Genomic DNA, 72,089 nt, shown 5'->3' with positions numbered 1-72,089 from the left:
CGAGATGGGATTGGCGGCGGCGGCGTCTCGGGAAGGTTTTCCGTATCGTGGCTCTCGGGATCGGGGGTTTCACGACGAAGGCTATTTGTAGGCGGAAGGGCAGGTCAAGGGGCGTCACGAGGGGCCCAGATGATAGGGCCGCGTGGCCAAGACCTGGGCCGCGCCGCCCTATCGTCTGGCCACCTCGTGGCCCCACTTCGTTGACTCTTCGGTCTTCTGGAAGCTTCGTGTGAAAATAGGCCCCTGGGCGTTGATTTCGTCCAATTCCGAGAATATTTCCTTACTAGGATTTCTGAAACCAAAAACAGCAGTAAAACAAAGAATCGGCTCTTCGGCATCTCGTTAATAGGTTAGTTCGAGAAAATGCATAAATATGATATAAAGTATGCATAAAACATGTAGATATCATCAATAATGTGGCATGGAACATAAGAAATTATCGATACGTCGGAGACGTATCAGCATCCCCAAGCTTAGTTTCTGCTCGTCCCGAGCAGTGTAAACGATAACAAAGATAATTTCTGGAGTGACATGCCATCATAACCTTGATCATACTATTGTAAGCATATGTAGTGAATGCAGCGATCAAAACAATGTAAATGACATGAGTAAACAAATGACTCATATAGCAAAGACTTTTCATGAATAGTACTTCAAGACAAGCATCAATAAGTCTTGCATAAGAGTTAACTCATAAAGCAATAATTCAAAGTAGAGGCATTGAAGCAACACAAAGGAAGATGAAGTTTCAGCGGTTGCTTTCAACTTGTAATATGTATATCTCATGGATATTGTCAATGCAAAGTAATATAACAAGTGCAATATGCAAGTATGTAGGAATCAATGCACAGTTCACACAAGTGTTTGCTTCTTGAGGTGGAGAGAGATAGGTGAACTGACTCAACAATAAAAGTAAAATAATGGTCCTTCAAAGAGGAAAGCATCGATTGCTATATTTGTGCTAGAGCTTTGGTTTTGAAAACAAGAAACAATTTTGTCAACGGTAGTAATAAAGCATATGTGTTATGTAAATTATATCTTACAAGTTGCAAGCCTCATGCATAGTATACTAATAGTTCCCGCACCTTGTCCTAATTAGCTCGGATTACCTGGATTATCATCGCAATGCACATGTTTTAACCAAATGTCACAAAGGGGTACCTCTATGCCGCCTGTACAAAGGTCTAAGGAGAAAGCTCGCATCGGATTTCTCGCTATTGATTATTCTCAACTTAGACATCCATACCGGGACAACATAGACAACAGATAATGGACTCCTCTTTTATGCATAAGCATTCAACAATTATTAATTTTCTCATATGAGATTGAGGATATTTGTCCAAAACTGAAACTTCCACCATGGATCATGGCTTTAGTTAGCGGCCCAATGTTCTTCTCTAACATTATGCAATGCTCTAACCATTTTGGTGGTAAATCTCCCTTACTTCGGACAAGACGAACATGCATAGCAACTCACATGAAATTCAACAAAGAGTAGTTGATGGCGTCCCCAGAACATGGTTATCGCACAACAAGCAACTTAATAAGAGATAAAGTGCATAAGTACATATTCAATACCACAATAGTTTTTAAGCTATTTGTCCCATGAGCTATATATTGTAAAGGTAGAGGATAGAAATTTTAAAGGTAGCACTCAAGCAATTTACTTTGGAATGGCGGAGAAATACCATGTAGTAGGTAGGTATGGTGGACACAAATGGCATAGTGGTTGGCTCAAGGATTTTGGATGCATGAGAAGTATTCCCTCTCGATACAAGGTTTAGGCTAGCAAGGTTATTTGAAACAAACACAAGGATGAAGCGGTGCAGCAAAACTCACATAAAAGACATATTGTAAACATTATAAGACTCTACACCGTCTTCCTTGTTGTTCAAACTCAATACTAGGAATTATCTAGACCTTAGAGAGACCAAATATGCAAACCAAATTTTAGCATGCTCTATGTATTTCTTCATTAATAGGTGCAAAGTATATGATGCAAGAGATTAAACATGAGCACAACAATTGCCAAGTATCACATTATCCAAGACATTTTAGCAAATTACTACATGTAGCATTTTCCAATTCCAACCATATAACAATTTAACGAAGAAGAAACTTCGCCATGAATATTATGAGTAAAGCCTAAGGACATATTTGTCCATATGCAACAGCGGAGCGTGTCTCTCTCCCACACAAGGAATGCTAGGATCCATTTTATTCAAACAAAACAAAAACACAAACAAAACGACGCTCCAAGCAAAGTACATAAGATGTGACGGAATAAAAATATAGTTTCAGGGGAGGAACCTGATAATGTTGTCGATGAAGAAGGGGATGCCTTGGGCATCCCCAAGCTTAGACGCTTGAGTCTTCTTGAAATATGCAGGGGTGAACCACCGGGGCATCCCCAAGCTTAGAGCTTTCACTCTCCTTGATCATGTTGTATCATCTCCCTCTCTTAATCCTTGAAAACTTCCTCCACACCAAACTCAAAACAACTCATTAGAGGGTTAGTGCATAATCAAAATATACATGTTCAGAGGTGACATAATAATTCTTAACACTTCTGGACATTGCACAAAGCTACTGAAAGTCAACGGAATCGAAATATCCATCGAACATAGCAAAACAGGCAATGCGAAATAAAAGGCAGAATCTGTCAAAATAGAACAGTTCGTAAAGACGAATTTTATTGAGGCACCAGACTTGCTCAAATGAAAATGCTCAAATTGAATTAAAGTTGCGTACATATCTGAGGATCACTCACGTAAATTGGCATAATTTTCTGAGTTACCTACAGAGAATTTTTCCCAGATTCGTGACAGCAAAGAAATCTGTTTCTGCGCAGTAATCCAAATCTAGTATGAACCTTACTATCAACGACTTTACTTGGCACAACAATGCACAAAACTAAGATAAGGAGAGGTTGCTACAGTAGTAAACAACTTCCAAGACACAAATATAAAATAAAGGTACTGTAGTAAAAACATGAGTTGTCTCCCATAAGCGCTTTTCTTTAACGCCTTTCAGCTAGGCGCAGAAAGTGTATATCAAGTATTATCAAGTGATGAAACATCAACATCATTTTCAGAATTTATCCCATTAGGTATCTTAGATGCTCCCTTATCTATAGTGGTTTTAAGAGCTTTGTCAATCTTAGGCCTATAATAGCTTTTTGGTTTAGGCCCCTTAGAGACATACATGAACTTTTGCTCCTTACCCACATAAGCTTTCTCTCTAAACTTTATAGATGAAAAGGTTGAACCCAATGTTCCCATAGCCTCTTCAAGTTCACTAATCCTTTGGGTTTGATTATCATGAATAGCATAAGATTCCAAAATGGCAATTTTCTCATTAATTCCACCTAGAGATTTATCAAGTTTATCAGTGCTATCAAGTAATGCTCCCAAAGTAGTATCAATACTTGGAAGGTTTTGCTCTATGGTTTCCAACTTTTTCATGACGTCTTCAAGAGAGGTTTTAATTTTAACTTCATTAACAGGTGGTATTCCAAATAAGCTCTCAATAATGCAACTAGCTTCTAATGCAGGAGTACTTAGGAAGTTACCTCTCGCGAGACAATCAAGAACATACCTATTCCAGCTAGAGACACCAACATAAAAATTCCTGAGTAGGATAGTGGTGGAGTGTTTCTTAGTGCACCTATTATGGGCATCACTAATTCTATACCAAGCATCTCTTAAACATTCTCCCCCTTGTTGCTTAAACGAACGAACTTCAACTTCAGGATCACTCATTTTAGCAGTAGTAAATTAAGCAAACTAGATAAAGTAAATGCAAGTAACTAATTTTTTGTGTTTTTGATATAGCAAACAAGATAGCAAATAAAGTAAAACTAGCAACTAATTTTTTTTGTGTTTTGATTTAGTGCAGCAAACAAAGTAGTAAATAAAATAAAGCAAGACAAAAACAAAGTAAAGAGATTGCGATGTGGAGACTCCCCTTGCAGCGTGTCTTGATCTCCCGGCAACGGCGCCGTAAAACAGTCTTGATACGCGTACAAAGACGCGACCGTTGGGAACCCCAAGAGGAAGGTGTGATGCGTACAGCGGCAAATTTTCCCTCGGTATGAAACCAAGGTTTATCGAACCAAGTAGGAGCCAAGAAGCACGTTGAAGGTTGATGGCGGCGAGATGTAGTGCGGCGCAACACCAGGGATTCCGGCGCCAACGTGGAACCCGCACAACACAACCAAAGTACTTTGTCCCAACGTAACAGTGAGGTTGTCAATCTCACCGGATTGCTGTAACAAAGGATTAGATGTATAGTGTGGAAAATGATTGTTTGCAGAGAACAGTAGAACAATTGCAGTAGATTGTATTTCAGATGTAAAGAATAGGACCGGGGTCCACAGTTCACTAGAGGTGTCTCTCCCATAAGAATAAGCATGTTGGGTGATCAAATTACAGTTGGGCAATTGACAAATAGAGAGGGCATGACCATGCACATACATGATATGATGAGTATAGTGAGATTTAATTGGGCATTACGACAAAGTACATAGACCGCTATCCAGACATGCATCTATGCCTAAAAAGTCCACCTTCGGGTTATCATCCGAACCCCTTCCGGTATTAAGTTGCTAACAACAGACAATTGCATTAAGTATGGTGCGTAATGTAATCAATAACTACATCCTCGGACATAGCATCAATGTTTTATCCCTAGTGGCAACAGTACATCCATAACCTTAGAGGTTTCTGTCACTCCCCCAGATTCACGGAGACATGAACCCACTATCGAGCATAAATACCCCCTCTTGGAGTTACTAGCAAAAACTTGGCCAGAGCCTCTACTAATAACGGAGAGCATGCAAGATCATAAACAACACATAGATATAAATTGATAATCAACATAACATAGTATTCTCTATCTATCGGATCCCAACAAACATAACATATAGCATCACAGATAGATGATCTTGATCATATTCGGTAGCTCACAAGATCCAACAATGGAGCACATAAGGAGAAGACAACCATCTAGCTACTGCTATGGACCCATAGTCCAGGGGTGAACTACTCACTCATCACTCCGGAGGCGACCATGGCGGTGAAGAGTCCTCCGGGAGATGAATCCCCTCTCCGGCAGGGTGCCGGAGGCGATCTCCTGAATCCCCCGAGATGGGATTGGCGGCGGCGGCGTCTCTGGAAGGTTTTCCGTATCGTGGCTCTCGGTACTGGGGGTTTCGCGACGAAGGCTATTTGTAGGCGGAAGGGCAGGTCAAGGGGCGTCACGAGGGGCCCAGATGATAGGTCGGCGCGGCCAAGACCTGGGCCGCGCCGCCCTATCGTCTGGCCACCTCGTGGCCCCACTTCGTCAGCTCTCCGGTCTTCTGGAAGCTTCGTGTGAAAATAGGCCCCTGGGCGTTGATTTCGTCCAATTCCGAGAATATTTCCCTACTAGGATTTCTGAAACCAAAAACAACGAGAAAACAAAGAATCGGCTCTTCGGCATCTCATTAATAGGTTAGTTCCAGAAAATGCATAAATATGATATAAAGTATGCATAAAACATGTAGATATCATCAATAATGTGGCATGGAACATAAGAAATTATCGATACGTCGGAGACGTATCAGGCCGCGCGGGAAAAGAAGATGGGCCGAAACGAAATTAAACAGCACTGCGCAGCCCAACAAGCATCTGGTGCGAGTGGGCCGCCCTGACGAGGTGGGGGCCACCCGTCAGTGGCTCTTAGACGAGCGAAACGGTACGCGTGATATGATCCGTCGGATTAGAAACAGATCGGGTGGTCGAGGATCACCATCGTCTCCGACGAGATCGCGACGATCAGACGGCGTGCCTAGGGGGTCGGCGAGCGTACCAGGCCTCCGGCGGTCGAGCGCGAGGTGCGGGGTGACGTTGACGTAGATGAGGAAGCTCCTGGTACCGTCGGCGAGGCGTGGGAAGCGTCAATCGGCGGCGAGGATCTCAGGGCTCCGGCGGACTTCGGCTTGAAATTGCTGCTGCTCCGGCAAGGTGGTGTCTAATTGACTTGTGGAGTAGAAGCAAGGATGGGAGGAGAGTGAGTTGCTGTGAAGAAATCGTGCTCGGGCTTGCTCTATTTATAGGTGGGGAGGTGATCGGCGGGTGCTGTGAAGGAGCGTCCATGGCGCGGCGTCTCCGGCGCTCGAAGGGGCAAGGCGAGGACGGCTATGCGTAGGCGTCATCCTGGCGATGCTCAAGGTGTAGCTGGCGCAGAGAAAAGGTGAAGGGATCGATCGGGAGCGTGTATCGAGTGCAGCAGTACCCGCGGTACATTTCTGACGAGGACGACGGTGACAAGGCGGCCGCAAGCGTTCGAGTGTGTCTACGCGGTAGAGGTGAGGGTGGTGATGCTCGACGCAGCCATAGGGATGCAGGGGGAGGACGAGGGCGATCGGGCGCAAGATGCTCTGGCGCGTCCCAGAGCGCGCTCACCGCGTGCCTGGCATGCCCTGGCATGGTTTTGGACGCGGCTCTCCTGGCCAATGTCGTGCGCGCGCGAGCTAGGGCCGTGCACCGTCCAGGTCCTTGTGCTGTGTAGATGCTCCAGGACAAGGATTTGATGAGAGAGGGAGGCCAGAGAGAGGGTTGCCAAAGGTGGCCGGCATGGTACGGTATGAGGAGAAAGGAGCTCTCTCCTCACTTTAATCGACCATGGCAAGTACTAGGCTTGATGCAGGGGATGCAGAAGAACCTCATGATCACAAGATAAAGATGGTTTAGGCTAAAAACCAGTGTGTAATTGGATGTAACACAAATCTGGAAACATGCCTGCCAACTGTTCGACACAATGGCCGCAAGAACATTTTTGTTGAATTTTGGAATTCTTTTTGGTGCAACTCATTTATATAATTAATGTGATAGAATGGTGGTGGTGGTGTTCATTTTGGAGTTGATTTGCAAAGTTTCAAAAATGTGGTCATCTTCACTTTGTTTCAAAGTCCTCTCTTGTCATCTCTGTTCTGGTCAACCTGGTCAAAGTCAGCATGGGTGGTCAACAGAACAGTTGTTCACCTTGACAAGGTCTTGGATGACATGGCAAGTGTTGACCAAGTTTAGTTTAGGAAAAGTCCAAACCAGAGGGGTAAAGTGAGTAACATTTTATAAAACTCAATTTCGACCATTATCATATGTATGTTGGTTTTGAGATTTTCTTTGATTTGATTCTGGTTTCTTTGATGCATTTGTGTTTTTTTATGATATATAAGTACTTTACAAGCAATAGATCAAGCAATGGTGGCCTTTGGGGATGATTTGAATAATTGGCCTTATGTGTATGTGAGGGTATTTGGCCAATTTTGTGTTTCTTTTATTTCTCTCCAATTGAGGAGCTATTATCATGAATTAGGGTTTAAGAGCAAGTGATCAACACATCAACACTTATCATGGCACATGCACAATAGAAAAGCACACTATGCATAAAACTATATGTGACACTATATGCATAGAATTTTTTTTTGTTTGTTGCAAATTTTGAGTCTTTGAAATTCTTTCTCTTGATTTATTATTGTTGAAACTTGGGATGTTACATATCTCTAGCTCGTGTATGATTTCAATCTATCTCTACACACTTTCCGCGAGAAAAAACATGCGTTATGAAACGATAGTGGTGGTAGGGCGCACATTCTAGGAAGGGAGTGGTGTTTTGGAACATGGGAGCATATGCTCCCTCTATTTTGAAATTTATCTTACACATATTTTGAATTTCAAAAAATTGAAACGAAAAATTTGCACGTACATCTTCACGTGCTACGCGCTCACAAAGTTGTTTCATAAAAAATGGACTTGTCATGTGACGTGTGTAAAAAAGATAAAATTCAGTGCTAAAAATAATGTTTTTTATAAGATAAATTTTCTCTTTTTTTACATAGACCACAAAAAATATTGATTTTTCATGAAACTTGACGAATGCACATATATTATGGAGATGTACATGTAGAATTTTTTGTCAAAAAATTTCGACAACTCAAAATATAATTTTTCGGTATAGGGAGCATACGCACCCGGGAGCCGAATTGAATTTCCGGGGAAGTATTTCAAACTATGCTAGTTGTGGAGTGAGGCAAACAGTCATTTTATAGCCTCACCACGCCCCAGCCTGCCAAGGCCCTAACTGCATAACAGTTAGTGTGAACTTCTAGGATTTAATAACGCCAACGAAACTATATACACTTTGCACACCTGTGGGCACAAGATCGGAGTAAGAAAAAAAACAATAGAAATAATGTGCTAATTGAACCGCCTCAACCGCATATATGTATTTACAAACGAAAATGAAATGCTCCCATGAATAGAGAACCAACCTGAGGTTGGATGGTTAGGAGGATGGTTGTATCCCCAGCCCACCAGAGTTCAAATCCCAGGTTTGACATCTGTGTGTCTCATAAAAGGCGGAATATTCATTCAGTGGGAGGCGACGTCCCCGTCGACAGCGAGGCGCCTGTGGTGACTTCGTCAATTTCAAGATCCAATCCGCCGGCTCAGTCTTCCGGAGGTGCTCATAGGGGTAGGGTGTGCGTGTGTGCGTTCATAGGGGTGAGTGTATGCGCGTGTATGTGAGCGTCTGCGTTTGTACTGTGTTTCTCAAAAAAAGAAATGCTCCCATGAATAATACACAGTTTAATCCTGAACTTATGATACGTGCTACTGTTTTCTTTTCAATATGCAGGGTTAGAACTTAGAAGAGCGATAAATCTTCCTTCAAATACAACCACGACACGGCATCTTCTTTTGGGTTGCTTGGTGGCTTATCAGATATGGTCCTGGGGCTTCGTCGCTGGGATAAGGCAAATTGGCTCCTAGATGGAGACTCGGAATTGGTGGATTGGTGGTCGTCTTTAAAGTATTAAGGAGCCAAGAGAGTTATTGTGGCAGTAAGGAGAGTATGCTTCGGCAGGGGGCTACCACCTCTTGTTCGCAGCACGAATTTTTGCCGTTTTTGACACCCTTCTTTATGATTGTTCAAGATGTATTCTCAAAAAAAAAATCTTCCTTTAAAAAATCACAAGAGGAAAAACAGACAACAACGCAGGGTGACCCTATGTCACCTATTTTGTTCAATATCGTGGCTGACATGTTGGCCGTTCTCATAGCTAGAGCTAAAGAGGACGGTCAAATCAGAGGGTTGGTACCTCACCTTGTGGAGGGTGGGATATCGGTTCTTCAATACGCGGATGACACTATTTTATTTATGGAACATGACTTAGAAAAATCCATAAACATGAAGTTAATTCTTTCTTTCTTTGAACAATTATCCGGTTTAAAGATAAACTATCATAAGAGCGAAATTTATTGCTTTGGTAAGGCTAAGGAGGTAGAGCATGATTATCGAACAATATTTGGTTGTGAGGTAGGGTCTTTACCTTTTAAATATCTCGGCATACCCATCCATTATCGGAGGTTGCTGAATAAAGAATGGAAGCCTGTCGAGGATCGCTTCGAGAGGAAGTCTGGCGTCATGGTTAGGAAAGATGCTTTCCTATGGTGACCGCCTTGTCCTGATTAATTCTGTTCTAACTAGCCTTCCGATGTTCCTTTTATCTTTTTTTGAGATACCCAAAGGGGTAAGAAAAAGATTGGATTTCTATAGGTCTCGCTTTTTCTGGCAAAGTGATGACATAAAAAAGAAATATAGATTAACTAAATGGAACATTATTTGTAGACCGAAAGATCAAGGGGGTCTTGGTATTGAGGTACTCGACATAAAGAATAGATGTTTACTTAGCAAATGGTTATTTAAACTTCTTTCTGAAAAAGGCGTGTGGCAGGAGCTGCTGCAAAAAAAGTACCTACGAGGTAAAACGCTCTCACAAGTGCAAGCCAAACCCGCCGACTCTCCTTTTTGGAAGTGGATTATGGGGGTGAAAGATGAATTCTTTCATCGAGGATCATTTATCGTAGGAGATGGTAACAGTACTCGATTTTGGGAAGATGTTTGGCTAGGTGATACTCCTCTTTCTGAACAATATCCATCTCTATATAATATTACTCGATCTAAGAATGTCTTAGTATCAAACGTTATGTCTTATGCACCTCTGAATATAGGATTTACTCGTGCACTCACACATGATAAATGGGAGACTTGGATTGTTTTAGTCCGTAGACTTATGGATGTATCTCTTAGTAATGAACCGGATAAGTTCAAATGGCGCTTAAACACTTCTGGGATTTTTTCGGTAAAGTCCATGTATGCCGATTTCTTGAATGGGCATACAGTTTTCCTGAAAAAATATATTTGGAGGATAAAGGTACCACTGAAGATTAAGATTTTCATGTGGTTCTTGTATAAGAAGGTGCTATTAACCAAGGATAACCTTGCAAAAAGACGGTGGAATGGGTGTACGGATTGTGTTTTTTGTGGATCTAAAGAAACAATTGATCATTTGTTTATTTCCTGTTCGTTCTCTCGTCTTGTTTGGAGGGTGGTTCATTTCACTTTTAATATTCCTCCTCCCGCTAATATTACTAACCTGTTTGGCAATTGGTTAAATGGGATTGGTAAAAAAACTAAGGCGCTCATTCGAGTAGGGGTTTGTGCTTTAGTTTGGGCGATCTGGAATTGCCGTAATGATGTTGTTTTTAACAGGGTTTCAAAACCAAACTTCTTACAGAGTTATCCACAGGGCTGCTTCATCAATTCACATGTGGTCCTACCTTCTTCCCACGGAGCAGCGGGAACCTTTGGATACTTGGATGCAATCGGGCTGATGGCGGTTGTACGGGCTATCTTCAGCCGGAGTGGTTGGCTGCATACTAAACGTATCCATGATGCATAAGCGAGCCATGTTTTTCTTATTTCGTTGGCTGATCTTTATATCAACCCTTGGTGATCCATGAGTTGTAAACCTTGATATTTGATACTCGTGTTGCTATTAATAAGTGAAAAGCCGTGTGCATCGTTTCGATGCAGAGGCTGGGGCTATGCTCCCATTTCTAAAAAAAAAAATATACACCAAACTTGCAATTAATTTAGGAATGCATGAGACAGCTCGAATTTAAGTATTAATTTTTGTTGACTTAATTCACTCAAATGCATCGGGTTAGTTTGAATATCAGCGATCATGTTCGGCTCATCTCAAAAGGAAAAGAAAAATAACGTCTAAATTGCTAAACACTCGAAGGCTTGGATAAGTGAACTCCAAGCCGATTGGGAAGGCCGGTTTTGTGCAATAATAACCGTCTTTTACTAAGCGCATGCCTTCTGGCTGCATCACAAACACAACAGGGTTGCACGGCCAATATGGGGTCATGGTCATGTTTCGATACTAGCCGGTGCTCTTCCTTGATTCATTGCCTTCGTGTTTCAGAAAAAGCATTATGCTGAACGAAAAACTGCTGCTTTCAACGTATTCATGAGACCACCCAGTCCCGGGCCCAAATTCCCAATTAAGTTTCGTTTCAATCATCTAAAGCATACATCTTCGTGTGTAGTTTCAGTCTATCTTTCTACACTTTGTCAAGCTATGTTAGGAACCGCGCTAGTGCTGGTAGAGCGCACGATCCAAGAGGGAAAGTCATATCTTGCAAGCTATGCTAGTTGTGGAGTGAGGCCCTGCCATTTTATGGCCTCAACCTTCCATGGGCCCCAGCTGCATAATGTGATACTCTCCGCATGAATTAACGCCAATGGAACCTGGTGATATAAGCAAGAGAACAGTGGAAGTGTGCATAGAAAAGGAATGTTCCTTGCATATGGGTCAGCACGAGATCGGAGTAAGAAAAAAGTCAAGAGAAAGAATGAGCTTTGTGATTCGCATGGACGCACGAAAATGAAATGCTCCGATGAATGATACACATTTTTTTTAAAGAATAACAGTTTTTTTTTGCGAGTAAACAGTTATGAACTTATGATGCCTAACATACGACCAAGTTACAGCTTGCCGAAGGACTTGCGGAATGAATCGGTAGAGATTGAAACCGATGTCAGAGTGGTGTTGAACCAGTTGGAAGATCCTGGGGGAAGTAGATCAGAAATTACTTCTATTTGCCAGGAGATAAAGGAGCTTAGTGGGTTTATTTCTAGCATTAATTTTAAGTTCATTGGTAGACTAGCAAATGAGGCAGCTCATCTCTGCGCCAAGAGTGCTAGTAGTAATAGAAGAAGGTGTTTGTGGATTAATTATAAGCCACTCTTCTTAGAGAATGTCCTGTTGAAGGATTGTAATCCCATTACATAATCAATGAATCTCCGTTTGATCGCAAAAAAAAAAACTTGCAAGAACACTGCTCTATGGTGGTCGGCAACCTGCGGCTGGGGGGTTGGGAATCCCAGACCTCGAGCGCACTGCCATCAGCCTTAGGGTGAGATGGATCTGACGGATGCGCACTGATCCCCTGCGACCTTGGCGCGGGTTGGATATGCACTTCTCGAAGACGGAGCTAGATGTCTTCGCGGCCTCCACCTACATGGTGGTCGGCAACGGGGAATCCGCCCTCTTCTGGGAAGACAGGTGGCTGGACGGCAGGCCCATCAAGGAGATGGCGCCGTAGGTGTACGCCTTAGTACCGAGGCGTCGGCGGAAGGCTCGCACGGTCCGAGAGGCGTTGGTTGAACGCACCTGGATCCCCGACATAGTTGGTGCACCGAGCGCCCTGGCGCTGTGGCAGTACGTACAGCTATGGGGCAAGCTCAGGGACACCCAACTTTCGGCGGGCCCGGACAGGCTGGTTTGGCGTTGGACGAAGGATGACCAGTACTCGGCCAGCTCCTGCTATGACACCCTCTTCCAGGGGGCGGTCATCTCAGGTTCCTGGAAGCTTAACTGGAAATCCTGGGCGCCGCCTAGGGTGAAGTTCTTCATTTGGCTGGCCTGCCTCGACAGATGCTGGACGGGGGAAAGACTGGCACGGCGCGGCCTCCCGCACGCGCCCAGGTGCCCGCTCTGTGACCAATCTGTCGAGACAATGAGCCATCTGCTCACAGGATGCTCCTTCTCCAGGATGGTTTGGTTTGAGGTTCTGTCGTGGATCCGATCCACCTCAGGCCCTCCCACGGTTGAGGGTGATTTCGCGGAGTGGTGATCGCAGGCGGTGCGGACCGCCCCTCGCCAGCTGCGCAAGGGCACATCGTCGGTTATCATGCTTACGGCATGGTGGATCTGGAAACATCGGAACGCAGTAGTCTTTGACAACGTGCGATCTTCGGTGACATTCTTGTTCAACGACTTAGCGGCCGAGGCGCGGCAATGGGCGGACGCGGGAGCCCGGGGTGTGCGCCAGCTACTCCCCTAGATTAGTTTTTCCTTTTCCTTGGGTCGAGTTGTACGGCGTGTTACGTCCGTGCTCGGACTTGTACATAAACTCTTTTTTATCTATCAATGCATCGAAACGCAAGGCTTTTGTGTTTTCGCGAAAAGAACACTGCTCTATGGTAGAGTGGGTGGAACCCATGCTGTGAAAAGGCGACCGCCTGAAGTGCTGAACCGTCCATCTCTTCTCACCTCCTTTTCGATAAAGGGAATATATTAATATCAATAAGATACCAATTACACCCAGCCTCTGCAACAACGCACCACCCTAATTGCACTACGGATGCACGCAGCCAAAAAAAAGGAAAATAAAACTAAGAAACAAAAGTCCCGCTACAGTATCTCGGGCCTAACAACAGCAATACATCCACCGCCAAGACAACACCTAAATTACAGACTCTCCAAAAAATTATGCCTCCAAGAAGGGAACAGTGCTCAAACACCGTCGTCGCCCGATCAAAGATCTTAGGTTTTCACCCTGAAGATAGTCCCCGCTCTCAAAACAATGCCTCCACCAAGGCCATTGCCAGGCACAACCAGTTAAGGCCAGACCTTGGGTTTTCACCCTGAAAGGTAGGACTCTGCACTTCACCTGTGTTATCGCCCCCACTTTCATACCGCTGCTGTGAAGCCCGGAACACCAAGCAAGTCTCTCAACAACGCGAAGACTTGAACCTCCCTTAGCTAGTCCTCCCCTCTGGTATTCATGAAATTCTCTTCTTCCGACTTTCATCATGGATCCATAGTCACCTGATGTCAACACAGAAAAAGAGCTTCGTGTCGCTCCCTCCAGAACCAATCGGTCGGAATAAAAGCATGGGTGCGCACGACCGAATACCTCCGATCCAGCAAACTCCATGCAAAGCACTGTTACATTCGCCGGCGGAGCCTTCCGGAACTCAACCCCTGGCCATATCACGAGTTCAGGCCTCCGGTAGGTCCTCCTCTTCACGCAAGAGAGGCCCTAGGACCACCGCCTTTATACAGGTCGGACCCCCACGTCGGCGACCATCCCGGGCTGGCCAATCCAACCCTCCACCAGCGACGCCATCGCCGGCTTCCATGCCCCTCCATCTCGCCGCCGGGTCGCGGTGATAGATCAAAAGATCCGCCACCACCACCCGCAGGCCGACCCGCTCCGGCGTAGAAGAGAGCCACCTCCTCCGTCGAACCCAAGGCTGCTGCCCCGGGCACCCTCGTGACGCGGAAGAAGCCTGAGATCGCCTCCACGCACCGACGAGAGGCGGGGGGAGGGTATGGCACAGACCGACGGCCTGGCCGCCGCCCACCACCAGCCCCTGCCGGTGTGCCGCGGGTGGAAGCCTACGGGAGGGGAGGGGGAAGACCGCAGCGCAAGAGCCGCTGCCGCCCATCACCATCCGCGCTGGCCGCCGCCGCGTGCGTCGAGGAGGGGAGAGCCCGTCCGCCGTCCCCCACGTCGGCGAGGAGTGGAGAGGCCTCCACCGCCGCCACGCCCCGAGGGTCTTTGCCTCGGCGGCGCTACCGGCAGCGGCAGCGGCGGCGGCGGTTAGGGTTGGGGAGGGGTCGGGAGAGGACACCTCCCCTATAGTGGGAGAGAATATGGCCTTGCGCAAAAGTATATATTTATCTGTTGCCAGAAGTGATTAATTCACTCACATGAACCTAAACAGTAATATTACTAGTTTACTATCACACTCTGGTCAACTCAAAAATAAAGTCATATGTCGCTCTGCATATAGCCATACTGCCATAGTACAACCTGCTTGACTGGTTGTATTTTCTTGCTGCATCACAAACATTAAAACACATAATCCTGTTGAGATTGATGGCTTCTCAGCCCCGGCCTCCTGCTACTTCTTTTGACGGTGCCACTTGACCGTGCCCAGTTCAGGAGATGGGCCCTCGCAGTGTGGTACCCCATCCACTCCCCAAACCCAGCTCCGCACTCCATTTTTCTCCTCTTTCTCCCGGGCAGGGCACTCTAGGGTTTGTAGCCGCCGCCCCGTCCAGTTAAGGTCGCCGCCCAGTTGTCGGATCGGAGGTCCAAGGGTGAGAAGGGAGAGGAGGAGGAGTGAGGTGCGCCGCAGGGCTTGAGAGTCTGCGCGGCCGCTGTCCTTGACGCTGAATGGCTTGAGCTCCCTGCTCTTTGCTGTCCGGCTGTTGCAGCTCCCCGCATAGCGACAGAGTAGCCCTCGCCGTCCCCGCCGCGTCGATCTACTCATCTTCGACACGCACCTTGGCTCCGGTCCCGTGCCTTGTGGGCGCTGCACAAGATCTGTTGCCATCTCTCTTCCACCTCGAGGCTGCAAATCGAGTCTTGGCATGCATCGGATGTTGTCGTCGTGGTGGAGCCGAGATGAGAAGTTGAATCATATTATAATGTTGACGTGCTCTTCGCCACGTCTCAGCAATAACGAATGCTCTTGGATGGTTCGTTCGCTTCAGCATTGCACAAAACAGGACTGGCTCTACTCAAGGTATTCCAGATGCCTCTCAATCCAAAGTACATGCTCCACCAACCATCACAGCGTAAATCTTGTGTATGATTTCATTCTATCTCCACACTCTGTGTGAGAAAAAACCTGCGTTATGAATCGCTACTGGAGGTAGAACGGACGTTCTAGGATGGAAAGACAAGTCTTCCAAGCTATGCTAGTTGTGGAGTGAGAAACCCAGTCATTTTATATCCCAGGCTATAACAGTGTGAACTACCATGATTTATTATCGCCAATGAATGAAGCTATAACACGTTGCCAGTAGCAGAAGAAGAATACACCATGCACACAGTGGGGGCACGAGATCAGAGTAAAAAAATCAAGAGAAAGAATGTGCTATGTATCCCGCCTCAACCCCATATATATTTACAAATAAAAATGAGATGCTCCCATGAATACTACAGAGTTTTTGAGAAAGAAAACAATTACGGTATCTACCACTATTTTCTTTTCAATATGTAAGAAAAAGATTACCCTATCTACTCGCCCCTAGTACAAACGACCAAATAAACAGAATTGTGTGCTTCCGAAGCACTCCCAGATTACAGGCAATAACTTTTCTTTTCTTTTTTTTTTTTTGAACAAACAGGCAGCGGCTTGTTGTGAACACTGTCCTTTAGGTGGAGTGAGCGAAATGCTGTGAGAAGGCCCCCGTCTGAAGTGCTGAACCATACGTCTCTCCTCACCATCTAATCTGCTACTCCAATCCGTCCATTGACTATTTGGAAACGGTGTTGTGTGATTTTCCAAGCAGCTAGGAATGCATGACACAGCGCCATAGTGGTCTCAAAACCAGAAAGTGTCACCATCGTTAACCCACTGCACAAAATGCTGGGGCAAATTCTGAACCTCAGCAACTTGGTTTTCCTGAAAAGTTTCAGATTAAGTGATTAATTTTGTTTGTTGGAACACATGAAACGATCATGAAGAGAACAAAGTGCGGGGATTGTATGCTCACCATGGTCCCAGGAGTTATGGCACTAATGACATTCTCAGTTGAACGGTGGGCATCTGGCGAGCTAATTGCAATTGACCTGTTCATGGTTTACCATTGCCACGGTGAGAAAAGAATATTGTTTTTCTCGACATTGTCATAGCAGTACTAATAAGCACGAGATGAACAACACCACACACTAACCAAAATGGTTTAAATTACTTTGTGAATATGATTTGATTTCTTGTGATCAGTAATGCAAAGAGAGGTATGTGATCGCCAGAGAAAAAAGGACGTCAAACCGATGCAGAAATACTGTGTTTGATCTTGAAAGGATGGTTATGTGATTGCCAGAGCAAAAGGGCATCAAACTGATAATAGTAAAGTTAACCAATGGTATGCTTCAATTAAATATCTTTGTTCCTTTTATGTTTTGCCTAGGCTGAGACAAACATAAGTACTTACGGAACAATTTACTGTTATTGAGGAAATGAGAGGAAATGAGTGGAGATTTGGTGCACATGGCACATGGGGCACCAGCAATCCCGTTTCTTAAAAAAATCGAAAATCATATTTCTAAGTTTCAAAAAAATCTGATAAATAAATCAGGATGTAGCTAGTATCAATTGGAAAAAATGTGTATTTTTGGCTACACAAAAATGATAAAAATGTGGATCCGATTGTCACATTTTCAAATCTCAAAAAATATCAGATTTTCTCATTTTTGTGTAGCCCATAATAAAAAGAATTTTTCATTACGATTTTGCAGGCTTGTGAGATATATAATTGAAAAAGTTCAGAATTGTTTTAAAAAAATCAGAAGTTGTAAATATGATTTATGCAAATTTTAATATAGAGGGATCACTGGAGCTCATGTGCCAACTTTTCGGAAATTAGACAGTTAAAGAGTAAGGTGTTGAGCATGCATGGGAGAGACAATAACAGAACTAAAGTAAAACAACACCAAAATTGACCTTTCATCGCTTGAATTGCCTGAATTTGAAAGCCATTCAGGATCCAGGAAGTTTGAATCACCCGAACCATTGCAATAATCAAATTGACTGTCTGGGACATGATGTATATGATTATCAGACACTGTTGGGGTATATCTGCAATAGGTTTTAGAGAAGAATATACTGGTCAAATATAATGATGAACCTATACTAAATTGAAATGCCACTGTTTTACACTTTTACTTTCTAGTAAACTATTGACTATCGATAAAGAATCAAACTGAATGTATAAAGCCTGAATAAACAGAAGCTGACCTCAAATTTGACACCTCACTTTCAAATGGTTGTGAAATCTCATTTTCGTCCACCAAATCAGACTCCATTTTTGAAGGTTGTAACTCATTAATGACATCAGGTTGTGCTCCATTCAACAATTCATTACTTCCGCCAGATATAGATGCATTGCTTACACAAAGAAGGCTGCCCTCTGATTTCACTTTTGGTATTGGATTGTCACTGTGACATCAAAATAAATAGTCAATGACACGAAGGTCCTTACTGATCTACAAAAGGCATGTTTCGTTCTAACTAAACCTTGAGCGGCCTTCAAATGTAAGAACTGGGAAATCTACCAAAAGTAAATGAGCTAAAAGGTCCTCATGGTGCTCAATAGTGTGAAAACTGGTACAAATTTAAGCCTGACCAAAACTTTTATAGAAAAACATATATATCTACACTACTGCAAGATATCATAATATGACCAATCACTGACTTTTTGCCACTGCCTTAAACAACTAAATACCGACTGTATCATGATACTAAAACACCTGTGTGTGTTTAACAGTAGCGTAACACTGCCAGAAGATTATAAAGTTTTAGCCCATAAAGGGGTTAATATGTAATGCACCATAGTGGCAATGAAATAATGGGGATAAGAATTATTTGTATGCTCTCAATTTCCAACCGCACAAAAGAACACTGAAATAATGTTTGTCAAATGACTCCGCATTTGAATTGGTGACTCGCAAGGGATTGTTCATCACAGAAATTTTCATTTATACACCAAACTCTTTGGATTGCATGCATGAGAAGCATCGCACAAATTTATTGTTTGGATAATCTCAGGTAGATAAGACCGCAAATAACTAGGTGACTCATGTTTACCCTGTATGATCCAACGGTTCATTGTTATGTTCCTCAGAAGATGATTCTAGCTCCCAGAGTGCAGGATTTCCCTGCTCCGGTTGGAAGTACCCCAAAAATCTGAAAAATATATAAAAAAAACAAACTCAATACTTCATTGAAACAATGGGTTCTGCAAAGTGGGCATGGATACTCAGTAAAACATACAAGTTTATGGCTGCCTGTTTGTTAGCATCGATACAGGCATTGCTGTAGTGTCGTTGTAGTGTTCTGAAGAACTCTTGTGATCGTATAAAAAGCTTCAAGTGGCCCCTCTTTGCAGAGAATATCTTCAAAAAAATACCAAATCAAAAAAAATAATAGAACAGTGTTGGGTGCAGTTAAACATGAAACAAAATATAAAGATAGAAAACGATGGATTAATTGACAAGCAGTAAGAAGAATACATTCACCACTTAAAGATAGACAATTTGCTATTAAAACTGAATGATGATCCACATTAAATGAATATTTATTTTTAAAATTATGGAGATCTTGATAAAGTAATAAACAAAATATTACAATCAGCACAGTTTTCCCCTTCATGTATGCCTGTATGGGGTTCTGTTCAACGTTCAGTACCATGATCAATTACTCTTCGTTAAGGTTCAGAGGAAAGCGATGCATCCAGAAACCATAGAACACATATATGATGACCATTTAACTTTTTGTCGCAGTTCAATATGTGGAACTACTTGTCCCTGGCATCTTAGGAGACTATATGATGCTTAACAAGATAAGGCTATAGCACATCTTATTATTCACATCAAAGGAACCGAGTTTTTTCAATAGAACAATGATTACGAACATGATCCATGCATGGTCAATACTTGTATGGGAAGAAAGTGTCTTCGCACGTCCAGATGGTGTACTTAAGCTATCGAAAGAATTTATTGCTTAAACTTGAAATCTGAAACTAAAATTGACTAAATCCCCTTCCTACAATTATAACCAAAGAATATAGAAAAAATATACCACATCATTCTTTCTTAACCAGCATTTTGGTCATCTAAACTTAAATGGATAACTCAAATGAACATTTGTTCCTAGATCAATCCATATTCACTACACGGAATGTCGGAATCACAAATTCACAATAGCTCATCTTGCTATTTGTGTACTTAGCTGTTTCAAAAGATATAGTGGGTTTTTGTCAAATACCTTATTATGAGCAGCCGACCCGCTATACTGTACAGCAAGTGTGTCGCCCATCCTCTCATAGAAGTGCATTAAATGATGAGCCAAAGGAGCACCTAAACCAAGTTCTGGGGATTCTACACAACCAAGTGCATGCAACTGATGTCCAAGCGCAGCTAAACCATATGCATACTGAGCAACATTTGTACGATCCAAGCAGTCTATACAGTTTGTCCGCAAGACACCTTTTTGGAATATCGGTGGTTTTAGTTGGGGTAATTCACTGGTTTCAGGTTTGTCTTCTGCAGTTCCATTGCCAGAGGAATCAGAACTGCCTGAAATATCTTCTTGGGATATGTCACTATTACTCTCATCACAGCAATATGGATCGTGGCTGTTCCTATAAAGAAATAGAGAAAATGAGATTAAATGCATAAAGAAGAGCAGTGACCATTCTTGAAATAGAAGAGCACAACAGAACTCAAAGTATCAACTATGTAGCAAATAAAACCATAATGGGGAAATAATAATAATGATCAACTCACAATAGGGCAGGCCAGTGAGCAGTCTCAGACTCTGAAGGTGGTGCAACTTGACAATAGAAAAACTCCGTCAACCTCAGAGCCCGAAATGCCACTTTCAAAAGAACATCAAGGACATTTGTAGGTTTTCTGAAACAAAAGTGTCAATAATGCATGCTACAAAATATTAATATGTTGAAATAAAATATGAGAAATGTAACAATCAATACCCTTGAGAGTTTTTATGAAGATCCCAATGTAAGAACCGCAGATGGTTCTCCTCTGAATCAAATTCGTTTATGATCCGTATCGCCTTATCAAATTCCCGACGAAGTATTGACTCCCGTCTTTCGCGTGTCTTATATGTAAACAACGACAGTAAAATAATAAAACAAGTCAAATTAGCAATCATGTTTCAGGATATCTAAAATGTTACTACTTCAGAACAAGATGGTACAACTCACCTTAATCAAGTTTAATATAATGATAGGGTTGCCATATCTTTTTCTAAGATTTTCGAAATGAAGCTTGGTAGCTTCATAATTTTTGTCCTTCTCAGCATGCACTGGCAAACAAGAAATGTTTATTTACAAATATGTTGATGATACTACATACATAATAGGTAAGTTGAGGAGCTTACATGTGATATCAGGTTTAATATGTAACTTTGATGTATCCTGTGACCAGAATAGTGGGATCGAACCCCTGTTCTGCACGACAGAACTTACTTCTGTAGGCCTAGTCACAGCTTCGTAAACAATTTGCTCAGTCTCAACATCATTTGCTACCCGGCCCTTCTTATTCACTCCCCTCTTTAAATATCTATTCAACATTCAGTTAAACCATTTCAATCCAAGTATCATGCCAAACTAATAAGAAATATTAAACAAAATGTTACAGATATGCAAACCTGGTGCCAGCATAATGTCTTGAGCGCCTAGCAATTAGCGTGAACATAACATCCTTCCCAGATATAGCAAATTTGTCCTAATAATATGGCATAAAAAGTAACATTCAGATCGAAATCTATTAATCTAAGGCTAGCACTTCACAGATTTGTTAGATACTTAGATACAATCATACAAAGTGGGGAAAAGAATGGATCGAGATCCATATTATATAGATAAATGAATAACTATGTGATTATGTTAAAAAGGCAACAAATGAGAAAGAAAATGGAAGTTTGAACTAACAGATTGCCTTTGGCAAGGAAAATGATTTCACCTATCTAGTGAACTATTGCCAGATATTAGTGAACTAAAAAGGTCTTAAATCCAGCCAAAGCTATTTGTATTTAATGTCTCTACTTTAGCATAGAAGAAGTTTCTCTTAAAAACACACCCAAAGGAAATAGTAGCAATTAAAGGCTACTTCCTTCAGCACATACCTGCTTAAAAAAACCATAGACTAATGCAACGGTCCACAGAGTACTTCTCAGACAATTGCGTATTCGCCGTGTAAGAAACTCATTCCACACAAAAGTTGACTCATATAATAACCACCCTTCTTGAGGATCAGTTAAATTCTTCTGAAGACTTCTCATGATAGGATATGAGTAACAGAAAAAGAAATCCTTTCTAAGATCAAGTGTGTTTAAAATCTTCTTGTATCTGTGTAGTTACAGAAAGAATTAGCTTGTTATAAGAGAATGAAATAGAAATAATTAGGAAATGGAATACTGGGATAAAACAGATAGTGTACTTTCTGGGCAATTGGCCACTAGAAAGTATAAAAGGACCTTACAATTTAGGAACTAGTTGGTGATATGGATCCATTACATAGTGAGACATTTGAGAGGAATAAGATGCCACACAACAATGAAAGCTCATTACTTTTTCAAGAGAACAGTTTAATACAATAATACTATACAGCTAGAAACTAACTTGAGATTTTCACTGATAAATTAAGTACAATCAACAAATTAAGTTCATAGGAAGCAAAAAAAAAAGATTGTTCATATATGTACTTTCATTAACGTAATTATCCTCAATCAACATGCAATTTAAGCACTTGAATGAACATTTTCGAGCATGCATATTAAACGGGATGCACAAACCTGTTCTCATCCTTGGAACTTAGAAAACTGGATCGAGATTTAGAATTTGCTAGCTCAACCATTGAAGTCTTAGTCACCTGGTACACTGGATGATCAAATATCTCCCCAATTTTTCTCAGTTCAGTGATAATTAACATGTAAAATGGCCCAAGGAACTTAACGAAACCTGAGAAAAAAAATCACTGTAAAATGCACATCTATAGAAGTTAATTAATTATCGATCTGCAAACAACAGGGAGAGAATAACTTACCAATGATGCCATAAAATTTTGTCACAAATTTTACCCCTCCAGTTGACCTGTGGTCTTCATCGAGATCATTTAAAAGTTCCTGGTATTCAGTTTCTGTATAGACAGTAGAACACTCGTCTATGTCAAGTTCTGGTGTTTCTGATCTATCGATCTTGAGTAATCTCCATAGTGTTTTGTCAGAATTAGTTCCAAAAATGTAGAACGTCTGCAAAAAAATAGTAATCATATTAAGCCCAATTCTGGTGTGGAGAATGAGTTAATGAACCAAGAAATTGATCAATTTCTCCATTGAATAAGTTATTCAAAAACTAACACGGTAAACAACAAGCTGATCTTATGTAAACATTACAGAGGAATTGAGAAGTTTCACCATCTATGAAGAAATTATGATGATATTACGTGTGAATTAGACTAAATGCTTTGTCGCCATTTTAGATGCTGCAAATCTAACAGAGCTGCTACCTTCTAGCATCAAATAACAACACAGAGAAGATCCTTTTTGAAAAAAAAAAAATGCTGCATAAACTGTATTCAACAATGTATTAAAACCTCAGGCCTTTTAATGGTCAGCCAATCTATAAAGTTGCATTTATATCTATAGATGGAGAAAAAATTACAGGTGGTGGGAGAAGGAGCAGGAAGCACGCGAAGGAGGAGACACTCGAACTCTCGTATTTTAATATCAGCGGGCCAGAACAGGATGGCGTCTCAGCATAGCTGGCACAGGCGATGGCGGAGCCAGAGCTGTTTGTGGTCAACCATCATGCCTATAGCCTGAGAACTGGCGAGGCAGATATCCCACAAGGCCACAACAAGAGGAGGATGAGTGTGTTCCTACCAACGGGGGAAGAAACACGTAACCACTGAGCATAGAAATCCGCAGCCGTCGGCCATATTAAAACGAGGAGGCCACAAGGTGAATTCCCAGGAGGCAGGGGGAGATAATATGAGAAGGCAGCGAAGTTTCAGACGATGTTTCATCCAAACTATGTCAACAACATGAAGCCCGCAAACACTAGTAGTTAGAAACATATCTCGACTCTCATCAAGCAAAGCTCTGACTCCCTCCGTTAAGTAACCACAAAATCGAATGGCAATCCCTTCAAGGGATCTCCCAATCCACATCTCGCACACATTACAAGTGTTCCTCGAAAGAGCATTTCCGGAATCATGCACCCGGACCACGCAAAGGGAACTCTCGCATGCTGACTTACTCCGCAAGGGGAGAAGCTTCCGCGAATACCATACTTTGACATCAAAGCTAAGCTACCACACACCAACGGGCAAACCAATCATCCGTTGCGAGCAGCAGCTAGAGGTTCCGAAGCAAACGGACCTGAAGGGCGTCTACGGAAAATCACTAGCCTCTCACGAATCACAGGAACGAACCGCTCCGTCGCCACGCGACATCACCGGGAGGGAGCGAGAAGCGGGATGCGGAAACCTTACCGACTCGCTCTCGTAGAGCTCGAAGCTCTGCAGGCAGGCGGCCTCCGCCTCCTGCGGCTTGGGCTGCGCCGCCGCAGACGCCGTCGCCATGGAACGCCGGGCGGATCAACCGTCTGGGCCGCCTCGGGCCCTGCCGCCGCCGCAGTCCGGAACGGGATCACCGCCCCGCGTCGTCCCCTCGGAACCCCAAATCCCCCGCCGGCAGCTTGAGGTAGAGCATTCGCCGCCGGGCCGCCGCGAATCAGAGCAGCTCCGCCCCGCTGGCCCCGAGAAGCTTCTGGAGATTCGGCGCTGGGAGAAATTTGGCAGGGATGAGTTGGCGGAGGAGGAGGAGAAGAAGAAGGAGATGATGGTATGGTGTGGCGAATAACAGGTTGTTGTTACGGCAATTTGTTAACCCCGTTGATGAGGTAACACGGGCCGTAACACGTCTGGGAGATTTTTTGGGAGGGAATATTCGTGTTATATAGCTTTATTTATAAATGGAGGACAACTACTCTGAACAATCGCCGGCTATGGAGAAGTTTATGCATAGACTTGACTGGATCTCGAGGGAATATATATTGCAAACTGCTATATTTTCGGGTGCCACCTATCGCCATTGATTCGAGAGCATTATTGAGGAAAGGGTTAATGTGTTTTTTTTGTATTGTAAGTTACGCGCGTTTGAGTTTTCTATTAAGATATGGCGCAGAGAGTGAAATTTTGAGTTTAAAACATTCCAAGTATTCGACCGTTGTGAAACCATATGTTCGTTGATGGTTTTTGTAGCAGCACACGGGAGCTGGAGAATTCGGTGCCTCGCGATGGGACATAAGAGAAATGCAAATGCTACTATCTTCGAAACGAGAATTACGTAAAGATGCATTCATTCTGAAGAAGGAAAAGATAAAAGTTATAATACGGAGTTCGAATTTCTGTTTTCCCGCGTAAAATAAAACCCTAGGCCCCAGACCACCGTCTTCCCGTTGTCGTTATCCAACTATATGCCAAAAATTCCGTTTTTCACAATGTACGGAAAAACGATGCAAGTGACCACACCAGAAATTGAAATTCATCTTCTAGATAAAAATATTACAACAATCAACTCACAATCCTTATTCAACTATTATGTTAAAAGAGTAAGGAATTCAATGAAAAGGATAAATAGAATAATTCTTGACTAAGGAACTTTATATATGGAAGAAACTGGAATTCAGCTAAAAGATCTTGAAATTTTATCTCAGCGTGACAGCTGACAGCTAACACATCATTAATTTGAGAGCATTATTGAGGAAAGGGTTAACATGTTTATGCATTATAGTCACGCGTGTTTTGATTTTCTATGAACGCGCAACGAGGGGAGTAAAATTCGGAGTTGAGCCTTTTAACGTATTCGTAGTGAAAACAATATGTTGGGTGATAAAATTTTAGTAACATGCTATCTCTAAATGAGAGCTAGAGAATTGGACGACTCGGCGATGAGACATAAGAGAAAAGCAAATGCTACTATCTTGAGTACAAGCTGTAAGTAAAGATGTATTCATTCTGAATGAAGGAAAACAAAACGTTATATTACGAAGCTCAAACTTTGATTTCTCGCGTAAAATAAAACCCTAGGTTTCGTACAACGATTCAGTTGTTGTCTTTATTCGACTATACAACATAATTTTTTTCCTTTTCCCAATGTACCGCAAAATGATGTAAGTGACTATATAAAAAGTAGAAATTCACCTTCTAGCGAAAAACATTACAACACCCAAACCATAACCATTGTTCAATTATTTGTGTTAAAAGAGTAAGGAATTCAATGGAATATAAATCGAATGCTTGATGACTAAGGAACTTTATGTATGGAAGGGAAATGGATTTCAGTGGAAAGATGTTGAAACTTTTTTTCCGTGTGACACCGACCATCATTATCTTAAGAGCATTCTTGAGAAAAAAATGATAATATGTTTTACATGATACATTTGACATTATTATAAAGCAATGGCGGTGGCAAAATATCGAATTCAGAACTTTCTAGTGTTTTGTAATTGGTAGTAAAGTTTTAATATTTTTGGTATATTTTTATATAGCATACTAAGTCCACATGAAGAAAAGAGAATTTGACTACTTGGCAAAATATAATTATGATTGTTGTTATCTTCACATAAATGGAGTAAATACTATTGTGTTGACAATTAGTACGTTGAAGAATTAAAGATATATTCAGAACTAGAAAAAAAAGGTATAGTAATGGTATGGATGTTAGGTTATCCTTTCCCACAAGAAAATCATAACTTTTGTACTCAGACTTTGTCATCACTTTTCTCGTAAACGACATAAACCTTTCGTGTTTAGAGTATATGGTACAACGAAACGAGTGGACGTGTCAAAACAGAAATTTGGGCATTAGAGAAAAGCATGTAAAGAATCAAGCTACATTCTTCATTCAGTTATCCATGCTATGAGACAAAGACTTTCAACCATACAACACGTATAATTAAAAGTGTCTATCAGTATGTTGTCTAAATTTTTGCATATATCTTCCACTTTCTTCATGCCTCCGGACCAACATTAACTCCATCTTCATCCCATCTAACTTGGCTTATGAACTACTATGGTTTAAAACCTGCATGCACTTAGGTTCAACTAGAGAAAATTTCAGATAACCGCGAATTAGCAAAAAGGAAATTCTTTTTAAGATACGCTACATAATAAAACGAAATAGGTGACCAATTCGAAGAACAGGAACACCTGGAGAAAATCAAACAAGAAAACACCCTAAAACCAATTGTATATCCGTTGTTAAACAGCAACTCATTCCCGTTGAAGAAAAAGCAGCAATGCAGTCGATACAAATTCAGAAAGGCAGTACAAACAGGCACTTTGCAGACCATATGCTAGGTCTTTGCAATCGATCCCAGAAATGTGGTTCTTCGATCTGTTGACGAGCCGCAGGAACCGATTCCAGGGTCGACCACGAACACGTCAGCACAGGTGCCTTGTCAACACGAGCCAGCTGGACAGACCGGGCCCGAGCCGTTGACCTGCGGACGTGGCGTGGCCCGGTTGGTGGCCCGGTGTCTTGCGTGTCGGGGCGGGCGCCTCAATGATTGTCGCCTGCGGCCCGAGTCTCTGGAGCCCTACATGGGGTCGTACTCGTACACACGCTACGTTACGTCGTGCCCATGCTGTGGAGAGCGTGCAAGCGAGCTCATTAAACTCAATGTTTTAAAACAGAGACTTTGTGGGTGCATGGCGTCAAGCTATATACTACGTACGATAGAGTGGTGTAGGTTCGTCAGCAAGATTATTGGCATTGACACTATTCCTCCGTGGTGGAAATATGCATAGAGAATATACCTACGTATCCAGACCGCTGTTCGATGTCTCTGATTTAGCATCGATTTCTAAGCAAATTCAAGTTCTTACAATTTGACCGTGACAAATGTTTGCCTCGTATGACAATTGTTCGCACCTTTTACCACGTATCCATCATTTTCTATTCTTCTTCACTCTATTTTTTTCTTCAAATAGACAGGGCGGAGCCGTATGCGTTGATTGGACGGACAACCGGAGGGTTTTTATATTCATTAGCAATGTATCCGATAGGGCGCGGGAGCAATGTTGTGCAACTAGTCAAGTATGCATGTTCCATTGTCACGGCTATAGAATTTGATTCAGTATGGTGAAATTTAAATAATTTGGTAACAACCCCTAATGAAAACACATCCCAATTGTCTGCACAAAAAATACAAAAATATATGTAAAAGTTGTCATGGCACAGATAATTAGGAGGTGAAATCTCGAAATATCATTCAACCGGGTAACTGGTTCTCAATAAGTATCTGATTGGGCGCGGCAGCAGCGCTGTGCAACTAGCCAAAATATGTTGGTTCCACTGTCACGATTACATAGAATTTGATTGAATGTGATGGAACTTACATAATTTGGTAGCCCTAGTGAAAACACATCCGACTTGTCTATCCAATGAGTTGACATGTCCTAATTTTTTAGTTTCCAAAAAATAAAAATAGTTGGTAAAAGTTGTCATGTCATAGCTAATTAGTAGGTGAATTCTTGAAATATTGTTCAACCGGGCAAATGGTTCCCAATGAGATTACAACCCCATTTACTCTTAACTTCCTCTTACATGCGTGAATGTCAACCTAGAGGTATTAAATGGCATGGGACATCACTTTGGATAAGTGGTGGGGCTTCCATAGAACCAGGGGGCATATGCCCCCCATCCCCACCCCAAAAGGTTCATAAAGATCTCCCTAGTTTTAGGCTAAAACTTTAAATACTACTCAAACTTTAAGCATCTATGCCAAGTTAAGACAGTGCGCTCACACTCAACCGCTTTCGAATGGTGTTGAGCAAACAATGGTAGAAATATACATCTACTTCGATCGTTCCGCCTCGGTTGTACTAAGGGACGAGCGACATCATCATGTATGGATAGACACCATGGTGTGCTCATGTGGTGATGAGATTACTCCTATGCGGGGGGAAACTGGGTTAGCTTAAATTCAACGACAATCTTTGGCGTGTCAATGTTAACCCAATGTATCTTCTTCGAGGCTATAGCATTTGCCCAACTCTCTCAAAGATGACATAAATGACATGGTTTGTTGCAATCGGAGATGCTAACGATTCTAGTGGAAACAAAATAATCATTGAATGCACAAGAAAAGACTGATGATTAACTAGACAAATGCAAGCAAGTCGTCGCTGGTAAGATCAATGAAATGCACGAGACATGCTATATCCGACAATGCATAGGACCTCGGTCCCTCGCAACGCGTTACTGATAAACATGTTGTAACTTTCGAACATAAGTTGTATTGAACTGCAGAAAATAAGGCCAACTAGCCATAGTTGTCTTGGTATAGCAAATAAAATGCTTCGCGCTTGTTTGGAATTAATTTTAATACTGACTAGCCATCTATTTATGCCTAATGACACTAAAGGGCCCGATCAAGCTGTTGTTGTGAGCCAAGAGTACATTTCAACTCAGATCAAGCAAAACCTGACAAAAGCTCGTAGACTTGTTTTTCTAGATGGTGAATGTGTGTATATGCTCCAAATCAAGTGTGTCATGCAACTGAGCTATGTAATTATGCCGATATTTTGCAAAAGATATCTAATTTGAACAAACAAACAAAAAGGAATAAGACGTCTTGCAGTATGCCTTTGATGGTCTCCCATATGCAAACCTTATCATGATGGGACAATGGTAGAATTATGACTTTGAGTGACAAATAATTTGCACTTACAAAGTATGCCAAGAAAATGAATTGGAAAGCTAAATATCAATATCAGGTCCAACTTAGGTTATCAAAGGTCACCGCACTTGGAACAAAATTGTTGTTTAGGAGTGAAGAAGGCCTCTACCACGTGTGCCAAGAATCATGATTGATGGCTTCAGTTGCTCTGTTTATCTGCAAAATAACCATCCCCGTGTCCCCTTCAACAATGCGTGTCTTGGTATGGGCTTTGTAAATTTCCCAATGAAAGACCCATCTATCTACTGGTTATGGAAATTAATTATGACATATGTAAGCACTACAAGAAGCATGCGTAAATTTCATCGAAAAGGTGCCCTTAACAATGAGGGTGGACTCTAAGCTTGCAAGAAAACACATGATGCACACAAATGAAGTTGTTGCATAATAGGTGCTCCTATGTGCAACACAATAGTAATGATACACATAATAGGTAACATAGCATACAGGTGACGCCTTGAATGCCTCAATTGCGAAATTTGTCATTAGTTCCTGACTTCTTTCATAACTCAAAACTACAGAAGAAATTCTACTTCAAAATTGTACATCACCAACACAAAATTGTTCTTCATATTTCAGCCCATGTTTTCAGTTGAGCGTACAACATTAAAGAAGAAAATTCTCAAAATGTCATCAAAAGATTGTTGACTGCTAGTTGACCATCGAATCTCTTGTGTAAATACTAGCTAGTATGCCTTTGATGCATTTTTTAATATTTTGACAAAACGAAAACTTCACGCTAAAGAACTTTGACAAAGTTTCGGCTTGATATTTTGACATTTTGCAACAGAATACGTGTGAGCTATAAAAAGAACTTCGTGCCCGAAAACATCATATTTGAATAAAGTTTCTAATGGAATAACTTTTATCGGAAATGGCACATGTATCATTTGTTAAATTTACTGTCAAAGTTAGAGCATGCCAAATTAATTAGTCGCCACATGCATTGGGACAGAGACCCTCGATCAAGTTTTTTTTTTCCAAGGGGATATGGAGGGCTTTTCTTCGTTTGCCGTTTATATATATAGGGATCACGTGTACGTAGCTTCTTCTCTAACCAACTAAGTTATGGCCATTAAGCAAGTCCACTGAACAGGGCAAACAGGCGAACGATAAGCTTGAAAATGGCCATGTGCTCCTTGCTGTCTGAATTTTCTGAATTATGTGCTCACATCAAATAAAATCCTGCAGATATATGAATCATCGATCGTGCGTATAAACAGGAAGGGATCGCTGCGCCGTTTCGTGTTCACATCCACGCATTATCATCACACGTACGTTAGTTAATAGCCGCTGGATCGGCACGGTTAGGCGGTTGAAGGAGAAGGTCTCGATGGTCTTGGAATTGGCCAGCTCGCTAGCTGGACGTGTTAACGTTGTGATCCGGTCTTGCACGCGAAAGCGAGAGGAAATGGTAAAAAAACGTGATCTTCGGCTCAGCTGATCGACGCATGACTCACGTGCGATGCCATGCATGTAATGTAGATGTACTAGTAGTAAAACCAACAGGAAGGAGAGAAGAAAAGATGGATGGAGACGCGGATACGCGGTACACGCACAGTGCCGCGGTGTGACGTGCCCGTACGTAGTACAGTAGGTGAACACGCATCCGAGAATTGTTCACTTCACGTCACACCATTAATATTTTATTTTGCTAGACGTCACGCCATTATTTTGTTTCATCGCAAAAACACTTCCCCTGCATTCCTTTGTTCTTTCACAAACTATCAATAATGTGTTGCGCTTGTGTCTAAATCCCAGATTACCACCATTAATATGTACTACCTCCTCCGATTCATATAAGTTGACTTAACTTTATCCAAATAGAAATATTTCTAGTTAACAAACGCGTTTAGATACATGCATCTGTATCTATATAAAGTTGAGTCAATCAATTTAAATCGGAGAAAGTAATAATTTAGATTAGTATTTGGGCTCGCTGAGTCGGTGATTAAGCCGCCATAATACCCATCGTGCATCCAGCTCATATTCCGGTCATACTTTGCTAGATCCAGCCATAGTTTCTGTCACATTTTTCCATTTCAAAGTTCCGAAAGAAAATTCATTTGATTGAAACAATGCACACTATTTAATCGGTGAAAGTTCGAGTGATTTCTCTTTTGCGAATACGCTGAAGCTTTGTGTGTCGATTGTATATTAGAAGAAAGAAAGGAACAGAGTTCTGACAAAGATTTGATGCACATGGGAACAAGTGTTCTCATTTTAGAAAAATAATCTTTATAAGTTTCATAAAATTCTAAAAAATGTTCGCATATAGTCAATGATATGTACCACAAACATGTAAAATATCAACTATTTATTAAACGAGGCAAAAGCTTTGTCTCATTCGAGTAATATCAACTTCAAATACTCCGAGGTAAACAAAAATGATAAAAGTGTAGATCTGACTAGTCATTTTCAAATCTCCAAAGTATATCAGGTTATGTCATTTTTTTCTCGCGCAAAATAAAAAGAATTTTATGTTAGAATTCTGCAAAATTGTGAGTGTATCACTTAATCTTCAAAATTATTTTCAATTTTTTTAATAACTTATAACTGTATCTTTTATTTTTTTAAATGGCGAGAGCACTAAAACTCGAAACCTAAAAGTACTTTTCAACATAGTTCTAAATACAGAGTTCGACACCACTAGGATGCGGTTACGCCACCATGGAAAAGCCTCCGATCAATGGTCCAAGCACTGCAAGGACAACCAGATGTGTATTCCCCGGCCCCAGGACCAGGTTCACCAGACTGACAGTTTGTTTTACCGCATGGGAAAAGTTCCAAACCGGCTTGGAAGGCTCTGTATGCTGTGATAGCTGAAAATTCACCTAATGCAGTCTTACTTTCATTGCACACTGTCGGGAGTCTCTTGGGTAGGCTTGTCAGCCTATGTCTTGCAACGCGTGCACGAGCTCCACTGTTCCAGGAACTGGGCGGCGGCGGAGGCACCGCGATACCTTCCACCGTCGGCAACAGAAGCCAATGTGTGGCCGCTTCCACGGGTCTTCATCGACCTCGACGAGGAGGACTAGGACCGGCTGGCAAAACCAACTGCGCGGCCACATTATCCATTTTTTTTATGTAAAAGAGGCACATATGTGTCCCTAAATATATATGTAAATTAAGTTTATTTCAATTTTTCATCTACTTTGTTTTTGCGGGTTTGGGCCATTGAGGCTCCTGGCAGCTGCAAACGGATGGATGCCTCTTCCGTGTCCACAAACCAACGCATACAAACTGAAATGGATTTATTTTGTGTTGAAAATATGGTGGCCCGTTGAAAATGGCCTCAAGACAATGGAGGAGCTAGCAGGATTGTCTCTATCGAATTCCCCATGACAAGGGTTTTTGAGGTACATGCATATGTCACTGCCGTCGATCGCCCGCTGTCAAGACGGGTACACGCAATGCATGAATCAGCCACACACACATCAGTCCGTAATTAAATCGGAGTGCCACTGTCACCAATTGCTTCCCGAATGGAGAGATCGAGGCCGGCGACGAGCATGGCCAGTGGCCGCGGCCGTTTGCAAGCCGTTCCTTTCGTGAAAGATTGTCGATCGATGCATGGTTGGTTGTTGCTTGTTCCCTTCTTGCCCGGCCGGCCGGTGTGGGACTTGGGCACGCAGACGAAGCTCCGTTGTTGTCATTGCTTCCCGTGTCCCTCCCCATCTTACCCAGCCTTCGTTCTCTCGCTAAAATTAAACATTCGAATTGACCACGTTTATGAAAACAACTAGATCATGGTGGCCGCGCCCGTCAATTATGTCAGAAGAATGACAGGGAATTATGTAAATATATGGAATTGAAATTTGCATACATGTTGACCCACCAGCTATCATGCATAATAGAAATATATATGACGCTTAGGACAATCAAAATATTTAATAAAGTAGTAAGTGCAAATATTTTTTTCTAAAGTTTGAAGTATATAATTGCAAAAATAAATACGGAGTAAATTAAAACAAAACTGTATAAATCACCACGTGCCATGTCGTTGAACCTAAATATATGACAACAATAAGAAGTACAAAATATTTCTTAGTAAGAGGTTTATCTTTCAGAGATCTACAAGGTTGGAACAAGATGCCATTAGTAAGAGATTCATATCTTTCAGGGATCTACAGAAGTGTGGAACAAGATGTCATTCCGACAAACAAGCTTCCTCAATGAGAATTATAGGATGCGAAGATAAAAGGGAGGTTCCTCTAAAAAAGATAAAAGGGAGGTTGCCCTTGTTATCATGTCTACAAAATCAAAATCGAGTCATTATTCCAACAATTTTGTTTCCATGAAGGCCTGAAAAGCACAAATTTATTTTCAGATTCATTTAGCATCTAAGCAAAATTATAAGCAATCGAACATGACTCAACCCATGGATTAAACTGACGCAATATTACTTGAGGGAAAGCAAGAGGGGTAGGAAAATGATCAATTAATTACTCTTCTCCAAGTATGAGTAGCCCTCGGAAATGTATCTTTGATACCTTTGTCAAGAACAACACATCCCATCACTACATTCTTCATTCTAGTGATTTGATACTGACGACATTGCCCAGAAAAGTATCCAGTCCACCTAAAATTTGAAAGTGCTCTACTGCTACCAAAATAAATTTGATGAAAAGACTTGACCTGACGGACGTGAGTAGCCTTCAGGAATATGAGAATGTCTATATGCAGCACTTGTACGTGTATGACATGCTGGTGTTCCAGGCGACCCTAACATTTCTTGCGCAGGTCTCGGATATGTCCCTCATCACGCTCTTCGTAATGACAGCCGTGATAACCTACATTTGCCTCTGTAGATGCAACAACCACCATGTAAATTAATTTTGCTAACATTCACATGTTCCCTTCGAATACCAAATTGAGAAACATACTGAATATGATTATCATGTTGCATGGATAAGGTTATTACGAAACTTGCATTTTTTTATCAAATTGAGTAAAGGAGATGCAGTACCTTTGGCCAGGGAGAGTGGAACAGCAGGGGATCGGTTGTGAGCATGTGATGAACTCCAGGTTTAGAAGAAGTTTGTGTGGATCCTGTACAGCAGCTCCTAGAGGGCTTTTAATCCTAGCCATCCAGATTCATCTGCAGATCTATCGCTGCCCTTTTTAATTCCCATGCATGAGGACTCAGCCATCATTGTTGAAGAGCTCCATCCGCGATTTATCTAAATTCGGATGTATCTAGACACTAAATACATATAGATACATCCAAATTTTAACAAATCTCATATGACTTTGGTTGGACGGAGGGAGTATTAGTGTTGGTTTGTTTTTGCATTGTTATATTTCAGGATGGAAATCCTTGATCTGACCTTCATTTAATTGTTCCATCCTTGATCTGACCTTCATTGATTTGATCAGCTAATCTTGGCGCATGTTTGTCATCTCCTTAAAGGTGTGTTCCTTGGAAGGTGAAAACTGCCACTTCTTTACAATAGTGTTTCAAGTGTGGCCTCAGTTGTCAAATCGACCATCATCCCATAGGTGTTTGTTCTCACCTTCTTTCTCGTAGTCCTGGTTGGTTTCACCCATGGTGGCTACTTGTGTTCCAAATGTAATAAATTAAAAATCATGATTGTGTGAATCATCTAAATATAGACAAAAATATAGACAAACGATAATAAATTCTCTTTGCAAGGAAAAACAGTCGCATGGTGATCAAACTGAAATAATATGACTGCAGTAAGTAAAAATGAACAGAGACAGTGCTACTTGTCATGTATCAGATTTGCAACTTGTTGAATCTGAGAATATATCAGTGCAACAGAAAGAGCCCACAAAACGGACACAATATGTGTCACAAAAGGGCAGTCGACGCAACTGACACACTGAAGTCATGAGGTATGGCAAGTCATCAACCAATTACATCCTTGATACCGACTGAAACTGACCAATAAAAGTGCAAACTGCTACCAGAGAAACCAAGGTGTAACTGTAACCAATAACCAAGATCATGTAATTTCTTTCTCAATTTCCTTAATCTATTTTTTTCTTTATCTTATCCTCTCTATGTTTTGTTTGTGCAATTTTTATCTTATCGTATCATCACCGTACCGATCGTAAGAGAAACGCCATTAGGCAGGTATGAAGGGGAAGGAGCTCAGCAGTAGAAGGGAGTGGCCAAGGCCAGTTCAGTGCCCACGGTACTGATCCCTCCAACCTCCGTGTTGGGCATGGCCATCCTCCCCCTCTGCAGCAGACTAGCACCGCAGGGCGACGGCAGCGATGACGGCGAATCCTGCGTGCCAAACATGCATAGATCAGCAAGCAGGAATGCAGCTGAGCTGCCTTGATTTGGCAAGGAGTTGAAGAATTAACGCAAGCAAAAGTGTCTGTCTCGTGTACTAACCATATGACGCAAAGTGAGGCCTGCGAAGGAGTGCAAGGCGCTGAAGAGTGGCTGTGGCTGGAGCGGTGACCTAGGGCTGGGCAGGGACAGCAGCTTGGTGGCATTGCTGGACGACGCCGAGGGTGGGGTGGAGAAGTAGTCCCCGACCATCACGTGCTCGTCCAGCGGCGACTCGATCAACACCTCAACTGGGGCTCGGGATGACGGCGGGAGCCCCGGCCCGATACCGGGGCAGCTACCACTGCCGCTGCGGGGGAGCGACCCGCTGGTGGCGATGCTGATGCCGCTGCTGCCTCCCCCGCTGATGTCTGTGCCTGACCCCATGCTTGGCCACAGGAACGTGCCCTGTGGCTTGCAGATGCGGAAGCTGCTCTTCCTCATCGTCCTCTTCTCGCCATCATGGATGACGGTGACATCTGCTTGCTGGCTGGTCTGGCCACTATTACCACCAATAGCTATTGCCTGCTTGCCATCATTGTGAGCCACATGCACCTGGTCTATGGCCATCTTCAGCTTATCTCCATTGCTTGACAACAAAAATTGTTCCTGTCAGAAAGAGGCAGCTATTTCAGCCTTCAGGAACACATACAGACTGAGTGCAGTAGTTCTATGCAAGAGGTTCTCTGTTACCTACCTTCAAAGAGAGGAATGAGCTAGAGAGAGAAGCCATCTGCTCCTCCAGCTTGTCATTCTTTTCGACTACAAACTCATACTTATCCTGAAAAAGAACCCAGTTGATCTCAGTACAAGTTAGTGTCAAAATGTACTGCAAACATCTACAGCAGAAAATGCAGAGAACAGGTTTACTAAATCAATACATTCTTGAGCAAATTCATGGCTTAGTTAGATAGATACGACAAATTCGCAATGCAACAATGGTGCTCCATACAAATAGTAAGAAAGTCAGTTAGCAGCATGAGTGTACCTTCAGTGACCGCACCTCCTTCTTTAACTTACTGTTTTTGTGAATCACATTCTCGTAGGTGTCCTGTAGTTAAAAAATACATGGTCAATATTGATACTAGCAGTTAACAAATCATGACCGATGGTTGACCAGAATAGAGCGCAGGTATCTAACAATATACCGAGTTCGGATAAAAATGTTGATCAACTAATACTAAATTCTCTTGAAGAACCAACACGTGTCTAGATACATTTAATCCGCGCCAAGGATTATGGAACGGAGGGAGTACTATTTGCTTAGTTTGTAATGGACTGTGATAGTTTCTGATGATGGAACACTGGGGTTTCATGCATGTATTTAATTACCTTCAAAGAAAACACCTGCTTCTCTATCTTTTCATTAGCCTTAACCACCTTCTGGTACTTCTCCTGAGAAACAAATGGAAATGAAATTAGTAGTACAACAAAGCAAGCAAAGGAGTGACTTAGCTACTAGAACAATAAAACCAACTTCTAACCAAATACTAAGTTTTAAACTTATTGTTACACATTGTCAGTGGGGAGACAATATAAAAGATGATTGCAAGTGCAGTTAAGAAAGGATATTCAAAAATGATTATTTCCTCTCAAAATAAGCAGTTTTTTCAGATACATACTCTATACACTTTCAGAAACTGAGAAGGAACTAAAGAGGCAACCATCTGCAGGTCCCAGCTTTGCCGTTATCATTAATGTACCCATAAAGAGAACATCCGATCAATTGAAGAAACTGCTAGCTATGCCCATGTGTGTGTGTATCTTGTTAACTTGTTCTTATTTTGGGGGGTGAATGTATGCTGTTAACTTTATGTCTTTGATCCCACAAAGAGCTTTATGAGTTTGAAATCACCTTTCCTCAGAAGTAGAGAAAAAAAGAACAGAGGGGAAATGCTTGGATAGTGAAATCGGCAGGATCTTATAATAGGGCATATGGTTACCTTCCATGAACTGTAAGCTTGTTCTGCCTCAGATTTCGCTTCATTGCCCAATTCCACCATGTTGGAACTCAGCTGTTCCATGTGCCTTGCAATCACAATGAAGGGGGTATCAGTTAATTTGCACTACTGTAGCCTGTAGGCACTGCAAGAAGAGGAAACTGAAGTGGAGAGTTGAAGAAATGGATACCTTTTAACATCATTGAGTTCCTCAGCGAGCTCCTCCACCTGCCTCTTAACCAGGAGATCACCCGCAACCGGGGACACGTCATCCCCAGGCTTCCACCCGGGTGGTGGCACCCAGTAGGGATCAGACACGCCGGCCTCCCGTCGCACCTCGGCCAGATCGGCTGGCTCCAGCCAGTACTCCATGGCGCCATCCGCGTTGTGCCGGCGGCGGAACCGTTCCGTGCTGCCATCCGGTACCCTTCCGGCCATGTGCTTAAGCAAGTGGTCGAGGAGACCGGTGTCGCCGATGCGCTTACGGGCTTGATCCCGCAGCGCTTGGCGCATCACCGGGGTGCCGAGGCGGGCGCCGCTGGAGCGCATGATCTCGAGCAGGCTCCTCTCCGCAGCCGCGTACCGCTCGGCTGACCACCGCTCCTTGCCGCGCCGAGGGTCGCCGTCTTTAGACTCAACGTGGCGCTTCTTCTGCTTCTTGGGACTCTTGTACATCTTTTTCGCCCTCCGCTCTCTGCTGGGCTTGTCGTTGTTTCTCTCTGCCTCGTCCCGCTTCCTCTTGCCGCAGACAGAGCTCCTATTATCCTCCTGCTGTGCCGGACGCTGCTGCTCCCTGACGGTTGCCTCTGTTTCGTAGCCGCCGATGCTGGCCTCCTTGGAAGCATCGCGGTGCCGGCCAATGTACTTGATGCGGCGCCGCACGCCCCACCCGGCGCCATCACACTTCAAGGTCTCGAGGAGGCGGCAGCTGGGTACAGGCACCTTGGGCTGAGCCGGTGGAGCTTCAGGTGACGACAGCACATCAGGTAGATTTGCTGGGTGGGACGACGCGCTGAAGTCAAAGAGGCAGGGGTTGACAAGCCAGAAGCTGTCCTGGTGCATCTCGCCCTGGAGCTCCTGCTCAGCCACACGGCGGCGAAGGATGCGCGCGGCGTGGTTGCTGCTCATGACGAAGCGCTCGTCAAGTTCCGGCCCGGCGCTGGGCGCCGGGAATGTGGAGAAGAAGCTCCGGAGCGCCAGGAGTGACGGGAAGCTCACGGTGACGTCGAGGCTCGTGTACTCACTCACCTGCATACCCAGCAGAAAAGACACATCAGAGACAAACCAAATCAAACACCTGGTTCTTCAGGAAAAACCCTGTGAGCGATACAGAGAAAACAGAATCCTCACCTGTACAACGCGTATGGACTTGAGATGGATTGGTGTTCTGGGAGGCAGCATCCCGTGGTCGATCTCGTAGAACCCTCCTGATCACACCAAATCAGCAAGTGAAAATCATAATATCAACAACTTGACATGCAGAGGAATGGAGGATTGCACAAAAACCATATGTCGGAGACCAGCATTGCTCACCAGCATGGTAGGTGTCGATGACAGGCGTGGACAGGCTCTGTCTGCTCAAGGGCGAGCTGGCGGGTTGGGTCATGGGGTCCTGGCTGCTATCATCCTTGCCACTCTTCCTGTAGCGGAACTTGATCACCTGTGGCCTCTGCAAAAGGTTATGCAGTCTCACAACAGGCGATGCAGATGTATAATTCGTGTAAAGTTTTTTAACCCCACACGGTAGTAATTACGACTTGAGTTGGTGTGTGTTTACCTTTTTTACCCTTTGCCGCCTTTCGTGGCCGAAATTCGTTTTCGCGCATGGCAACCCACACATGCGCGCGCGTGACGTGGTAGCTCACCGACAGGACAGGCCCACCGCAGGATCTCAACGGCAGGCCCGCGCAGCAGTGACCTTGGCGAGGTCAGTGCCAGTGTGCGACGGCACCGCTCTGGCTGCTACAGTGTCCGGGCAAACGGCGTAACGAATTTCTCTCTCCGAATCTCCGTATCTCTATCTCTCTCTCCAATCCTACACAGCACAGCGCCATCGATCTTCCCCTGTCACAAGTCACACACGCACACGGCAAGGTCTCGCACGCACCCTCCATATTTAATCTCGCCCACCCACGCCCACGGGAGATCGACGGGGAGAAAAGGTGGGAGACAAACCCAGAACCCCCGCGATGATGAACTCACTGGTGTAGCAACCCCAAAATCTCCCACCTTTTGGATCCGCCCCAGCGAACCCACTTCCTAATTATTCATTCCACCGCAAAATCTCGCCCCCCATTCCACCCCTATCTCCTGTCAATCTGACGCGCGCCGCTTCTCCTCCTCCGAAGCAGCGGCGGCGGCGGCAGCAGCACGTTCAGTACGTGCTCTGGTGTTTTTCGAAATCCCGATCTCCTGCCCCTGCGTTTCCTGCGGTTTTCTGCGGTAGATCCGTGCTCCGATCCTTGTGCGGTGGTTGATTTCGAAAGCAGAGTGATTTTTCTCCTCCTAGTTGGTCTGTTTTTTCGTCTCTTGGGGCCTGTGAGGCGCATGCACACGGCATAGCGGATCGGTTCGTACCCGAGGGCCACGGCTACGCGAATCCATGGCAGGCGTAAAGCTGCTTTGATCTGGCCGCGAAAGCATGGAGTTTCCTCTCCCCCATCCCCTCCCATTTCTGCTGGTTTTTTCGCTGCTTTTCGAGGCTTTCCCCTTCTTTTTACCGCTCACTCGCTCGGCGTAGCAGCAGCAGGTACGCGTAGCGGCACCATCTACCGTATGCGCCGCTGCTGCTCGACGCAGTGCCGCGCTCGCTGGAGCACTCGGTTCGCCGATCGTTTGGTCCCTCCCGTGTTTCCACGAACACGTCCTGCTCGTTTCGGGGCATCTCCCCGTTTCCCCGTATGCCTTTCCCGAATCTGCTATGGTTTCACTTTTTGCGCAAATCCGCTGCGGTTTTACTCGCGTGTCCTGAATCTATTCGTACTACTTCCTCAATCACACCATGGATCGACGGGTGGTTGGTCGATCAGCCACCAGAAATAGCATCTTAATATAACTATGCAACACAACTAGTGACCCACATACGTTACTAACAAATAGTTATTTGGTGAAGCAGATAAACCCGTACAGCTGTATTTGGTGAAGTATATAAACTGAGGTCATGAGACCTGCACTAGGACAAATAAGATAAAGCCACACAAACTGGAGCAGGATTAAATGGCTGCAACTGGTTGGTTACCAGGACTCACGCTAGAGAAATGTTATCAGGATTCACACTAGAGAAATGTTAGTACCAGGATTCACACTAGAGAAATGTTAGAACCGCTATAATCTGCTGCTAGCTAAGGTGGGTATGATTCTGGGTGAAAAGCTCAAACATCGCAACACATGCTCACCCCTACAGCTTAAGTCATGTGTTGAGCCCTCAACACAAACCTGATAAGATATCATCTGAGATACACACACACACAAAAGATGTGTTTGCTGGAATTGAGCTCTTCCCCATGCACTGAAAGAGTACAAGTTAAACTAAACATAGATATAGCAAGCTCCGACCCCTACCAATACGTAAGATGAACCCTCCCTAAATGAACTGCCTGTTAATAAGCAAACAATCATACATCAGGAATGGACTATCAGTCACAGAACCAAACTATCATACACTGTGGACAAAAGCGAACTACTAGCATACATCCTTGACTGGTTAGTCAACAGGCGGAACCCCCGAATAGCGTGGGCCGGAGAAACCCTAGAAACGCGCACAGGCAAAGTCCCCCTCGACACACACACCGAGTAGAAAGAAACCCTGAAACTCGAGCTGAGGCGAGCCCGGAAATTCCGATCTAGGTAGGTAGGTAGGTAAAGCTGGACGGAAGCAAGCGGGAAAAGAAAATCGCGCGGACCTTGTTGGTCCAGCCGTCGGGCGCCGTGGTCCCCGCGCCCTGTTCCCCCTTCCGCAGCGGCGTATCCTCGCCCGCCGCGGCCGCGGCCGCCGCCGGCGTGACGTGGTCGTGGCCGGTGGTGGCCATGTCGCCGTCGGGCGGGGGGATGGAGTTTGGGCTTCACGCTCTCGCTGTCACAGACAGAATCAATCGTGGTAGATCCGCTCGGGGACGGAGGTTGGTCTGCACTTGGTCCATGGACCTGCAGATAGACTAGACAGACCTGGTCGCTCTGGGATGTGTGGATGGACCATGGACCCGGTGCACGAACCGTGCGCTGCCGACCCCAGCGAGCAATGGGACATCTAGGCCGGACGATGATCTGATCGGACGGCAATAGTGTAGCCAACTGTTGGCTATAAGCCAAGTGCCATGTACTCTATAGCCAACTTAGAGCTAACACATACAATAGTGAGCTATAAAAATATAGTATTTTATTAACGCAAATTCTATCTCTTAGTCGACTTCATTCTCGTCGTACGTCGAGGTCACGCGTCCGCGCCGTTGGATGAGATCGGACGATCGCGCGTCGTCCCGCGCGGGGGCCACCACTTGGTCGTAATGTCCGCCGCTTTTTGGTGCGCGTAGTAATTTCCCAGGCGGTTCAAATTTCGGGACTCGTGTGGTCGGCGTCATCCATTTCGCTCTTCGCCCAAATCTCTCCCGGAGCTTCGCCAAATCGACGGCCAAATCGCCGCCGCTCCCCCGCGATTCTCGCCGTAGAGTAGGAGATCCTGGCCGCGGCGGGTGTACACCATGTCGGCTGGCGGCTGATTCGTCGTCGGAGCTGCATTTCCGTCCGCTCGGCGGGGGGAAGGTCTGCATCGCTCGTCGACGGTGAGGTCTGGTTTGCGCCCTCTCCTCCCTCGAGCGCAGCACCCACATCTGTTTTTGCTCTCTGTGGTTACATCCTTCGTATGTTCTGGCAGGGATTCGGGGATTTTTCGGCTTTTCTCTGTTTGCTGCTACATCTACTTTGGCGCCCGAGCTGTTCCTGGTAAGTGATGGCGATTTTCGTTCAGCATATGTTAGGATCTGTTGAAGCATTCACGGATCTAAGTTATTTTTCGAGGATCTCCCCTCCTAGCTGCTGATTTTAGTTGTAGCAACATATCCATGGTCAAGCTCATAGCTGATGTGTGTGGATCCTTTTTTTTGATGCAAACAGTGTTACATTCTAATGGTATTGCTATTTCCTATCTAGTGGTTACATGCACCCATGGTTTTGCATGCAGTGCTATGTATGTGGGAATGAAAATGTAACAGTGTAGCACATGGTTATCAAAATTAAATGCTAAGTCTAGTTTAGTCCCTGCAAAAGTGGTTATCAGTTGTTTTCAGGTGGCACAAAGCATGTAGCACATGGTCCACAAACCATGTAACTAGGTCACACAAACCATGATATAAGTATCTGCATTACTGCATGTCACATGATAGCTATACCTGGGGGGCATGTAACTGAAAATGATATGTTTGTGTTCGTTGCCAGCAGCTGTAGCTGTGTAAGTGCTTGTAACATATTTTTGCTAAGATGCATGTAACTGAATCTGGTCAGTATATTACTGAATCATGTACAGCAGCTGTACCTGGGGGAAAGGGATTTTTCTTTTTTTTTTGCTAGGTGCATGTAACTGAATCTGGTCAGTATATTACTTCCAGACCTCGACGTAGTATGTTACATGAGATATCTTTACTTAAATTTTTTTTTGGCTGCTTTTAGTGGCATGTAAGGTAACTATAGATTTTTATCATCTTACATGCAGTGTTTATTGCATCACGTCGACCTTGTTTAAAATTTGTAGCTCCGACTCTCTACCATCTTTTTTTCTACGTTTGAGTTTTTTGGTGCATGTAACATCATAATGTGTAGGACACAAAATGGAACATGCAGCTTACATATATGCTATATGCAATAATAGATTTGAGCTAGCTTTTTTTCCTTCTGTATATTCAGATTAGTTGTTTTTTGCTTTCACAGTAAAACTAACTAATTTTCTTAGACAGAAAATATAACTATGGACAACAACGAAGAATCTAGGAACCCATGGTTTCTTGTTTAGTTATGGATTACCTTAGTCTGCAGCCTGGCCCAGTAATTGGTGTCCTCTTGGTTTGTGTCCGTTTCTCTTCATCACCTGAGGCAATTTTCCATGCACTCCACACAGTCAAAGCTTTGACTACTGCTCCTATTAATTATGTCGTAAACGAGCACACGGCATGCTCAACTGATTGTTAGGTGCACAAACCCGGTTGATGCACTAAACCTAGATTACACAAGGGGCACCTTGAAGTTTAATGACACGTTGATCAAATGCATCAACCTCGAAACCATCAGCATGTTACCTTATGATGAAGACGATGTTTACTCATGTACTGTTAAGCATTTCCTTGCATGCCATGAGGGCAATTCTATTATGCACTACCCTAGAGGGTTTGGGACTCCAATCGAAAACATGGACTTGCATTACTACCCCACGTTGTCCGCCACCACAATGGACATCCTTGGTGTACAAGAAGGCCCTTCAGATTCTCTGCTCAGAGTGGAAATCAAGTATTTCGGACGCCCTAGGGATTTCCTGTATGCCATACGAGTTGCCAACCTCCCAAACCACAAGTTTGCTATTGACCAAGATGGAACAATGTACATCAAGTACAGGACCACATTTGAAGCTCATTACACATCTATCCATCACTTCTACGTGGGTGGACACATGATGATCAAGTTCTATCGAGTAGCATATGTCAACAAAAGGATTGCTGCCCTTGACGCGTCTTTCATGCCAATATTTTTCAGGGCTTCAATTGATGATGCATGGGAACGTGTTGTCTAGTGCATCTAGGGGAGGAAATACCATCAGGCTACACCGGGGAGGAGAGGCTTCGAGTGATCGTTTTTTTTTTGGAATTTCATAACTAGATTTTTGGGAGGATGTTCCCAAATCTTGTTTGTCATATTCCCCCTGTGTTTTTTTACCTATGCTGCAATGTACTTCTGAACATGGAAATGTAATAAGTACTTTTTTATTATGTCGAACCTTCATTCTCATTTTGTATTAGTTCCTATGAACGACATTTATGGTCTGTAATTTTTTAATATATGTGTGGATTGTTCGTTTCTTTTTAGAGAGAGTCTATAACTCTTTTCTGTAATGTATTCCATCTCGATTTCTATTACTCTGAAATTTTAAGAGTTCACTTTTCCCTGGGGAAATGTCTTATGCAGGTTACATTTTTCTAATAAATTGTAACTTCTTCTTTTATGCAGATTTTATGTTACAAGTACAATGACAAGATCTAGTAGTAACAAGAAAAACAAGTCTGTCAGAAGATATTCAAAGTACAACCAGATGCGCCATAAGCTTACACTGAAGCATTCCATGTCACCAGTCCAATTCATAATCAAGCAAGAGGAAAATGTGCCTGAAGCTAGACCAGCCATTCAATGTGTGAAACAAGAATCTCCAGGGGCTGGTAATGAACAGCACCAAGATAATATGGTTAGTCACTTTGTAACATCCTAGTCTAGTGCCTTTTTTGCTCTTTTTCATTTGTATTTCTGTAACTGTCATAGTGAAAAATACATCCTCTGATTGTTTTCAACTACTTCTTTGCTTTGTTATGTAGACAAAAAGTAAGAAATTGTTTCAGAGGGCTTCACCTATGAGGATGGTCAGGTTATACCCAAACATTACAGAGGAACAATAGCTGTTGATAAGGAGCAATGACTATGGCGGTCTGCTTGGATATTAAGTGTTCTAAGTTGCATCCCGATCCGTGCCGATTTCTAATGGAAAGCTTTGATCCGGCGTCTTGCACATTAGTGTTCCCGGGACGTGGCGCAATACCTGTGACGAAGAGTCTCGTTCAACAAGTTATCGGTGTTCCATTTGGAGATATTGATGTCATTTTTGCTCGAGATCGAGACGCAACCGCTTTCATGAAGGAGCAACTATCGCTTACTCGGGAGGAAACAGACGACCCTTACCTCATTAGAAACAAAGCTCACCGCAATGAGACACCTGCTAACGATGAAATTTACGAGGCTTTTCATAACTTTTGCAATGTGCTCTGTTCTGGCTCCAACAACTGGAATCCGCGTCAGCCCGAGAGTATATCCTTCATTGATAAATATTAAAGAAGCAAAGCGGCTCAACATGTGCAAGTTTGTTATAATGATCCTTTGTAAATCATTGAGTGTAGATGCAGACAAGGAACAAGTCAGTCCATGCATGTTGTACCTCATGGTACCTCTTCCTTCTCCAATTTATTCATATGTTTTTTAAATATAACTTTTACCCATGCATCGTCTCTTCTCAACATGATTCTACAAAGGAAACGCTTTTTACTTACATCCATGGTCTTCTTTTTCTTCTCTTTTTTATGACAGGTAAAATATCTTGACTCATTACAGTTGCGGGATTTGGATGTAAACCCTGAAGGTACTAGAGTGTCAGTATGGACAAATGAAATGGTTAGAAAAGCTATAAAGCAAGACACGAAAGAAAATGGCTCATTCGGTGCATTACCGGTGAGTTTTTCCCTCTTCATTTAGGTGCTTTTGGTGTTTGTTTTTTCATAAACTCCATTACTCTGAAATGTTACATTGCATTTCACACTCATGTCTTTTTTAGAAACAACCTTATTTATATCCTTATGTTTTTTTCTCGATATAATTGCAGCTAAAGCAAGAATTCTCAGAAGTACAAGATGCATTGGATGACAGGACAATAACAGATGGAAGTGATAATGAGAATGTGAATGTTGCATCCGATCCAGAGATGAATGAAAGTTGTGGTAATGATGGTTCCATGTCGGAGTCTGAAGTTGCAAAAAGCATAACAAGCGGCCCATCTGATGCACCAGCGCAGGGGTATGAAAACAACAATACTGCTAATGAAAATGGGCAATCAGAAGAAGATGAATATGTTCAGATGTCACAAAGCATTCTATTCTCAGACCCTCGCAAAATAACCAAGTTCATCGAAAAGAATGCTCCACAAAACGTTACACAGGAAGTAAGTCGTGCAATCGTTTTTGTTTCTATACTTGCACATTTAAATGATGACCACTATCATTACATCCTTTTTGGAAAAATTATATAAAACACCATTTTCTATGAACAACAATTTTAAAATTTCTTCTTCTACAGTACATCTCATTTCTTTCCAATTATCTTTTTTTGTAGGACAAAAGGAGATTTACAGAAGCAGTTGAGTATGCGTGCCATGGTTTTGAAGCTTCCTTGCAGATGCTAGTTAGGAACCTAGCCACGAGCCGAAGTGACCCAACGACATCAAGGAACCACAATTCTATGCCAGAGAAATCAATATTACCCAGTCCAAAACAAAGCAAGAGAGCTCCTCCAAAGAAACCAAAGGTACACAAAGACACAGAGTTGCAAGGTCCTAAACATGAGGATGTTGGTACGATTCATTCTCAAGTGGAAACCAAGGATTCAAGTAAAATAATGGCAGATGTAGCTAAAGCAAGACCAAGCAATACTACCAGTAAAGAGAATGTACAAGGAGAATCAAAGTTGGATGGTAACACGCATGCCGCCCAACATCCTTCAGTTGGTGCGATCATAGCAATTCTAGAGTCGAGAGAAGAAAGAGTCTAATCTCGCTCCCGCAAGCTCGATGCCAAAACCAAAATGCTTGTCGGTGAACACGCGAGTTTGGAAAAAGAAGATGAAGCTTCAGTTGATACGAAGAATCTTCAAAAGGATGAGGAGCATGTAGTTATAGTCAACACGGAAATATCGAGCACAAAAGAATGCGGTGTTGCCCATAGAGGACCGAGCACACCACGAAACATGCTCTTCCCACCGAAAAAAGTATCGCCACATTAGATAATCAGCTCGGTGATCATGGAAAACTTGAAGAACAAGCTGAAGTTACGATGAGTGGAGCAGGAATGTGGAAATGTTATTCCACTCGTTGGTGGCAAAGAAAATAAAGTTCTTGAAGATGCAGAGGTTACATTGGCAGATACTGATAATGTCACAACCAACACCCTCAAGTTTACTCACATTGACAGTACGAAAACTGAACACATAGTGGCTTTGATGAGGGATCTGAAGAGGAAAAGATGTAACAGAGCAGAGGATGATGTTGACCAACATGAAATCAATTAAGAAGAAGTTAAACCAGAAACTACATGTTCCTGTCATCGATCGCAACGCAAACATGACTTCATCACAGAAGGAACATGTGGTACAGACACCAAAAATGTTAGCAGATGACAGCACTTGCAGTGAAGAATCAGAATCCAAACTAGAAGAAGATAGGAGGAAGGAGTTCTTGAAGTATGTTGGCACCGAGATACACAAACAGCCTGAATTTCCTTTGTTCGAAGAACCCGAGTTCATTGATATCGGCACACCTATTCTAGATAGGTTTCAGTTAATGAAGAACATACCACAAATGGAACCTTCAATGGATGGGCTGGAAACTGTGCATGATGCTATTCTGAGGCCTGAGTGCCAACAAATTCTTGCTCAAATGGAGCCTAAAATCGTACCAAAGAAAAGGAAAGATGTAAGGTTTGTTGACAAAAAAGACAAGAGAACCAAAGTTGAGGAAACCAATGTAACATCACCAGGCAGGTACCGAACTAGGTCTGCTGTGCGTCAAGAGCTCAAAAACAGTCCTATGAAGGATGGAATAGGCACAACACCAAAGAAAAAAGCAACTGAATCGGGAGGCAGCCCAAGCATTAGCAATTCGCGCAGGCAGACTAGGTCACAAGTTGCTGCAGCTATCAAATCAGAGGAGGAAAATTCAGTACCAAGGACACTGACGACAGATGTGCCCCAATCCGCTGCACATGATCCTATGAATAGAAAGCTTGACTTCGAAAGCTCTGAATCGGAAAAAAGGGAAGAAGCAATCAGACGGGCTGCAGATCCTCCACTATTCGATCTCGACACTCCTCCAGATGTCAATGACCTAGGCGAAGGAACTGAAAACGAACAGAACAAGATTGATGGAACTGAAGCCAGGAAGGAAGATGTAGCTCAAGATCGTATGAATCCAAAGTCGAAACAACCAGCATCTAGCATTACACCAGTGCCTCATGAGTATGAAAAGAGGATTTCCAAGCCAGGACAGTATGCGAAATCGCCTTTTGTCAACTCACAAGCTAGTAGAACATTTTATGTCAACAAGTCACGTTGACGAGGTGTATAGCATGGTCACGCGAGCATGGATGGAAACATGCACCAAGGGACCCTTTCAACAAGGAAATAGTTATAGACCTGGATGACATATATGTTAGTCTCGGTGACCTTGCTGAATCTGTTAGGCCAAGGAACAAGTTGTACAACACTGTTGCAGAAATTGGAATCAACATCATCAAAAGGGAAAATCAAAACCCCAAAAAGGTCATTATGCCTCTGCGTATAGCTGTAAGTTATGTCCAATTTGTTCTCTTTCTTCTTTTTTTGGATAATCAGATAGAACTTGAAATTAGTGGAACACATGTGCACCTAATTGTTCTTTCTCTTTTTGTCAATAGTAATTGGTTTTACTTTTTATCTGTTCAAACAGTCATACCTAATTGAGGGACGTGATAATCTTAAGGAAGTACCCGATATTTCGAAAACAGTCCATCAAACAGATTGGATCACAAAGACATTGTAAGTACTAACCTGATTTTTTTATTACTAATCATTTTCCTGATCAAACCTTTTTATTAATAGAATGTTTTCTATCTTTTCTGATTTCTCATCACAATTCCACATCTATATTTTGTTACATTACAGGTTTGTTTCCCTACACTTCAAGCTTTTCCTGGAACACCAAAGGATGCATCAGGCCATTACTGGCTTGTTAACCTGAACATCAAAGCTCAGAGGTTCGAGATATATGATTCACTAGGAAACAATTCCGAGCCGATAAACATGCACGCTTGCCACTTGCTAATTGCTTGGCATAAAGACTAACTTGGACCAGAACAGTACTCCAACTCAAAGATAAAGATCATGGACTGGCCTATAGAGATAATTGATAGCCCGCGCCAAAACAATGGGTAAGCTTCATAATTCTTTTAAATTCAAGTGTATAACGCATTTTATATATATTTTTTTGGAACAATGTAACTTCATTTTACTGTAGGTTTTTCATTTCTGCTGTTTCTAACAGTCTGACTGAACACACTATCTGTGTTTCATCTCCTAGGTATGACTGTGGTTTTTTCACACTGAAGAATCTTGAAGCATGCCCAAGCAGGACCCCAGCAACGTACTCGCAGAAAGACATTCCAAACATAAGGAAGTTGGACACAGACAAATGGTTACGTTTCACGAAGAAAGCAAATTGGCAGTTATTTGTCTAGCAAATGTGTCAAGTGGTAATTCATATCTCTAACCATGCTCTTTTTTTCATTTTTTAATGTTACATATGTTTCAATACTGACTTTACATAGTTACTTTATTATTACTCTATCGAAAAGAATTCAGCAAATGCAATAAATTATAAGTTGACAATCATAAGATACGTTTTTTCGCATCAGAAAACATACTGTCTCAAAAATCATTTAAATATTCGCAAAAAGGTCTGGTACAAATTTGTTCGACAAGGTAACATGAGCCACATAATTTTTAAATCAAACACAATGTCCTTCACTTCTTATATATTTTCCTTCTTTTTTCAAATCAATGAAAAAGGCCCAACAAACTGTACTTCTCTGGGTTTGCTAGTCGCACCTCGCACGTACGAGTATCGTGACCTGGTTGTTTGCACACACCACAAAGACCTTGTTTTGGTTTCTGTAACTGTAGACCACCTTTCTTTCTTTTTGAACCTGGGCGCCCTTTTGTCGCTGACATTGATGGGTTCCTAGCTTTCCGATTCTCCACGATGGCAGCATCTTCTTCCATAGGTACACTTTCTTGTGAATCATTAGCGGTGTTGGTGTTTACTTGGATGCTTGGCGCTCTTCCTTTTTTGAGTGCATCGACATTAGCCTTTTTCAAATCCGCCATCTCTTTCTCCATTGCTCTCATGTGCCGTTTAGCTATTTCATTAGTTTTCTCCGAGGCCGCTAAACCAACGGCAAGCTTAGCAAAATCACCTGCAGAGGTTACCATATCTAAGCAATCTCATATCTTTTCTAGATAGTTTCTGGCCAACAGGCTTTTCTTGCCTCTCATCCCGCGGTGCAACTATGTCGGGAGGGGGTAGACACCACCTGGGTAGGATGTAGTGCTCTAGGTATTTTGTAACCATCCCTAGATGTGTCATAACTTTCAATGCATGGCAGCACAGGATACCATCCCTGTTAATTTTGCAACATTCACAATTGTAGATTCCATTAGCTACATCAGCATCGACACGATAACTCCTCCTACCGTACCCGCGCATGGATCCTTGTATTGGGAAAACCTCATGAATGCTCCCTTGTTCAGTAACACCAATGTCACGAACATTATGGGATGTAATCTTCCGAAGCTCAAGCTGAAAGCGGTGGTAGATGGGCATGGTGTATGTCCGAAGGATCTCGCTTCTCCATGGGAAAGTCCCCCCAAAGCTCGACTTGTCTTCTCATCACCATCAAACTCATGAGCATCTTCCGTTACATCAATTCTTTCCTGCAGTTTCATGTACTTGCTTGAAGAAACGAACAAGGCTATCATGTGGATGAACATACCGCTTAAGAACGAGCATTAAACCCTTCACTTCTAGATGTAGTTTGAAGGAATGGGAAAAACCGGTGGCGGAAATATGCTGGCACAAAATACTCACGCAAATCATAGAGGTCAAGAAAATGTGTGTTATCTGCAACCCCATGCGTTTCCACCATATTTACCCACCGCTGTTCAAACTCTTCCGGTGTCATGCTGTAGTCAATCACATCATTGAACTCTAAACGCAAGTCTTCTCTCTGAGCAACAAAAGTACCAAGTTTTTCCTGTACTTTTTGCATTATATGCCACCTGCAGAACCTGTGTATGATGCCAATGAACACAATGAGGATAGCAGTTCTGATAGCTGCATCTTGATCTGTAATGATGTTCAATGGATGTAGTCCATCCATTGCCTCTAAAAACCGCTCAAACAACCACACAAAGTTCACAGAAGATTCATTCCTCACAAAACCACAACCAAGCTGGATGGATTGACCATATCTATTTATTCCAATGAAAGGAGCACATCGCATGTGATGACCCACAAGTATAGGGGATCGCGATAGTCTTTGAGGGAAGTAAAACCCAATTTATTGATTCGACACAGGGGGAGACAAAGAACACTTGGAAGCCTTAACAGCGGAGTTGTCAATTCAGCTGCACCTGGAAACAGACAAGCTCGCAAGAGTTTATCAGTAGTAACAGTTTTATAGCAGTAGCAGTAGTGAAATAACGAGTAGCGAGTAACGGAGACAGCGAGTAGTGATTTTAGTAAACGAGCAGGATTAAAATACCGTAGGCACGGGGACGGATGAACGGGCGTTGCATGGATGAGAGAAACTCATGTAACAATCATAGCGGGGCATTTGCAGATAATAATAAAACGGTGTCCAAGTACAAAGCAATCAATAGGCATGTGTTCCAATTATAGTCGTACGTGCTCGCAATGAGAAACTTGCACAACATCTTTTGTCCTACCAGCCGGTGGTAGCCGGGCCTCAAGGGAAACTACTCGGATATTAAGGTACTCCTTTTAATAGAGTACCGGAGCAAAGCATTAACACTCCGTGAACACATGTGATCCTCACATCACTACCATTCCCTCCGGTTGTCCCGATTTCGTCACTTCGGGGCCATCGGTTCCGGACAACGACATGTGTATACAACTTGCAGGTAAGATCAATAAACAATGAATATCATGATGAAACAATAACATGTTCAGATCTGAGATCATGGCACTCGGGCCCTAGTGACAAGCATTAAGCATAACAAGTTGCAACAATATCATCAAAGTACCAATTACGGACACTAGGCACTATGCCCTAACAATCTTATGCTATTACATGACCAATCTCATCCAATCCCTACCATCCCCTTCGGCCTACGAGTGGGGGAATTACTCACACATGGATGGGGGAAGCATGGCTGGTTGATGTAGAGGCGTTGGCGGTGATGATGGCGATGATCTCCTCCAATTCCCCGTCCCGGCGGAGTGCCGAACGGAGACTTCGGCTCCCGCGACGGAGTTTCGCGATGTGGCGGCGTTCCGGAGGGTTTACGGCGACTTCGACTTCTCCCCGTGCGTTTTTAGGTCGAGGCCAATAAGTAGTCCGAAGGAGGGCGTCGGAGGCCGGCCGAGGGGGCCACACCATAGGGCCGCGCGGGCCCCCTAGGCCGCGCCGCCTTATGGTGTGGGGCCCTCGGGCCTCCACTTGATTTGTCCTTCTGGCTCCGTCAGTATTCTGGGAAAATAGGGCCTTCTGCATAAATTCCGAGGATTTTCCTGAAAGTTGGAATTCTGCACAAAAACGAGACACCAGAGCAATTCTGCTGAAAACAGCGTTAGTCCGTGTTAGTTGCATCCAAAATACACAAATTAGAGGCAAAACAATAGCAAAAGTGTTCGGGAAAGTAGATACGTGTTGGACGTATCAACTCCCCCCAAGCTTAGCTTATTGCTTGTCCTCAAGCAATTCAGTTAACAACTGAGCGATAAAAGAACTTTCACGAACACATTTGCTCATATGATGTATATATTCTCATGCTATGGCTAATACTTAAGCAGTTCATAATGAGATACATGCAAATAAGATCATCTAACAGCTATGTCAATCATGGAGAGGTACCAACAATTAATAATAAGCATCATGAATCATGCATATAAGCAAGATTGCAATGTTCATAAGAGAGTATGATAAAGTGGTATCTCGCTTGCTCGTATTTGATTGGCAAAACATAAATGCCCGAGCACCTCCGGAGTTCATAGAAAGACTAGAAGTAGTGATTGTCAAAGATAAAAGCATCAAAATTATACCACAATCAATCATATTTTGAGACAAGCATATTATACTAAGAATGACGGCTTGTGCTCTCAAGATAGTGCTCAAAGAAATAATGGAGACACAACATAAAAGTAAAAGATTGACCCTTCGCAAAGGGAAGCAGGGATTAACATGCGCTAGAGCTTTTCATTTTTGAAATCAGGAGTAAAATTATTTTGAGAGGTGTTTGTTGTTATCAACGAATGGTAATGGGTACACCAACTACCTTACCAACCGGACTTCCAAGAGCGGCTCCCATGAATTATTGCATATTTATTTGGCACTCCTTCCAACCTTTCTTACACAAACCATGGCTAAGCGAATCCTCGGGTGCCTGCCAACAATCTCATACCATGAAGGAGTGCCTTTTTATTTTAGTTTTATTATGATGATGACACTCCCCCCAACCTTTGCTTACGCAAGCCATGGCTAACCGAATCCTTCGGGTGCCGTCCAACAATCACAAACCATGGAGGAGTATCTATTTAGGTTAATTAATTTGGGACTGGGAATCCCGTTGCCAGCTCTTTTTTCAAAATTATTGGATAAGCGGATTTGCCACTAGTCCATATGAGAGTCCTTCAAAAGTAAATGACAAGGTTGAAAGCTAAACACCACATACTTCCTCATGAGCTATGAAACATAAACACAAATTGGGAAGCATTTTGAAGGTTTTAAAGGTAGCGCATGAGAATTTACTTGGAATGGTTTGAAATGCCATGCATAGGTATTTATGGTGGACACTTTGGAACAACTTGGTTTTCAGGTGTTTGGAAGCACGAGCAGCGTTCCCGCTCAGTACAAGTGAAGGCTAGCAATAGACTAGGGAGCGACAAATCAAGAGAGCAGTAATCGTCATAATCATGCTTGCGGCAAAATAAATTAACGGAGGCATAAAAATGATACAAGAACTCGAAGCAATATAGATCATCGAGGCTTAATTGACTTTTTGTTCAGTCATATGCATGCGTGAGCATGTGCCAAGTCGATATAAATGAATTATTCAGAGGAGGATACCACAATGCCATACTTACTTATGAATAAAACAATGCAAGCAAACATCCATGACATGCTACTCATATTAATAAATTGGAGCTAAACATGAGAGATCATAAACTACTAGACTTTCTCAAATGACATATACCTCACATGAACCAACCAAGCATGCTCACATGGATGAGTATATGTATAAAAATGAAAACAAATAGAGTTCATACCAGCCTCTCACCACAATCAGATTGTCGTAGATCGTCATTATTGCCTTTCACTTGTGTACCGTGGACAATATGAAATAAAAACCACGCTCCAGCCACCGAAGACCATTGAACTCAAGATGAACTTTACAAACCAAAGAAGAACAGCAAATATTTTTGGTGTTTTCGAATTGCAAACAAGGACAAAAGGAAACAAGCAAACAAAGCAAAATCTTTTTGGGTTTTCTTATAGCAAACTAGCAATAGCAAATAAAGCGAAACAAATGCAAGAAACCAAAGCGAACAAATGGTGAAGAGAAACAACAGAAATATTTTTGGTCTTTTTATGTTTTGGGAAAGAAACAAAGCAAAAACAAGAAATAGCAAACTAAAAGAAACACAGAAAAGCGAGATGGCAGAAATCTGCCAAAACCTGACAGCAGTACAGAAATCGATTTTTACAAAAATCTTACGTTGCTCAGCTCGAAAAGTGTTCAACTAATGAAAGTTAGATAACAATCTGGGGAACCTGCACAAAAATTGGCAGCTCAAAATAACGTTCTGGCTGTGCGCACGAATTTTTCTAGTAACAGTCCAGAATCTATTTTCAGGCAGCACTTCCCCAAATATCATCTCCCTCTCATTAGAAAACCACTCAAAGAGACTAAACAAGTATGTACAAGTATCCAGCAACCATAATATGCAAAGAATGAGTGATGCCGGTATACCTCCCCCCAAGCTTAGGCTCTTGGCCTAAGTGGAGTTCAACCCCAACGAGGGTCGCTGTTCCTTGCCGGTGGATAATTCATGGCGTAGTCATAGTAAAGTTCCTGTGCAGAAGAAAAGCGTGGAGGCTCCACATGTCCAACATGTTGATGCGAGGAACTTGCTGCATCGGATGATGAGTCGAGGTGCTCCTCGACCTCCGTGTCGTCTCTTGCATGATGGCCTCCTCCCTCTATGTGTGCATCCAGTGCACCTTCTGTGACCGACCAATCTTCCCTGGAATCAAGGTTAGACAGAACAGGCGCATGCAATCTTACTAGTTTCTCAGTTTTCTTAGTTATTCTCCAGACTTTCTTATAAAATGTCATCTTGTAAAACAGGTTACCCAAGTTGGAGGAATCAGAAACAAATTCATGTTTAATCATAGAGGCTATGTCAAGTTTTTCTATGGAGAATGGAATATCAAAATGATGAGGTTCTACATTATGAAAAGCTAGTAAACGAGAGGCGATGAGACCTCCACAAATTCCATCTTTCTCACGGTTAGTAGCGAGTCTATAAGCTATCAATGCCCCCAAATTATAAGTCCTACTACCTTGCAGTGCCGCAGCTAGAAAAGCTAAATCCGGGATAGAAAGTTTACCACCAATCTTTCTAGCAAGAACGCATTTAGTAATGAAATAGGCAAAGTAGCGGATAGCCGGAGCTGAATGCTAGTGATTTTACCACTATCCTCTGAGAAACTCCTCCCATAGCAAATCATCTTGAAGAGGTTTAAGAGTTCTTGCGGCGATCCCCTTATCTTCTCGCATGATCCCTATTGCGGTACTCTAATTGCTGCACAAAAATCACTGAATGGCAAGTTGACAGCTTTATTGTAAATTTTATACTGAACCGTGGGGTTAGATCGTGACCAATTGAACTTAAAGTCCTGCACAAAAGACATAGTTAATTTTGCATATTATCTTGGCTCTCCTTCAACAAAATCACTCAGCCCTGCTCGAGAAATTAGACTCCGAACATCTTCCAATATTCCCGCGCTTCTCATGAAATCCGCGCACGGGTAGTAAGAGGGGTATACTCCTCTTCACGATTCACTCTCATAACTTGTTGGACCTCCAATTCTTGTTGGTTAAGTTGATATCTACTCCACTCCATTTTCTGAAATTTTCAACAAACAATATAAAATTTGATTTGGTGACATATAATCAAGGGGAACTACTATAGGAACTTGCTAGAGTACTAATCATGCATCAAAACTAGTTTCTACCACTTAGAACAAGCATGCAAGCTCACTAAACATGTTACCTACAGCAGCAAAATATTCAAGATATACTCAACCAAACAAAATTCTACTTGGATAGGCGGAGGAGTCACATACCCGAGAGCAAATGTGCCAAATTTCAGACAGAAATCTGGGCTGAGCAAAGAGATCGTTAAATCCTGAGCTCTTGAGCAAAAACGCGAGTGAGAGAAAGCTGGTTCGAGTTTTTTTGGGAGAGAGAAGATGCTGGGAGAAAGAGATGAGATAGTGGGGCAAGGAGGGGCCCACACCACAGGGTGGCGCGCCCCCCTCCTTGGCCGCGCCGGCCTGTAGTGTGGCACCCTGGAGTGCCCCACAGGTCATCCTCTGGTGCTCCCAGGTGCCTCTTCGAAAAATAGGACCAACGGTATAATTTTTGTGAATTTTTGAAAACTTTGAAAAATGCACATTTCTGGGTATTAAGTTTATTATTACTGGCCAGGAAAGTTTTTGAAAACTCTAATTAAGTAAGGAAATTTGCAAATCAAAAGTGCTACAGCAAATAAAACAAGTGGGGTGAGAAAGAGATGTTGTTTACCTCCTCTATGCATATAAAAAGTATTTGTTAACAAGGTTGATCAAGTCTTGCCATCAAATAAATTTTACATAGCATAAGAAGAAATAAACCTCAAATCAATCATGTTACCTTGAATTGTATTGATATGGATCCAATCACGAGAGTTTGATATTCTTCTTTAGGCTCATATATAGGACAATCAATAGTTCCAACTTTGATAGTTCTCACATTAGAAATAGTATTGACTCCACATACTTTATCAATCTTCTTGGGGAAATAGACGGTATGCTCTTTATCATCAACATTGAAAGTAACCTTTCCTTTATTGCAATCAATAACAGCCCTGCAGTGTTAAGAAAAGGTCTCCCAAGAATAATAGACATATTATCATCTTCGAGCATTTCCAACACAACAAAATCGGTTAATATCAAGCAGTTAGTAGTAACTTGAACAGGAACATCCTCACATATACCAACAGGAATAGCAAGTAGATTTATCAGCCATTTGCAAAGATATATCAGTAGGTATCAACTTATCTAAGTAAAGTCTCTTATAAAGAGAAAAAGGCATAACACTAACACCGGCTCCCAAATCACATAGAGCGGTTTTAACATAATTGTTCTTAATAGAACAAGGAATAGTAGGTATACCGGGTCGCCCAACTTCTTTGGCACTTTGCCATTGAAAGAGTAATTAGCAAGCATAGTGGAAATTTCCTCATTGGGGATTTTCCTTTTGTTAGTAACAATATCTTTCATATACTTTGAATAGGGAGGCAATTTAATAGCATCGATCAAAGGGATTTGCAAGAATAAAGGTTTCATCCAATCACAAAATTTATTATAGTGTTCTTCTTCCTTTGATTTTAGTTTCTTAGCAGGAAAAGGCATTTGCTTTTGGACCCAAGGTTCTCTTTCATTACCATGTTTCTCAGCAATAAAATCTTCTTTAGTGTACTTTTTATTTTTAGCATGCTTTTCAGGTTCTTCTTCAACATCTTCTTTACCAGAAGCATCATTCTTATCATTATCATTACCATTATCATGTTCATTTCCACTTTTAGTTTCAGCATCGGAAATAGAAATACTATTAGGATCATTAGCAGGTTCAGAGGATTCTACAACATTTTTATGTTTCTTCTTCTTTTTCTTCTTAGAAGGAGCACTAGGTTCAATGCGTTGAGAATCTTGTTCAATTCTTTTGGGATGCCCTTCAGGATATAGAGGATCCTGGGTAGAGACACCACCTCTAGTTGTTACTTCATAAGCATGTTTCTCTTTAGAATTATTCCCTTGCACTTTAGTGAGTTGATCAATTTGAGTTTGAACCATATGAAAATGTTTAACAAGCATCTTAACATCATTGGAGGTTCTCTCTACAATATCATGCAATTCACTAATAGCTCGAGAATTTTCCATTAAATGATTCTCTACTCTCATATTAAAATTTTCTTGCTTAACAATATAATTATCAAACTCATCTAAGCATTGTGCAGGAGGTTTCGAATACGGAATATCTTCCCTAGTAAAGCGTTGAAGGGAGTTTACCTCAATCATGGATGAAGGGGAATTATCTCACATATATCTTCTATGGGAGGAAGATTCTTCACATCTTCGGATTTAATACCTTTCTCCTTGAGAGACTTCTTGGCTTCCCTCATATCTTCATCATTTAATTTAATCATACCCCTCTTCTTCAATATTGGCGTTGGAGTTGGTTCGAGCGTAGTCCAATCATCATGATTCCGGCCTATTTTAGCCAATAATTCTTTAGCGTCGTCCGGAGTTCTTTTCCGAAAACACAACCAGCACAACTATCCAGGTATGCCCTAGACTCAATGGTTAGTCCACTATAAAATATATCAAGTAAATCATGCTTTTCCAAATCATGATCGAGCCGAGCTCTAATAAGAGAGCAAAATCTTGCCCAAGCCTCAGGCAATTTCTCTCCATCTCCCTGGTCAAAATTATAGATTCTCTGCAAAGCAATATGTTGAGCACTAGCAGGAAAGTATTTACGGAAGAAAACATCAAGCAATTCTTTTGGACTTTTAATAGAATTAGGTGGCAAACTATTATACCAAGTTTTAGCGTCATCCTTTAATGAGAATGGAAAGATTTTAGCAACAAAGTAAGTACGCTTCTTAACATCATCAGAAAACAAGCTACTCAGAGTAGATAGCTCAATCATGTGTTCGACAACACTTTCTTTTTCAGTACCACAAAAGGGTGTTTTCTCAACAATAGCTATATGAGATAAATCAAGAGAAAAATCATAATCTTTATCCTTAATGTTTATAGGAGATGTGGCAAATTTAGGATCAGGAGACAGTTTATATCTAACAGCATGTTCTGCAAGCAACTTTTTAATTTTTCTTGCATCAGTAGTAGCATTACATTTTTCAATAAAATCATCATTAAGCTCCACATAATCTTCATCAGGATCATCACTAGAATAATCAAGTTCGGGTGAATTAACAGGTGTAGTAGCATTAGGAGTTTCAGTATTTTCAATTTGTCTAGACCTAGCAATCGTAGCATCTAGAAAAGATCCCAATGAACCACTATCATCAAGCACAGCAGAAATATTATCAATATTATGAGAGTTTTCAGATTCGGAGAAGTACCCACATGTGAAGCATGTGGCGGTGAAACAAGTTTATCAATCACGGATGGTGAATCAAGAGCGACGAGGTATTCAGAATTGTACCTTTTCTTGTAGTGGATGGTAATATAGCGACCTTAGTATCGCGAGGTTTACCCATGATGGAGAATTTGCAGCGAACAGTATCAATCCAAGTGAACTTCCAAATAAAGCTATGCTCCCCGGCAACGGCGCCAGAAAACAGTCTTGATGACCCACAAGTATAGGGGATCGCGATAGTCTTCGAGGGAAGTAAAACCCAATTTATTGATTCGACACAAGGGGAGACAAAGAACACTTGGAAGCCTTAACATCGGAGTTGTCAATTCAGCTGCACCTGGAAACAGACTTGCTCGCAAGAGTTTATCAGTAGTAACAGTTTTATAGCGAGTAGCGATAGTGAAATAACAGATAGCGAGTAACGTAGAGACAAGCAGTAGTGATTTTAGTAAACAGCAGGATTAAAATACTGTAGGCACGGGGACGGATGAACGGGCGTTGCATGGATGAGAGAAACTCATGTAACAATCATAGCGGGGCATTTGCGAGATAATAATAAAACGGTGTCCAAGTACAAAGCAATCAATAGGCATGTGTTCCAATTATAGTCGTACGTGCTCGCAATGAGAAACTTGCACAACATCTTTTGTCCTACCAGCCGGTGGCAGCCGGGCCTCAAGGGAAACTATCTGGATATTAAGGTACTCCTTTTAATAGAGTACCGGAGCAAAGCATTAACACTCCGTGAACACATGTGATCCTCACATCACTACCATTCCCTCCGGTTATCCCGATTTCGTCACTTCGGGGCCATCGGTTCCGGACAGCGACATGTGTATACAACTTGCGAGGTAAGATCAATAAACAATGAATATCATGATGAAACAATAACATGTTCAGATCTGAGATCATGGCACTCGGGCCCTAGTGACAAGCATTAAGCATAACAAGTTGCAACAATATCATCAAAGTACCAATTACGGACACTAGGCACTATGCCCTAACAATCTTATGCTATTACATGACCAATCTCATCCAATCCCTACCATCCCCTTCGGCCTACAGCGGGGGAATTACTCACACATGGATGGGGAAGCATGGCTGGTTGATGTAGAGGCGTTGGCGGTGATGATGGCGATGATCTCCTCCAATTCCCCGTCCCGGCGGAGTGCCAGAACGGAGACTTCTGGCTCCTGCGACGGAGTTTCGCGATGTGGCGGCGTTCTGGAGGGTTTCTAGCGACTTCAACTTCTCCCCGTGCGTTTTTAGGTCGAGGCCAATAAGTAGTCCGAAGGAGGGCGTCGGAGGCCGGCCGAGGGGGCCACACCATAGGGCCGCGCGGGCCCCCCTAGGCCGCGCCGCCTTATGGTGTGGGGCCCTCGGGCCTCCACTTGATTTGTCCTTCCGGCTCCGTCGCATTCCGGGAAAATAGGGCCTTCGCATAAATTCCGAGGATTTTCCCGAAAGTTGGAATTCCGCACAAAACGAGACACCAGAGCAATTCTGCTGAAAACAGCGTTAGTCCGTGTTAGTTGCATCCAAAATACACAAATTAGAGGCAAAACAATAGCAAAAGTGTTCGGGAAAGTAGATACGTTTTGGACGTATCAGCATGCTGTACTGGTTTGTCATGAATGTTGTATCAAAAGAATTACAATCATTGTACAGGGGGTAGACATCTCTTGCTTTGCTATCCACCCAGAACAGGTTCTCCACTTTATTTTCTCGCATCTAGCTTGAACTCGTAGAAAAATCCGGGATCATCTTTCTTGATTTCTTCAAAGTACTCTAGCAGCTCTGGGATATCTTTAATCCTGTCATAGTTCCCTAGTTTTGCAGTGTAGTTACTAACTGTTTTGCTGTTGTATGGGACATTCTGCTTGCTCCCATATAGCTCCCCCATGATTTCCATGATTCTTCCTGAAGTAAGGTTGACTTCATGCAACAAGTCAATGAACTTTTTCTCTTCTGCAGGGATCTTGTTGTGTGATCTCAAGTATTTCTTAAGCGCAAACTTGTCAATCACCTCATGTGTATGCACCTCAACAAACTGAGTAACTTTCCATCTAGCACCATCACGTTTTACTCGAAGCTTTGCTTTGCAGTCGGTCAACACAGTTAGCTTACGGTTCCTCTGCTTAACTGGGACTGCTTCTTCTTCTCTAGGCTTCCTGATTTGTTGCGGACATAAACAAATTTATCTAGCTCACCATCTTTAGCACATCTCCTAGATGATTCTATCTTCACCGAAAAACCAATGTGGTGAGCATATCTGTTGTAGTGCTTGCAAAGCTAGTTCGAGTGTGTCAAACATCATGCCAACAAATGGAACCTTTGGAACATATCCTTCGAGCGTTGACTCAACCTCAGCTTCACCATCGCTTTCCTCATCGGAAAGTGTAACACCGATCCGTGCACGCGAATTAGCTTGCTCGATCATTGTTTGAAGGACCCGCTTCATCTCCTTGGGGATCGACACGATGGCCTCCGACTTCGGCGGCTGCCCGGCATGTTGATCGATTGATGTACTAGCTTCAGGAGTTGCATTGAGATCAATGCCACCAAACCAGTATTCAAATCCGCGAGCCCTTGGCATTCTCCTTCAAAAACAAATATCTGCATGGAATCAATGACATGAATCATTAAGATTTTTTGGTTGCACAACTTTTTTAAAAAGTAAATTTACATCTATTTTTTACCATCTTCAGTTAAATAACATTCTCCCTTTTTATTTTTTCCCTGTTTTACAGGTGCAAGTTGTAAATATCTTCCGCAGAAAACCAAGGCAATACCAGGAAAGATCATGTGACTGACATGGCAACCAGTATGGGCAAATTTTATGCAGTACTACTTTTACTAATGGCAAACCAGTATGAACTGATAACCAGTATGAGCATGTAACATACCAGCTGCAGTCTAGTGTTCTTTGTAGCTCTGCCCTAACTTTGTGTTCTACCTAGTTGGTCTACCAGTTACATGCTTTTTCTTGTGTTCTACATCGTTGTCCTACCTTTGTGTTCTACCAGTTACATGCTATCTACTTTTTGTGTTCCATCTTTTTGTGTTATATCCTGTGTTCTACATGCTATCTTTGTGTTCTATGCTCTTTTTTTAGACTTGTTACTTTTTGTTTGTCCTACAGTTACATTAGTGGCACATGTAACATAGCAGTAATTTATTTCAGACAAAAGTAGTTACATGTAACATACATTCAGTGGCAGCTATAGCTGTCTAAAGACTTGATGCTGCCATATTTTTTCACTAGATGTAGCAAGGGAAAGGTGCATGTAACTGAATCTGGGCAAGATAGTACCTCCAGTCAACTGATTTTGCAGAGGGTTAGACGATGTAGCAGGGGGATGGGTTGGAGGTGATTTTCCTGGACCTGCTAGTCGTCAGATGTAGCAGATCCCTCCTCTCAATGTAGCAGATCTCTCCCTATATGTATGTAGCAGATCTGAAACAAGCACATATGCAGATCTATTCGTCAAGTAGGTTGAATCGATGTAGCAGGTTTAACTGCTGGCAGGAACTGGACGAGAGGAGAGAAGAATCTGGATGTGACTGTTCTTGCCTGGTTCATCCTTGTTCTTGGCGTGCTGGAGAAGAAGATGGGGATCCAGCGCACATGTAGCAGGTAAGAAGAAGATGGGATCCGATGAAGATGTAGCTTTATGCTGTGGTCCCCAAAAAAAGTGGCGTTCACGTGGGAGATGATCGTATGCTACGGGGTCCCCACGGTGGGCCGAAAAAGGAAAGTGCGTGGTCCCCACGGTGGGCCAGAAAAGGAAAGTTCACCTGGTCGGACTGACCTTGTTTTAGCAGGAATCGAGGTCGACCTCGATGTAGCACAGCCCTTTTATTAATGTATGGTCCACCTTTCACTCTCACAAATTGCTTAGACTGCTCATAGTGGGAGTAACATAGCTAGTAACATCACACATCTCAAGGCATTTTGGTGACATGGCATGCGAATAAATGAAGAAAGAGAGTGAGGTGGTAACTAGCTATGTTACCATAACATCACACACCCCAAGGCAAAATGAATCTACAACATGATAAATGACAAAATGCATGACACCACATATAAGTTACTATCAACTATAAAGGTAGTAACCTAGACTAGTCTAAGTTACTCCCCACTATGAGCAGCCTTAGAGCTGGCTCTTGCATAAAAGCCCACTCCTCCTCTCTCTCCTCCAACTAAGTAATAATATACTATTTCAATCCTTATAGCCAGCTGATTAGGACTTATTATACTTGCTCTTAGGGTCCCAAATCCTTGTGGAGGGCTCTTAGGTAGGTAGTAAGTTATACTTACTGTTATGTTATTAATTAACAACAACTAATCTGCTGGGATTCACTACGTGTCTACATAAATGCACTGATGAAAGTTCACAGAAAACAGGAAAGGAGGAGGAGAATAGTGTACAATGCAAGTTCAGTTTTGCAGCTGGAAATCCTCAAACAGGATGGTCGGAATCTAGCCAAACTTGCATGGAAATAGTTCCTCTGGTCTCATTTAATCGATGCTAGCTGGCACTATTTCAGTTGTATTCCCGTGTCAATTAATAACGAGCGGAGGGAGTAGATCTATAACATAATTGAAATGTAACTGAAACATGAATATTTTGTGATTTATGAAGCAAATCGTAGTAGCGACGTCATCAGTTTCACTTTTTGTCAGAATATTTCACAATGTTTTCATGTATCACTTTAGTTTTCATACAAAAAGTTTTCACTTGTGTTTCAATTATTAGTTTTATATTAGACAAATGTCAAAAGGCTCAGCGACACCAAAAGCACAGAATAAACGGTAGATGTGGCACGGGTATGTACCTTTGTTGTTAAAATTGCTGTGTTCCTACTTCTCCTCTTTGGCGCTGGCTGCTTCTTGATGGTGACGGCGGGCACGCCCTTCGCGCCACAATATTAGCATCCTCTGAATATCCATAAAATGGGGGAACAAGATACTCACTCCCTCCAATTCATAATCTCACTCCTTCCAATTCATAATACCCATCGTTGTGCTAAATCAGCGATAGTTAATGCGATAGTTAATACGGATTTGAAGGGAGATTTATTTTTTCTCTCCATTTTAAGGAACAAGAACAAGAAAACCTTCAATATGGCCTTATGCTCTTTACCTTGTAATATTCTGAATTATGTTCACAGGCACGTTGCCACATGATATTACACTGCGTAAGTTAATAGCCGGCCTGTCTCGATCGAAGCACGTTTGAGCGTTGGAGCTGAAGATCGCGCTGGGACATACTCCCTCCGTCCATAAATAAGTGTACGTGCGGGGTTTTCAAGATACATTATGAAGTGAAGTAAAAATGCATTGGAAAGGTGCATCTTCCCTCTTTAATTAGTTCACCTCCAATGAGCTAAGTGCTTGTAGAAAACAAGGAGAACATATGCTCAATATTATTGGGTTTGATTTCCGTGCGATAAAAGAGAAGCAATTAAAGTGCATTGAAAAGATAGAAGTACACTCTTTTGTGGATAAAGTTTAGGGCTAGATATCCACTTATTTGTGGATGGAGGGAGTAGGCTAGCCAGCTACGTGATCCTGTGTGATCAATTCCTGCACGCGAAAGCGAGAGGGAATTGTATAGTACGCTGTACGCAGCATGGTTCACGTGCCAAAAGAGATAGGATCGATGAAACGGAGACACGCGGATAAATACGCAGTACACGCACAGTAACGCGGATACCTTGAGGAACAGTTTTAGTTCAGTTAATTATGCATGCACAATTATATATTCGAACCACTCGGCCAATGACACGCGTCACCAGAAACGATGGAAACAATGAGGGCATGTACAATGATTTTTGGCAAGTCCTTTATATGCAAGTATAAATCATGTAAAAAGATTTAGAAAACATATGTCTAGGATAAGATCATAAGAGATCTCTTACAATTAAGAAATGTACTTATGGGTCTATAAAAGAATGTCTCAACTCCGTTTATAAAAAGATGTCTAAGATAACCTATTTTAATATCTAGATATATTTAAATTTATCCAAAGTTTGGACATCCTTTTATAAACGGATGAAGTACTTATTCCGCTAAGATAGATGGTCTTAATTAGTTGAGAGAAGAGGATGCTCCAGTGTACTTCCAAACTTTTCCAACTAAATCATGCAATCTTTCATCAGTAGTACGTAGTGTGTAATATTCCGGCATCACTTCTTCAAGAATTATTTGCTTATCTGTTAAAAGGACGATTGGTATGTATTCCTTCATTCCACGAAGGTTATATGAGATTTATCAAAATTTAAATGTATATAGATACTATCTCCGTTTCAAGAAATAAGGCGTCCTCGTTTTACGAGCTTTTTGTTTGACTAAGAATTACTTCAAACCGATAAAGATTGTTTGTATGAAATTAATATCATTAAAAAGTGTTTTTCAATATGAATCCAACGATACTATATACATATAAAAAAATCAAGATTTTGTTGTTCAATTTTTATGGTCAAAGTTTGTCTTGGATTACGTGTGCGCCTTATTCCTTAAAACGGAGGTACTATTATTTAATGTTTAAATACATCTAAATTTTGACAAATCTCAAACAATCTTTTTGGGATGGAGGAGTACAGCCCTTAGTCTAATTCCAATGTGCAAAATAGAATAAACAAAAGAATGCACGGACAATGGGCACCTTCAAAGCACGTAACCGCTTTTGTTCTTCCAGTTTAATGTGCTTAGAGCATGTCTAGCATAGCCCGTAAAAAGTCGAACCGGAAAAGGCGAGTTCAGTTCACCGAACTCGCGTATTCGGGTCGTAAAATGGCTGGCACAGAACAGAGCCCGTAAACCAAAACTGTAAAACAGAATTCTGTTTTACAGTTTTGGTTTACGGGCTCTAATCTGCGGCAGCGTCATCCGAACCCGTAAAAAGAGGGTTTATGAAATTATTTTAGCATATGATCGACAAAACATCACAATAAAATGCAAATAATTCATGCATAGTTCATAGTGCAGACATCAAATGACAGAATCAAATAACACAGTTCATAGTTCCCCCTCTCCTCTTACCGCCGGCATCAAACCGAGGTTGGCCCGCCGTCAGCACCGTCGCCACCACCTCCTGGAGTCACATCGGCTGCACCAGTTGCCTCTTCACGAGCTGCTCTTCGTCTTGCCGTGATCTCCGCCGTAGTCTCCTTCCACCACTCCAGATGAATCTCATTCATGTCCTTCATGTTCATCATCATGATCTCCCTCTCTTCGGCCAAAAGTTGCTTCGTTGCTTGGTCCTTCTTGACATTGATCTTCATCTCCTCCAACTTGGCTTTGCTCCTTGCCTCCTCTCGGCTGGTGATACGTCTCCGACGTATCGATAATTTCTTATGTTCCATGCCACATTATTGATGATATCTACATGTTATATGCACATTTTATGTCATATTCGTGCATTTTCTGGAACTAACCTATTAACAAGATGCCGAAGTGCCGATTGCTGTTTTACGCTGTTTTTGGTTTCGAAATCCTAGTAACGAAATATTCTCGGAATTGGACGAAATCAACGCCCAGGTTCCTATTTTGCCCGGAAGCATCCAGAACACATGAGAACCGCCAGAGAGGGGGCACAGGCCCACCAAACCCTAGGCCAGCGTGGCCAGGGGGGCCCGTGCCCCCCTATAGTGTCGGCGCCCCTTCGACCTTCTGACGCCGCCTCTTCGCCTATATAAAGCCCCTGGACCTAAAACCTCGAGACGGAAAAGCCACAGTACGAGAAACCTTCCAGAGCCGCCGCCATCGCGAAGCCAAGATCGCGGGGACGAGAGTCTCGTTCCGGCACGCCGCCGGGACGGGGAAGTGCCCCCGGAAGGCTTCTCCATCGACACCACCGCCATCTTCATCAACGCTGTTGTCTCCCATGAGGAGGGAGCAGTTCTCCATCGAGGCTCGGGTCTGTACCGGTAGCTATGTGGTTCATCTCTCTCCTATGTACTTCAATACAATAATCTCATGAGCTTCCTTACATGATTGCGATTCATATGATAATGCTTGTAATCTAGATGTCGTTATGCTAGTCAAGTGAATTTTACTTATGTGATCTCCGGAGACTCCTTGTCCCACGTGTGTAAAGGTGACAGTGTGTGCACCGTGTGGGTCTCTTAGGCTATATTTCACGAGAATACTTATTCACTCGTTATGGTTGGCATAGTGAAGTGCTTATTTATATCTCTTTATGATTGCAATGTGTTTTGTATCACAATTTATCTATGTGCTACTCTAGTGATGTTATTAAAGTAGTTTTATTCCTCCTACACGGTGTAATGGTGATAGTGTGTGCATCCGTGTTAGTACTTGGTGTAGGCTATGATTATGATCTCTTGTAGATTATGAAGTTAACTATTGCTATGATAGTATTGATGTGATCTATTCCTCCTTTCATAGCGTGAAGGTGACAGTGTGCATGCTACGTTAGTACTTGGTTTAGTTGTGTCGATCTATCTTACACTCTAAGGTTATTTAAATATGAACATTGAATTGTGAAGCTTGTTAACTCCGGCATTGAGGGTTCGTGTAATCCTACGCAATGTGTTCATCATCCAACAAAAGAGTGTAGAGTATGCATTTATCTATTCTGTTATGTGATCAAAGTTGAGAGTGTCCACTAGTGAAAGTGTAATCCCTAGGCCTTGTTCCTAAATACTGCTATCGCTGCTTGTTTACTGTTTTACTGCGTCTTTACTTCCTGCAATATTACTACCATCAACTGCACGCCAGCAAGCACTTTTCTGGCGCCATACTTTTGCTCATATTCATTCATACCACTTGTATTTCACTATCTCTTCGCCGAACTAGTGCACCTATTAGGTGTGTTGGGGACACAAGAGACTTCTTGCTTTGTGGTTGCAGGGTTGCATGAGAGGGATATCTTTGACCTCTTCCTCCCCGAGATCGATAAACCTTGGGTGATCCACTTAAGGGAAACTTGCTGCTGTTCTACAAACCTCTCGCTCTTGGAGGCCCAACACTTGTCTACGAGGAAAAGGAGGGGCGTAGACATCAAGCTATTTTCTGGCGCCGTTGCCGGGGAGGAAAGGTAAAAGGCTCTCATACTTCGGTCCCAGGTAAAGTACTTTTCTGTTGCCATTGTGTGTTTGCTCGAAGCTATTTCCTTTAGATCCTGCAATTGCATCTTTTTGTTTCTTGTTTACACTAGTTTGGCATAATGGACAACAATGAGCTTCTTATTCTATTTCCTGATTTAGGACATGGATGGTTTGATGCGAAAATTAAAAAACCTATGGAACATATTAGTATGAACGCTTTGAACACCATTGTTGCTAATGATATGGAAAATTCTAAGCTTGGGGAAGCTGGCTTTGATGAGCATGATATTTTTAGTCCCCCAAGCATTGAGGAGAAAATTTACTTTGACGATACTTTGCCTCCTATTTATGATGATTATAATGATATTGGTCTTTTCGTGCTGCCTACTATGGAGGATAAGTTTAATTATGATTACAATATGCCTCCTATATTTGATGATGAGAATAATAATGATAGCTACTTTGTTGAATTTGCTCCCACTACAACTAATAAAATTGATTATGCTTATGTGGAGAGTAATAATTTTATGCATGAGACTCATGATAAGAATGCTTTATGTGATAGTTATATTGTTGAGTTTACTCATGACACTACTGAAAGTTATTATGAGAGAGGAAAATATGGTTGCAAAAATTTTCATGTTACTAAAACACCTCTCTATGTGCTGAAATTTTTGAAGCTACACTTGTTTTATCTTCCTATGCTTGTCACTTTGCTCTTCATGAATTTGTTTATTTACAAGATTCCTTTTCATAGGAAGCATGTTAGGCTTAAATGTGTTTTGAATTTGCCTCTTGATGCTCTCTTTTGCTTCAAATACTATTTCTTGCGAGTGCATCATTAAAGCTGCTGAGCCCATCTTAATGGCTATAAAGAAAGAACTTCTTGGGAGATAACCCATGTGTTTATTTTACTACAGTACTTTTGTTTTATATTTGTGTCTTGGAAGTTGTTACTACTGTAGCAACCTCTCCTTATCTTTATTTTATTGCATTGTTGTGCCAAGTAAAGTCTTTGATAGTAAAGTCAATACTAGATTTGGATTACTGCGCAGAAACAGATTTCTTGCTGTCACGAATCTGGTCCTAATTCTCTGTAAGTAACTCAGAAAATTATGCCAATTTACGTGAGTGATCCTCAGATATGTACGCAACTTTCATTCAATTTGAGCATTTTCATTTGAGCAAGTCTGGTGCCCCAATAAAATTCGTCTTTACGTACTTGTTCGTTTTGACAGATTCTGCCTTTTATTTCGCATTGCTTCTTTTGCTATGTGGGATGGATTTCTTTGTTCCATTGACTTCCAGTAGCTTTGGGCAATGTCCGAAGTGTTAAGAATGATTGTGTCACCTCTGAACATGTGAGTTTTTGATTGTGCACTAACCCTCTAATGAGTTGTTCTAAGTTTGGTGTGGAGGAAGTTTTCTAGGGTCAAGAGAGGAGGATGATATACTATGATCAAGAAGAGTGAAAAGTCTAAGCTTGGGGATGCCCCGGTGGTTCACCCCTGCATATTTCAAGAAGACTCAAGCGTCTAAGCTTGGGGATGCCCAAGGCATCCCCTTCTTCATCGACAAATTATCAGGTTCCTCCCCTGAAACTATATTTTTATTTGGTCACATCTTATGTACTTTACTTGGAGCGTCTGTGTGCTTTTGTTTTTGTTTTTGTTTGAATAAATGCTTGTGTGGGAGAGAGACACGCTCCGCTGGTTCATATGAACACATGTGTTCTTAGCTTTTAGTATTCATGGCGAAGTTTCTTCTTCGTTAAATTGTTATATGGTTGGAATTGGAAAATGATACATGTAGTAATTGCTATAATGTCTTGGGTAATGTGATACTTGGCAATTGTTGTGCTCATGTTTAAGCTCTTGCATCATATACTTTGCACCTATTAATGAAGAAATACATAGAGCATGCTAAAATTTGGTTTGCATATTTGGTCTCTCTAAGGTCTAGATAATTTCTAGTATTGAGTTTGAACAACAAGGAAGACGGTGTAGAGTCTTATAATGTTTTCAATATGTCTTTTATGTGAGCTTTGCTGCACCGGTTCATCCTTATGTTTGTTTCAAATAACCTTGCTAGCCTAAAACTTGTATCGAGAGGGAATACTTCTCATGCATCCAAATACTTGAGCCAACCACTATGCCATTTGTGTCCACCATACCTACCTACTACATGGTATTTCTCCGCCATTCCAAAGTAAATTGCTTGAGTGCTACCTTTAAATTTCCATTCTTCACCTTTACAATATATAGCTCATGGGACAAATAGCCTAAAAACTATTGTGGTATTGAATATGTACTTATGCACTTTATCTCTTATTAAGTTGCTCGTTGTGCGATAACCATGTTCCTGGGGACGCCATCAACTACCTTTTGTTGAATTTCATGTGAGTTGCTATGCATGTTCGTCTTGTCTGAAGTAAGAGCGATCTACCACCTTATGGTTAGAGCATGCATATTGTTAGAGAAGAACATTGGGCCGCTAACTAAAGCCATGATCCATGGTGGAAGTTTCAGTTTTGGACATATATCCTCAATCTCAAATGAGAAAAATTAATTGTTGTTACATGCTTATGCATAAAAGAGGAGTCCATTATCTGTTGTCTATGTTGTCCCGGTATGGATGTCTAAGTTGAGAATAATCAATAGCGAGAAATCCAATGCGAGCTTTCTCCTTAGACCTTTGTACAGGCGGCATAGAGGTACCCCTTTGTGACACTTGGTTAAAACATGTGCATTGCGATGATCCGGTAGTCCAAGCTAATTAGGACAAGTTGCGGGCACTATTAGTATACTATGCATGAGGCTTGCAACTTATAAGATATAATTTACATGATACATATGCTTTATTACTACCGTTGACAAAATTGTTTCTTGTTTTCAAAATCAAAGCTCTAGCACAAATATAGCAATCGATGCTTTCCTCTTTGAAGGACCATTCTTTTACTTTTATGTTGAGTCAGTTCACCTATTTCTCTCCATCTCAAGAAGCAAACACTTGTGTGAACTGT

The 72,089-nt window shown here is 42.4% G+C and overlaps 2 protein-coding genes across 2 annotated transcripts; both read right to left on the bottom strand.

Annotated features, from left to right (window-relative positions):
• Positions 1–16,521: 16,521 nt before the first annotated feature.
• LOC124690809 (phosphoinositide phosphatase SAC2-like) lies at positions 16,522–24,318 on the bottom strand. Its single transcript, XM_047224141.1, has 16 exons — positions 24,219–24,318; positions 22,770–22,974; positions 22,519–22,684; positions 21,850–22,072; positions 21,373–21,449; positions 21,103–21,284; positions 20,927–21,027; positions 20,693–20,820; positions 20,487–20,612; positions 19,966–20,341; positions 18,973–19,094; positions 18,787–18,885; positions 17,938–18,138; positions 17,644–17,778; positions 16,694–16,769; positions 16,522–16,602 (listed from the first exon to the last, which is right to left on the bottom strand). Exons 1-16 carry the CDS (start codon positions 24,306–24,308, stop codon positions 16,522–16,524), a joined length of 2,388 nt encoding a protein of 795 aa, XP_047080097.1. The 5' UTR covers positions 24,309–24,318.
• A 10,885-nt stretch (positions 24,319–35,203) lies between these two features.
• Positions 35,204–40,019, bottom strand: LOC124693307 (protein AMEIOTIC 1 homolog). Its single transcript, XM_047226779.1, has 10 exons — positions 39,495–40,019; positions 39,251–39,386; positions 39,068–39,144; positions 37,908–38,965; positions 37,721–37,805; positions 37,110–37,172; positions 36,766–36,828; positions 36,475–36,558; positions 35,841–36,386; positions 35,204–35,729 (listed from the first exon to the last, which is right to left on the bottom strand). The coding sequence occupies exons 1-10, from the start codon at positions 39,555–39,557 to the stop codon at positions 35,592–35,594; spliced, it is 2,313 nt and encodes a 770-aa protein (XP_047082735.1). The 5' UTR covers positions 39,558–40,019; the 3' UTR covers positions 35,204–35,591.
• Between the last annotated feature and the right edge of the window lie 32,070 nt (positions 40,020–72,089).

Source organism: Lolium rigidum, chromosome 2 (assembly GCF_022539505.1).
Source record: "Lolium rigidum isolate FL_2022 chromosome 2, APGP_CSIRO_Lrig_0.1, whole genome shotgun sequence".
Taxonomy (NCBI): domain Eukaryota; kingdom Viridiplantae; phylum Streptophyta; class Magnoliopsida; order Poales; family Poaceae; genus Lolium; species Lolium rigidum.
Note: the sequence above shows the minus strand (reverse complement) of the source record. Positions and strands in the feature narration are given on the sequence as shown.

Bases quoted from the DNA above. Each gene is read 5' to 3' on its own strand.
- LOC124690809 (XM_047224141.1), bottom strand. From the start codon at position 24,308: ATGGCGACGGCGTCTGCGGCGGCGCAGCCCAAGCCGCAGGAGGCGGAG. The intron at 22,975-24,218 runs GTAAGGTTTCCG...ATTTTTTTGCAG, and splicing joins AGCTCTACGAGAGCGAGTCG to ACGTTCTACATTTTTGGAAC. The intron at 21,028-21,102 runs GTAAGCTCCTCA...CTTGTTTGCCAG, and splicing joins TATTAAACCTGATATCACAT to TGCATGCTGAGAAGGACAAA.
- LOC124693307 (XM_047226779.1), bottom strand. From the start codon at position 39,557: ATGTGTGGGTTGCCATGCGCGAAAACGAATTTCGGCCACGAAAGGCGG. The intron at 39,387-39,494 runs GTAAACACACAC...AACCTTTTGCAG, and splicing joins GGCGGCAAAGGGTAAAAAAG to AGGCCACAGGTGATCAAGTT. The intron at 36,387-36,474 runs GTAGGTAACAGA...TCTTTCTGACAG, and splicing joins GCTCATTCCTCTCTTTGAAG to GAACAATTTTTGTTGTCAAG.